The sequence below is a fragment of the Buteo buteo genome, chromosome 18 (assembly GCF_964188355.1).
Source record: "Buteo buteo chromosome 18, bButBut1.hap1.1, whole genome shotgun sequence".
In the NCBI taxonomy this organism is placed as follows: domain Eukaryota; kingdom Metazoa; phylum Chordata; class Aves; order Accipitriformes; family Accipitridae; genus Buteo; species Buteo buteo.
Genome location: NC_134188.1, coordinates 26,681,415 through 26,753,503, shown reverse-complemented (window position 1 = coordinate 26,753,503; position 72,089 = coordinate 26,681,415). Strand labels below are relative to the sequence as shown.

General features: G+C 44.2%; 1 protein-coding gene across 1 annotated transcript; it reads right to left on the bottom strand.

Annotated features, from left to right (window-relative positions):
* Positions 1–15,396: 15,396 nt before the first annotated feature.
* Positions 15,397–61,894, bottom strand: GUCY2F (guanylate cyclase 2F, retinal). The gene is made up of 18 exons (XM_075050457.1): positions 61,156–61,894; positions 59,120–59,421; positions 57,252–57,606; positions 52,648–52,732; positions 49,360–49,456; positions 48,475–48,609; positions 47,556–47,636; positions 46,369–46,545; positions 45,299–45,455; positions 43,851–44,000; positions 41,571–41,719; positions 40,156–40,319; positions 39,679–39,871; positions 39,377–39,551; positions 33,134–33,232; positions 30,846–30,940; positions 29,705–29,790; positions 15,397–15,636 (listed from the first exon to the last, which is right to left on the bottom strand). The coding sequence occupies exons 1-18, from the start codon at positions 61,892–61,894 to the stop codon at positions 15,498–15,500; spliced, it is 3,378 nt and encodes a 1,125-aa protein (XP_074906558.1). The 3' UTR covers positions 15,397–15,497.
* Between the last annotated feature and the right edge of the window lie 10,195 nt (positions 61,895–72,089).

Here is a 72,089-nt window from a genome sequence, read left to right as displayed (position 1 = left end):
GGGGCAGTACCAAGGAGTGAGCTCACGGTCTGAAAGCCGTATGGCCGCGACAATCCCGCGCGATGCCTAAAACTAACTGTCCACTATCGCTCTGCCTTGTGGCATCGTGTCTAGTGAATATGGCTGCACTGCGTGGTTTGGCATGAGCTCGACATTGACGTGGTGATATACACCTCCTACCCAAGCCAAAACTTGCCTCTTGGTCTGTGCTAGCTTATTTTTGGGGGACTGACCCACAAAGAGAGTTCACTGAGGCACAAGGACGTCGCCAGGCCAACCTGATGGCCAACCTGCTGTCACAGCAGCCAAGCCCGGAGGATAGCTGTGGACCTACTGCTTAGAGATGGGGGTCCCCTTGTATTTTCCAAGTAAGTGATGTGTGGCTAGCTAAAAGGAAAATGACCTATCACAGAAAGATTAAGAAGTCTCCTGACAATAAATTTCAGACTCGTATGGAAGCAGAAGGAATTATTCCCACAGATCCTGCTGTTGTTAGACCTCCATCTCTGGTGTGTGGGCTGCAGAAGACTTGGGTCAACCTATGGCTGATTCCCAGTGACGCCTGGGCGCTGATGCTTCTCCAGTTACATCTCTCCCACCAAAGATGTGTCTCCCTGGGAGCCGTCCCTGGCCTGATTCGCAAAGACCTGGCCCTTCTCTAGAGCAAGTGGGCTATGTCCAGGTACGTAGCACTCAGATATCTAGCTCTGGATGGTGTCCCCACAGCCCTGAGGTCGTTGTTTCACTGTTATGTTTCTTTGGGAGTGCCTTGAATAATGTCGGGACAGCGTGCAAAGCCCTCTGGGATAGTGTAGGAGGACTGCGCGGAGCAGAAGCAGTCAAACCTGATGCAGGCCCTGAAGGAAAGCCCAGAACTACACCCAGCTTGGAGGGAACAAGCTGGTTTGGTGGGGAAGGGTGCCCATGAAAGAGCTAACCCTGAATGTGGTTGACGGTGGGGAGCCAGGTTATCTGACAGTGTCGATGTATCTGTGCATACCCCACGAAAGAACCGGAGGACACTAGGAGGGATGCCGCACCCTGAAGACTTGTCGCATCACGCCTCCAAAACTGCTTACCAACACCAATCCTGCAACGAATTCTGCTGGTACCTGCCACGCACAAATCCTGCACGCCTCCACGCTAGGGCAGCAGGAGGTGGCGACCGGCAAATCCCACTTCAAAAAAAGGGCTACAGGTCGGTGTTGGTCACACAAAGTCAACACTGGGCTGTGTCCTGCCATGGGCTCAACCCCTCCAAGTCTCATGGGGTTCCCACTCCTCCACGGGAGAGGGGAGCACGCTTGGTTGGTGGGGCTGGCATGGAGACAAGCAGAAGTGCATGAACAGAAAGCAAAACTCCCAGCTACTGAGATGCTCCAAGGCATCACTGCCAGTATAAGCATCATTATCTTGAGCTGACGTTAGCCCAGTTGCTTTTTAGAAATTACACTAAAAAAAAAAAAAAAAAAGAAAGAAAAGAAACCAGCCAAGAAGAGAAGTAATTGCAGTTTTTAATCACTTGTAAAAGATTAGAGGTTGACCACGTGCTCACCTCACGCTTAAAATAGGTTGTATCATGTCAACAGGATGCCCATCTCTAATTATAAATGATATTTCCCCAGACTAAACAAAGTTTGATATTTATGCTCCATTTCCTCTGGCTCTGATTATAGCCTGTTCTTTTAAAAAAAATACATGAGGAACAAGAGGACCAAGAGCTTTGCTCTGGCCATTCTTTTTCTGTTCCTGCTGCTGTTCGGGGAATTTTGCCGCTGGGAGCGTGATGATGCTTTGCATGCTTGCCTTGGTGCTGATGCAGAACGGGGGGGTTGTCCTGGTCACCAGGTCAGCTGTGGTTCCTGTCCCATCTCAGCCTCATCATATGGTGCCTGCAGGTCTCAGGCACTATGTCTTTAGTTGAACTCAAGGAAGATGCTGCTCTTGGCATGTCCCCGGACTAGACCTGGCTTAGTTCTCTCTGTTACCAACCATAACCTTCCTCAGGTCCACCTGGCCTTGGGCCATGAAGGCATTGCCTTTGCAAGATGCAGACAGCTCCACTTACAACTGCGAAGGAGACATACCTTAGGTAGCTACAAATCAGCTACCAGTAACCCAAGTAGCTGTAAAATTCATCTGAAAAGCAGGGTAAAAAATGCATGTCTGGTTCTCCTGGGACACTCCACACCCACCCAGCCAGACGCGACTAGCTACGAAGGGCTTAGCTGTGCCCACGTTATGGTGCAGTGATTTGCAGGATGGGCACGGTCCTGGCTCGTCTTGTTACTCTTGGGTGGCTGCCTGACCCCAGGCACTGCCTGACGCTTAGGCAGGCCGTGCTAGAAAATTCAACAAGAAAGCAAAATGCACATAACGGTGCTTGAGACATTCGTGGAGTGCTTGAGGGATGTTGTACATCACCTGGAGTGGCAGATATTGTTGAAACTCCCGGCGGGAGCAGGTACCGCTGCAGGATATAGATGAGGTGACTTTGGAGATAAGGGTCTTCTGCGGAGTGAGAGACCACAGAAGATAACACAAATATAGCTGGGGAGGAAACGATGGCCAGATGTGGGGGTTGCTGGGACATGGGGCAGTGAGACAGTAAGAGAAAAATGAGGGGGAAAACATGTGTGCAAAATTCCCAGGCAAGAAAAAGCGTATCGCAGGAGCTGCAGAGTCCCATCATTTTGGGGGGTTGAAATGGGGCAAATGGAATTTGTGTTTGGATTGGGGGGGGCTCAAAACTGTCTCCAGGGTCCTCTGGTTTTATTTTCTGATGTCTGTGGGCCTCAGACTTGCACCGTTTCCCAGTGAGACTTCAAGACTTTGCAAGCAAAGTTGCCAGGTGAACATCTCGAGAAGACAGAAATAAAGGCAGAGACCTTCTGCCTTGCACTTGCCCTGCCAGCTCTGATGGTCGGAGGCAGTCTGCATCCAACCCAGATTTTTCAAGTGGGTCTGGGCTTTGTCTGCCCCCCCTACCATCCCCAGGGATGTCTTCTAGCCTGTGCTTGAAACGTCCCAAGTTTTATCAACAGGTTCAGGAAACTGTGCTTCATGTGACAAATCTGGTTTATCTTGAAATGCAAACCAGACAACACTGATGTGGTTTCTCTTGCAAGTATTTCTCATATCTCTGCCTGCCACTGCAATAGCAGGAGGATCTATGAATCAGGTGGTGCCAAACAAGCTGCAGAACAGTTTGCTCTGTCCTCTGTGCTAATGGGGTTAAAGATCATGTTTCTCTCTTTAGATCTCAATTGAAAGTGTGAAATATCATCCATTCTTCTTCCTTCTTTTCAGCTAGTCTCTCCCCCTGGCGTTTTCAATCCCTGCTATTGACTCAGACCTTGCAAAAATTGCTTTAAGCTATCAACCACCATTGAAATAATCAATTTTCCCTTTTTGTTGTCCCTTCTCTTTCCACCTCTTCACCGTGTTTACTTTGGGTAGGTGGTGTCTTACTGCAGGGAAGTTTTAGTGAAGGGACTACTGGCATTGCATCTGCAAGGCCTTGAGGCTGATAATGAAACAGGTAATTTTCAGCTCTTGTGGAAAAGGGTTTCACCACAGTTGGTTGAGAGCGTGATCTGCCCTGTTTTTTGCTCCTTCTATGCTGTTTAGGCAAATACTGAAAAAAAGAGGAGGCTGCAATCATAATCCTAGGGAGAGAAGAATTGTGTTAGAAATGCTCTATTTTTGTCATGTTCCTTAAACCCTTTGATCCTTCCCATAGCCCCTTGATCCATCACTACGTCATAACTTATTGAAAGCATTTTTTTTTATAGCCCACAGCTGGATTCTGGGTTATTTCCAAAATGTTTTTGCTTCCTGTGCAGTGTGTTGGCTTTTCTTGAATAATCTAACAACTCCCACCCCCAACGATGTATTTTGGGGGTTTTTTTTTGCATGACGGAAATATATTGAAACCCTGGCTTAATCCCTGAGCATGCTCCTTGCTGTGCTGATACAGTACATCATGGCAGTCCCTGTGTACACTGCTTCAGGTGGAACATACTCCTGGAGGAGAAAGGTACCTGCACCATCTAACAACCCCTCTGGACCAAATAATGAAGGACAGGGAACATTGGGATATATGGGGGAATGTTAGAATTATTTTAATGGAAAGAGAAAACAGACATAGGGCAACAACCTGAAGGAAACAATGCCTTTTTAGTCCTGCTCATCAGTCTCTGTTTTTTCCGAACACCGAAAATTTAATTTGATGCTGAACATCTCCTTCTAGATTTCAGAGGTGGGATGCACTCAGCAAAAACTTTGGAGCCGTTGCGCAGGTTACATTTCCACTAGGAAGTTTAGTGCACTGGAATGGTGAAATATGGAGAACACAGAAGCACAGATAATTATGCTCAAACATGTATCATCAGCCCCCTGTCAAGCACAGGTAGAAGAAGCTATGGCAGCAGCATTGAAGAGCTGAGTAAAGTCCTGGTCTCCTTTTCTTATACAAATCTGTAACCCCAGAATGGTGTTATAGGTGAAAAAGATGAGATATCTCTGATCAAATGTAGACATCTGCAAGTTCAGCATCTATCAAATAAACCACTGATCTTGATATCCTTCACAGCCCATGGAGGGAAATGGAAGCCCTTCTTGCTCATGAATCATTTTATTCTCCGGCAGATGAGTCATGCACAAGGAGCTCCTACTTTCTCCTGTGAACACGAAGAGAGTGGTGAGTGACTAACGCAGACACAGATTCAAAATTAAAGGAAATGAGTCCCTTTCACAGGCAGGAAATGGAGAACTGGATTTTTTGTTGATTGTGAGTAAATCCCAGCTTTCCAGCCCAGGTTGGACTTTATAAGTGATTCCGCCATTCTGTTGTTGCTTTGCAGGTCTGACAACTGTCACCCCATTGAGCAAAGCCCCGAACAGGATTCCTACCCAGAGAAGCCTCTGTAGCCCTGTAAAGCATCTCCTGGTACACAAACGCAAAGATCTTTGTTAGCAAATTGGAATGCAGCTTCTGGGGTTAGATTGTACGTCCCTTTTCCTCCTCAGGTCAAAGGCACTGGGTTTTTCACAATGATCCTTATCAATCTCATGACCCATCATACCTAGCAGGTCTGTGCCATATTATAAGCATGTCCTAGTTGGAGGAGTGTGCTTCTTAGGATTTACTTTCTAGTGTCAAGACTGCTGTATTTTTATCCTCTCCATAGTATGAGTGAAAAGCAGAGTAGCTCTTCCTTGCTTATTATACCTTTCCAGAAGGTCCATGTTCCTTTCATCCATCTTAATGGATGAAATAAGCTGTTCCTAGGACTCAGGTCTATGAGAATGGCCACATTGCTTATTGGCTCATCTCAACATCACTAGATTTAGATCTCAGTTGGTTTTAGTTGTCACATAAGACAGTTTTGATAAATGTTTAACACACCCAGGAAGGGACCAGTCCTTTTACTGTACATCAGCTCATATCCACTGATTGCAAAGGAATAAGAATAGCTTATGCCCAAGGAAAAGTGGAGGCATACAGCTCCCACTGACCTTCCCCTTTCTCCATACACACATTTGCCACTGCAGAAGCCTCTCACCTTTTACGTGACACTCCCCATGGTTACCCGATGGTGGACCGCTCCCAGCTCAGCCCATTTCATCCTTGAAAAATGCAAAGAATTTCTAGACAAACAAAGAAACAAAAAATAGCCAGCGCGTTGTGCACTATGAGGTTGTGGTAAGACTCGAGATTTGGGATAAGAAAGTCATTGGACATGGTCAAAGAAAACATTGGTGCTACCTCTCTGGCCACTGAACGATTCGCTCATTGACATGTGCAGGGAACACAGGACAACTGATTTACGTATACTTTGCCTGCCCTCTGGTGGTGAATGGCTGCTCATTAATTGTATGCATACGTATATATTTATATACACATATGTATATATATATATATATGCATGCACATATGTGTATGCATTGACATATATGGCAGAAAATGCTTTCATCTGAATTGTACCTTGATTCTGAATGTCACAGATGGGAGTAGTAGTTAATTATTGTCATTGGCCGTAGTCGGTCGTTTTAATGCTGAAGATTTTCCACCTTACTGCGATTGTGTTAAAATTTATTTCAGTTAAAATAATTCAGCATGAAAATAATAGGAGTATAGCTAAATATTTGTTCCAGCTTGGAGAGACGAGTGAGCTCTTCATGTGTCCTTTTCCTTTCTATAAATAAACTCCACTGAAACTGGGTGAGCTATACAAAATCAAGAGCAAAATGTTTTACCAGGGCCAGTTCTTATAGGAAATACAGGACAGCATAAAAATAACTGCCGCAGCATGGATGTGCTTTTCCCTACACAATGCCCGTCTGGGTTAGCAGGAGGGCACAGCGAGAAAGGTGGCCCTGGGCTGAAACCTTGGAGGAGATATATTCCTTCAGCCCCTCGGTGGGGTTTATTTCCAGTTCAGCAAGGGTTCAACATCATATTTCCACTCATTTCCCCTTGTAGCTGCAAAAAGCAGAGGGATTTGCCATGCAGCCCTCTACACCTCCTACAAACGTGTCCAGCACCTGGGCATGAGGCAGTGAGGATGTGTGTGTGTGTGTGTGTGTTCAACATTGCAGCTCTCGGGACTTCGGTAAATATAAGAGGTATTGCCTAAACACGGTGTTCCCAGCCTTTTCCCTTTGGATGAGCTCTTCCAGTAGGAAGGGCAGCAAAAGTGGCTTCTCAGGCTGTAGTTATGTCGATGGGGTTTGTCGATGTCTAGAGGGACGTGAACCAGAGAAGCTTCTCATTTCAACACCTTCATTCACCACTCAGCATTTCCAAGTGAAACTACAGTCTTTCCCCTTTGAGAAAACAGCCTTCAGCCCTTGGAGCCCTTGAGATCTGCAAACCCTTCTATAGATTACTATCCTGATTTCATATTTGCCTCGGATTGTGTTTCGAAGCCGTGTACAGGGATGAGCACACCATGTCCCTGGATTTATGTAGCCTTAGGCAACATGGAGGTGATGTCCACAGTGTCCAAATCCACCATTTATAACACATTTCCCAGTGACTGTGGCAGTGCTTGTCTGCCTTTGGGTGTTTGAGAGGGGAAGGCAGTTTATTAGCTGGCTCCAGTACCAGGGAAGGGTGTCAGGCACGTGTCATTTAATCATGCAGGTATCTCCATTGCTTTTCTGAGGAGCATCCGTTTGTGCTTTTCCTTTTCTAAGTCCACAGAAGCACCATGCCGGGTTGGTTGCTCTCAATGCTCAGGGCCTCCCGTTGTTCCAGACATGAGGAATGATTTGCTGGAGACTTCTCAGGATGTGAAACCTACTGTCCCACCACAGCCAGAGGACTCCCCATCGGAGGAGATTCTTCTCAGTTCCTTTCCACCTGCCCATCTTCTGCTGGCTGGGCACACGTGGACAGCAGTGTCTGAACGTACAACCGAGGCAGATTCATCCCACCTAAATGAAGACCTTTTTGTCTTCTCACCTGGTCAGGAGGGTATTAATCTCATGTCTCCTGTCCTCCACACACACCAGTGTTGGACAGTCTGCACTCTTCCCAGTCCTCAGCCACCCGGACAAAGCTCCAGCAGCAGGGGTAGAGAGGAGAATGTTTTCAGGGTGATTCCTCCTCTCCATAGTGTGAGAAACAGCGTTCACTGGGTCACCCTGCAGACTGGACCTGAGGCTTGGACCCACCATGATTATCGGGTCACATTTCCCTCTTGTCCTGACTGTGTTGCAGTCCTGACAGGTGCAGTCAACCAGAGCAACCTCCATGACATCTCTCCACGAATAAACTTTGGCACCTTGTTTGCATAACAACCTGTGATTATTCCCTCCGGCGCTTTCTATGTGACGATGGTGGTTGGGGAGCTAGAGTTACAGATTTGGCCGGGCAGTCAATCACCTCCGCAGGGAGCCCACACAAGTAGGTTAAACAAAAGCTTTATTTCCACACAGTGTTCTCGGCACACCGTGCCAAAATTTCGCAGACGGCTCAAAAACAAGGATTGGCAAGGAATGCTCTGCTCCTGTGATGCTTTCTTATTGCAAACAGCCCTGAGTCACAAAACGCATGTTCAGAGCCAAGCCTGAACATCCTTTAAAATCAGAAGTGTTCAGATGAACAATTTTCAGGTTTGTTCTTTAAAGCAATAACATACCAGCGCAGCGGTCACATGCGGAGGAGTGTAAGCAATTTCTATAGCACCAGACCTTCAATCCATGGTTAAAGCCCTCTGGTACTACAGGAGAAGAACTATTCAATAAGCCATGGTTATTAAAGCAGTTAATTGCAGTACATCTGCCATCAGATATTATTCTGTGCTACACGGGGTTCGGACAGTGCACTGCTCGTGGTGGGGAAAGACCTCGAGACTGGAGCTTCAGCCGTGCAGAGTCTGTTTGCTGCCTTCTCTTCCTGCCCACAGTTTTCTGACTAGCGTGGAGAAAGGTCAGTTGGTTTCCTGCAGGATTTCAATATTTTGAAATGCTATTTCAGTTCCAGCTCTTGAATGCAAAAATAAATAAAGAAGGAAATTGGATGTGGAGGTTGGATCTGAGACATCTGCCTCCAGGGTTGCTTTGCAGCAAAAGTCTGGAATCGGTGACTGAGATAGCCCAGCAGACGGGCAGCTGAGGTGTCTGGCAAACAAACTGTTAGAAAACCAGACCATTTTCCATTTCAAAACTGCAGAACATTTGCAACTTGGCAAATTCTAACAACAATAGTAAAAAAAGCTTCAACGCTAATACATGCCTTCTGTTCAAGACCAACTGGAATTTCATGCATCGTATTGCAGTTTTCATTTGGACATCAGGCCTATGTAGATATAACATATTTCAGCATTGGTCCTTGGCCCTATATCAACTTTCCCTAAGCTTCTCTGCATATGTTAATGAAAAATGTTTCAGAAATCTAGCTTTGTGAAAATTAATGTATTTATTTTCAGAGTCTGTTGTACAGTTTTTTTAACTGTGCCTGCAGTCTGTACTATCTAGTTTGGCTTCTGGTCAGCCCCAAGTTGAGAAGAGATAATGGCAAAAGGGGGATTTAGTTCCGTTGAAAAAAATAATTTTAATGTGTCAATGAAAGCAGTCAATAAAAGAGAGCCAGCTGATAAATTTTTCCTTGACTTTCAGGAGTTCTTAAACAGGTCCTATGCAGGAAAGGAGACTGTATTGCACTGAGTAATGACAAAGTGGAGGGCAAACGTCGTGGATCAAGACTGATGTGGAGGCAGGAAGCAAAGAGGAGAATTGCACGACCAGAATTTGTTGTGCAACAACTTTTGTGGGTGGTCCTCATGGCCCCCCGCTGGGTCCTGAGCTGTTTAGCAGAATTTAGTGGTGCTCAGAGATTTTGGTCAGGGAAGGAAGGACAGTGCTGACATCTGCAGATATCATGAAGTCAGGCTTGGGGAGGATTGTGAGGAGCTCTAATGAACGAGGAAAAAGATGATGAATGAAATTTAATACCAACAGCTGTAAAGTAACGAGCATCGGAGGAAAGTGTTAGGTGCTTCTTACACTGCACAGAACATGGAGCTGGTTTCATCAGCTCAGGGAACCCTCTCCAGTGGCCATTGCAGGAAGATTGGGGGAGGACCCTGGTGTGGGACAAATACTGAAAAGCTTCATCTGCTTGCCTTTTTCAGCAGTCACTAGCACACTGCGTGCTCCTGCTCACCCTCCAGCTGCAGGAGGCTGGAGGGGAGGATTGCAATGACCCGGGGGTCTGGAAATCATCCTGAATGCAATGGCTCTCAGCGCATTTTGGGAGGTCTGGTCCAACTCTGTGTGCTAACCCAACCTTCCCTTACATCGAGCTCTCTGGATCCTACAGCACTGGCCCCACAAGCTGACCTAGCAATCCTACAGCTCTTCGTCAGGCTGAGCTTTGCCTGCAAGAGCTTTATCTAAGGCCAACATTTCACATGGTTTCAGTTTCAGTGTGCAAAGCTGTAGTTCCTCTGCCTTCTCCCACCTATTCTTTTATTCAAATGATTATTTTTAGCACAGGTAAGGTCAGTGATGAGTGTCACACTAGGGCTTTCAGGCATGACTGAAGTGGAATGCGAGGATGTGTGGCTACGGCGGTAGGAAATCCTTAGCCCACCTTCACCAGTGATGCCCGTGGACTTGCACCCAGCTGATGAGCACTGTTATTGTGTGCGAGTGGGTAGGTGAAGGGGGGAAAGGGTCTACCTGTGCAGAGGACCTTGCCAGACCATGTTCTCGATTGCATGGATAGAAAGGAGCAGGTTGCCCTGACATCCATCCACGCTGTGGCTGCTCCACACCTTCCTTGGGTTCTTCTGCAACTCCTCATACCTCCTCTGCCTGACTGTCCTGCTGCTGGCTTGCATATTTTGAGACCTGCCTCTAAATTATTGAATAATGGAGTGAATATCTGAACAGGGGTCTCCACGGGTGCCTTATCTGCAGAGAGCTGAAAAGTAAGATGAGAAGTAAGCTGAAGGTAAATATACAAACAAGGACAAGACTTTCAGGTGGAGGGATAGGTCTCCAAGGATCTTTATTGGCATTTGGTTTTAACTCACCGTTAAAAATACTGTATGAATCATGAACTATATTCAGACAGGGTATGTTGTGCATAAATACATCTTCTACAGCTCTCAGCGGGTTTGCATGATTACAATAAAATTGACCCTATAACATTAGTGGTAAAACCTCTGGCCATCACATGGTAGGTCCTTGTTGATAGTGGTTTCTAGAGTGTGTGCTTCACTATCTGAGAAATCCACCAAATGACTTGTCCGTAATCACCCGAGAAGTCTGCTGTGGAGCTACAAAACTTATATTTGCTGCTTCCAGCCCCCATCTTCCCCATTACAACAGCCAAACACCAGTTTTAGGAGCAAAATAACAAGAAAAGAGCATGATACAGTAATCACAGTTAGTATGGGAAGAAATCTCATGAGTCAACCTAAACCTGTCTAAACAGAACAATGCCAGGAAAATATAAATATATTTTATGGCTTTCTAACAGTAGAGGTTATCACACTCAGGGATGCGTCCTTGGCCTCTTCCTGTTGAAATGAAGAGGAAAAAAATACCACTGGCTTCAAAGAGAATTAAGAATTATCCTGGGATTACTAAAGTCATCAGTGATTAGAACTTTGCTTCTCTGCTACCCTTTCCCACAGATTTACTATTTTATTTTTTTAAATAAATTCAAAGAATGTTGTTTATTTTAGAAGACTACAGGCTGAAGAAAGAATCCAAAACCTGTGTGCAGAAGGGCGGATTGAAATCCTCTTGTTTAAATCGTCTTCAGCTGGAAAATTCAGGTTTTGGATACCCAATATTTTCTTAAAAAATGTCTTTTCTTAGATTAACAAAAACACACACGCCAAAGACTATTTCTTAGTGGGTAAGTATGGAATAAAAAACTGGGTACCCCAAAATTGAAATATATATGTATCTGTATGTATGTGTAGATTTTGAAAAGGAGAATATATGCATAGTGGTAGACTGAAGAGGAGAGTTGTGGGTTTTTTTCTCATGCATTTACGAATGTTTAATTTGATATATAGCAGAAATGGAAGGTCACTGTCCCTCCTGCTCACTGTCACATTACCAGCTAAATGGATTTGTGGGAAGTTTTTCAGAGGGCAAGTCGCTTCACAAATTTTATGTTTTCTGCTCATATGTATCTTCCTTTGCATCCATTTTGCCTGTGTACTGGGAAAAACAAGTGTTTCAGAGCGGGTTAGCACTTCTAGACAAGCCAAGTATCAGAATTTCCAGACCCAGGGAAAAGATTAGGGAGTCCAGCACCTCCTCTGACCCCATGATGATAACTATGTGGGAGTGAGGTTCCTTCAACTTGATTTTATTCATCCTTGATGTAGGTTTCTCCACCTGAGCTGATCAGTGCAGCTCCTGTTAGAGTCGATGACAAGCACTTTTAGGGCATGGTTCATCCATCTGAACGCAGATATCCAGGATGGGATTAATTTTCAGGTTAAGACACCCAACTTTAAAGGTGTATCTCATTAAACATACCTGTCTAGTATTATTTTGGTTCTTAGTGTCTGCTGTCTGTCCTCCAGCTGCCGTTGCGAAAGGCTCTGGTCCTGTCTTATTTATCAGCTCTGTCTGGATTCGCAGGTACTCCAGGGCATCCTAAACGTCATTAAGCACCTGTGTTTCAGCAGCTGAATTGCATCACAGGTATGTCCATTTGGGTACATCTGCATGCACCAGGCTCCCGTTGCTTGAATGAAGACATTCCAATAGTCAGTGAAGTTTAGGGGTGACTGTGCTAGCCAGATGTAGTCACTCATTTTAGGTTCAGCTGAGTCATTAGGCTCCTTGGACTTTTTGACTTGATGCCCATTACGTGTAATGGGAGCTGAGACACCCAGCACACACAGAGGTATCCACGTGTAGGAGCCTAAGAAACCCCCCTGGGAAGTGCCTGTTCCCCTTCTCTGACTGTTAGGGGACCTGTCTCGGTGACTGTCACACTGGACCTTACAGGGCTGTATTTAGCCAGATGATTCTCCTTTTGCACATCATTGTGGGTACTTCTTTTAGTTTGGAGGCCAGCCTTGACTACACATAGGCTTTTCCAGGCAAAACCCATTGATGTAACGCTCACTTGCATGGAAATGCCACACCAAGAGCAGAGGGAGAGATCATCTGTCCTCCATAGAGAGGATGTGCTTGCTGTCTGCCGCACCTTGCAATTCTCTTTAGCCAACATGTAAGGTCAGGTTGGTGGAATCCACACCACTACATAACAGAACAGCACTGATCATAGAATCACAGAATGGTTTGGGTTGGAAGGGACCTTAAAGACCATCCAATTCCAACCCCTCTGCCATGGGCAGGGACACCTTCCACTAGACCAGGTTGCTCAAAGCCCCATCCAACCTGGCCTTGAACACTGCCAGGGATGGGGCAGCCACAACTTCTCTGGGCAACCTGTGCCAGTGCCTCACCACCCTCACAGTGAAGAACTTCTTCCTTACATCTAGTCTGAATCTCCCCTCTTTTAGTTTAAAGCCATTACCCCTTGTCCTATCACTGCAGGCCCTACTAAAAAGCCCCTCTTTGGCTTTCTTGTAGCCCCCCTTTAGGTACTGGAAGGCTGCAAGAAAGTCTCCCCAGAGCCTTCTCTTCTCCAGGCTGAACAACCCCAACTCTCTCTCAGCCTTTCCTCATAGCAGAGGTGTTCCAGCCCTCTGATCATCTTCATGGCCTCCTCTGGACCCACTCCAACAGGTCCCTGTCTCTCCTGTGCTGAGGACCCCAGAGCTGGACGCAGAACTGCAGGTGGGGTCTCACCAGAGCAGAGCAGAGGGGCAGAATCCCCTCCCTCGACCTGCTGGCCACGCTGCCGGTGATGCAGCCCAGGACACGGTTGGCTTTCTGGGCTGTAAACACACATTGCTGGGTCATGCTGAACTTCTCATCAACCATCACCCCCAAGTCCTTCTCTGCAGGGCTGTGCTCAATCCACCCATCTCCCAGCCTGTATTTGTGCTTGATCAATGTTTTAAACATGGGAAAATAATGGAAAAGACATGAATTACTCAGAAACTGTTTGTTTAAATTCACATTTGCACAGACCAATCCACATAATGTCCCTCCCTGGAACTGTAGGTTGAGGTATATTGTGTCAGAACTGCCTGGCCCATGTCTCCTACACAGGACTTTATTCCTGAACGGATCTGCAAACAGAGGGTGAGCACAGTGCAGAAGGTGAAAGCTTTCCTAAGCCCTCTTTGGCAGCTCAAGTGTCGTATGAGCCTTTCGACATATGTCTTTCAAGGGCCAACTTCTCCCACCCGGAAAATCAACTCACATCACTAAATAGGCAAAAGCTTCTTTCACAAAACCAGGTGCCACAGAGTAAAATCTCAGTATTAAAGAACATTAACAAATTTCCCTTCCATTTTCACTTTTCAGATGTTTATACTCCAAACAGCTCTTACTTTGACAGTTCATGTGTTTTATACTTGCTACAGTGAATTAGTTGTGAAAATAGTATCTTCCTTAGCTTTGTGGAGTCTCGCTTGCCTTGTTTCATAAAGGCAATTGTTTGCAATAACCAAAGAAGGTTTGGCAAGTGGTTGTTGACTCTTATTTGTCATCTGAATGATAAAAATCTGCTCTGGTTGCTCTGATGAGAAGAGTTCAAACTGAGCTTGAGAAAAGTCTCCATGTTTTCAATGAGCACCTTCTGGTGGTAATACCGATTAAATTACTATATCTGCTGTTCTCTTCAGCCTTGCAGAAGAGAGAACATCAATTCCCAGCAGATTGTTAGAAGCCAGATGTTGAACGGGAGTAAAAAATCTGGAAGAAGAAGTGGCCAACAACAAAATTATTTGACCTTGATGAAGTGTGCTCTGTGAGAAGTGCCTACAGGCCAAATGCTGGCCCTTTGCAGAAAGGTATTTTTACCCGCTGGGAGGCTTACTTTGAAGACAAGTGCCTTTGAGACCACTTGGAGACTGGGAAGGAAAAAAAGAGATATGTTTTAGGCTTTGCGCTGCTTAAGTGATGTACTTTTCATTCCCTCAGCTCCAGTTTTGCAGGAAAGAAAATTCATATCTCATTAGTATTACTCAGCTGAAGGAACTGCAGAATGTCATTCTCTGCATCTCAGTTTTCCAATATCTTGGCTTTCCGTTTTCATCCTGCTTTGGGATGAAAAGTGTAAAATGTTTTAGATATGCTATATGTATGTGTGTATAAAGTGAAACAAAATGTTCTTCCAGTTCAGATCTTGAATTGCAGAGATGACATATTTTGACATTTTGAGCAGAATCACATTTTGGCATTTGGAAACAAATATTGATTCATACCAAACTGTTTCATTTCAAAACTGTCATTTCAGTTTGAAAATAGCATTAAAATGGCATTTGCAGCTGAAATGTCAATTTAAAAGAAAATGTTTCAGCTTAAATTGACATATAGGAACAAAACATTTTGATTCAAAATTTCCCCTTGTGGGGGAGTGAAAAATATTTTTTGTTGTTGTCAAACCCACTTTCTTCTAAATTGCACTGATTTTCATGAAACCAGAGTTTCCTACAACAACAAGAAAAATCTATATCATGCAAAACAGTTAAACCATTTTAACACTTGGCATTATTGTTCAAATCCGGGCCCAAGTGCAGCCAGACTTGTTTGTGCTGCCATGCAGACCTAGCTAAAATATTCTTTGGGCTCATCCTTGTGACAGTTGCTGATGAAGAGCTGGCACTACCATCACCACCACCATCACTTTCCTCCCCAATGGACCCCTGCCAAAAACGCACACATATAGCTCTGAGCTGGTGCCCAGTTTCCCAAGAGATGATGGTCAGGATTCATCTGCCTGCTCAGGTTCACCCTCTGCAAGAGCTAAGAGGCTTCATCAATTATACTGCTTTTGGCTGGAAGGGAATTAAATGGAGGGTGTGAGCTCCTCTGCTGGGTTGGCTTCAAGGTGTCCATCCTGATCTTACTAGTTTTTTGCTGTGCTCTTCTCAGATTTCATCCTCTTCAGTAGTTATTCTGACCTCCTTCATGCTCCCCAGCTCTTTAAAGTTTGCTTTTGTCAGTGTCCTCTTTGTGCCCCTCAGGACAGATTTGAGTTTCCTAGTCAGGACATCTGGCCAGTTGTGGCTGTAAAACAGAGAAGAGAAGCAGGAGTTAGGAACCCTGCTCACCAAGGAATAGCCTTTCTTTTTGCATCACTTTGTGTCAGACAAAGCAGAAACAATAGATGTTCTCAAAGCCATCAAGAAGCATCAGGCAAGGAGGGATGCTGGTAGAGAACTGCAGGGATGCGGTGGTCCTAATAAACCATACAACCACTGGAGCTGTTCCATGGGTTAATGGGATACACAGACATCTCATCCAAGGATATCCACTTCACAAATGTAAATTGCATTTACATAAAAACAACCAGAGGGCTTCAGCTGCTCCTGAAAAACATTCATAACTGCATCATAAGCCTCATAAAGCCCTTAGCTGGTAATAAATCAGCTGGACGTCTCCAGGTTTAAGGTCGCTCACTGCCACCAGTGAGAAATCTGAAGGTCCAGCTGCTCTGACAGCCCCATGATCTCACCAAGCCCAAGACAGGATGAGCAGAGAACCAGAAAGCCCTGACATCCATCTCAGATCCAGGTGGGGTTTTGCTGCCTTAGCCTGGCACTGTTCCCGACAGAATGAGCTCTGCTGAGTACCAGGATTTAAGAGCTGGGCTGAGAGACTATATCTAAAGCCAGGCTAGTAAACTGATGTGATGGAGCTGAAGAGGATCATTTGTTATGATGCTCCAAGTGTTCATGATGCCCAGGTTCTACCATCTGTCAATGGGCACAGATTTATTGCAACATAATGGGTGTTTCAGAGACAAAACAAACATCAAGGACTTGTAGAAGGCCAGAAGCTGAGTGAATGGCAGGGCTTTAGGTAAGTGTCAACTCTACAGCTGTCCTGTCCTACATAAGGTATCATATAAAATCAAATTTACTGTGCATAATAGAAGAAAATATAATTCCAGCTGTTGTAAACCAAAAAGAACCTAGTGCCAACCCATACCAATAACACTATTGTGATTATATAGATATTAAAAAGAAATAGCTGAGAAATTGTTGTGATTATACATAGATATATATATATATATATGGTTTTAAATTGTACACACGATTGTTGTGTACAATGAACAAGCAATTACTTCAGAATATAAATTTATATAGAATTGACTACATGAAGCAGGGATCCCGTAGCAATAGGATGAGGGGTAATGGTTTTAAACTGAAAGAGGGTAGACTCAGACTAGATATAAGGAAGGATTTTTTGATGCTGAGGGTGGTGAAACCCTGTCCCAGGTTGCCCAGAGCGGTGGTCGATGCACCATCCCTGGAACATTCAAGGTCAGGTTGGACGGGGCTCTGAGCAACCTGATCTGGTTGAAGATGTCCCTGCCCATGGCAGGGGGGTTGGACTAGATGACCTTGAAAGGTCCCTTCCAACCCAAACCGTTCTGTGATTCTATGATTCTATATCAAGAGTATGAGATATGAGGTCTTGAAAGGAGGGAAATGAATATTAATTAGGCCCAAGGACTATTCACACTAATGACCAATTATTAGTATAGAAATGTTAAGCAGCCTAATGAAGCTGCCCTTAATGACAGCACAGGGTGAGCTGTCTTTAAAGTATCTATTAGATATCTATAAAGTATATAAATATAATTTAAACTCCATATATCAGACCATAGCAAAGTCAACTAATAGCACTGGCACTAGAACCAGGTGTGCAGGCTTGACCACTCTGACACCCTGTATTGGAGCACCACATATCTAATGCTTTTTTGTTATCATTCAAGGGAACCACATTTTATTATTTGACCTAAGGTTCTGCAGATGGTGCTTGATGGTCTAGTTACCTGTGCCTGAGGACTGGCTATTAAATCTGGATCAAACAAGAGAAGAGCCAGGACCTCCAAACTCAGCACACATCATGTTCCCTTCACTCTCACACTCAGCGGGAGACCAAGGGCAGCCAAGGACAACCAAGGGCAAAAAACAGGAAAGAGATCTAAAGGCAAATTTCTGAATCTTAAGAAATCACCCAAATGTATCAGCCCAATGGGATTTAGGATCCACCCTGAAAATTCATTGATTGAACTTCATGAGAAATTGATGATGCCCTTGTCAAAGGTAATCCCAAATGTTTTGCAACTACTAAGGAAATGAAATGTCTTTTTTTTTTCTTTAGGCCTTTCTGGTGTTGGATGAAGAAGATATGCCTTCCAGTGTGCTGCCCTGCATACCAAGAGAGAAGTAGCTGATAGAGTGGAAGAAAGGGGGAAGAAAAAGATATGATGGGAAAAAAGATCAATGGAAATGAGTGTTTGGTTTCTGCAGTTCTGGTTTTAATCTTTGGAGACATCATGCAGGCAAAATCATCTGAGATTATCCCTGCAGTGAGGCTGAAGGAGTACGCTGTAATTGTGTGGGTTTCTGTGTAGGCGTGGGTTTCACCTTTGAGGACAGAGAGAATCTTTATCAAAAACCGCATCCTGAATGAACTTTCAGATCTTAACTGCTGCTCAGTCACACCTTGCTAGTCTATGACTTGGCCAGCAAGATGCAATGATTTGGGTGTTTACTGTATTTCTTGAACAAGAAAGAACCTTGAGGGATCGTCCTGTCACTAAGCTGAGTTCATGGGACGAGAGGTCAGACTAGAGGGAGAGGCAAAGTCTTGAGGGGAAAGAAAAAGGGAGAGAAAATAACTTAAAAACCTGAGCCTCAGTACTTTTAGGTGATCCCAGACTGGTCCTTTGTCCATGCAGGACACACTACCCGTATGCTTATATATCTGAAAGTCAGCAAAGAGCAATATGTGTGACACGAAGATTTATACACCATGGATCCCTCCCTAAATACAGCAGCTACCGATCACATTGGGGTGAAATCTTGCCCCTTTGAACTCCACAGTGAGCTCTGACAGACTTGCATGGAGTCCAAGCCTCATCTCCAAAGCGAGCTCAACCTAGGGACCACGGGGAATCATTGACCTCTCTGTGGGACCGTTCTCTGCTGGGCCTTGAAGGAGAGAACTCCCTTTCTCCATATCAGAAGCACTGTAAGATGCTGGAGGTGGGATTCAGCTGCCTGAGGATACTGCCTAGCAGTATTTGGGATGCCACGGTTTATCCTACGTGGTCTTCAGCTGCTGTTTCAGCCTCGCACAAGTGTCTGAAAACCACGGTGCTCGGGGCTGAATCCCACTTGCATGAGTGGGTTAGTAGGTCCATGTTAAGATCACAGATCCTACTGCAGGACAAAGTATAAGGATCACTAGTGGTATAGCCAATAGGTTTTTTTTCAGGTAACTGGAGGTGCACTTTGGTGTTCATCATGCTTTGCCGCACATTTTTATCAAGATTCAGGCAGAACCATCACTACTCTTTGAAAACAGGTGTCCACCAAGGACAACAGAGTCCACAGTCGCTCTTTCAAGGTTAAAGGATTCGCTTCCTGGGCATGAGAAGCAGAGTCTTGGCCTTCCTTTAGACTCCAGGCCAGATGTATACTCCAAAATATATAAATACTCCGAGATGGGGATCCCTATCTTATCCTAACAAGGACCTTGCGAGACTGTTAAGAGTTTACAGTCCCAGACTAACGGGGCTGTAAACTGGGTGACTGGACTATAGACCACTACATCTGAAATCCTTGTATAGCATTCCTTTATTGCTATCAAAGAAAACCAAGGTTATTTATGGCATATTCCCTTTCATCATATATGTCTAAAATAGGTTAGCTGGAAACATCACTAAATCACCAAGTGGGCATGTGGGAACAAGTGGATGTTGAGGACATAACTGCCTCCATTGAAAGCTTCGTGCACACACGAAGGATTGAACTAGGACTGTTGAAATGCTCCAGGTATAAATGCCTTATTGATTTTTCTGCTATTTCCCATGAATTGAGCCAAGTGGACTAACGAGGAGCTTCTGTTCTCTATAATGTACTGCTAATTAGCCTTGTTTCAGTGCAGAAGTCTATGTCTGTGGGTGATATAAGTACTAAATGTTTTTGTATTGGTATATATACAGTTTTTTTCAAGCAGGGCTAACTAAAGTGAGAGATCTTTGTCTCTGGCCTTGGAGGAATAGCTTGTGCTCATAGGTGTAGATCAGCAGGGCTGTCTTCTGTGCCTTGGAGCTTATGTTTAGCAGCGAGTATTCACATATGGTAGTGCTTACGCAGGTCTCTGCACAGTGTGTCCCATATTTAAATCTTTTTTTTAAATGAAGGATTTCTGCCCAGCTTGTAGAATAGGGAGAGCCTCGAACAAAAATTTAAAAATCTCTTAAGGGAGACAAAACAGCCTAGTAACACCCCCTGAATCTTTAAGAGTTGTGGTTGGGAAAGAGGAACACAGCCAAAAGTTGTCTGCTGTGTTTTATCCTTGTAAGAAAATTGGATGGAGCTTTAATCTTTAGAGTAATCTATCAGCTTTATATGGTGTATCTTAGGGGTTTGTAACCAGCCTATATCTAGGCACTCTGGGCTTTCATCCACCTCTGCCTTTTTCTAAGAAAATGGAAATTAAGTAAAAGTTAGTCCAGAGGCACTGAGCAGAAGCATTTTTGCTGCTTTCAGAGATATTAATAAAACCAACCATACAGCATTTTCACGGGACATCAGACCCTCTATGTGCATGTGTGAGTGTGCGTGCTTATATGCCAGCCTTGCTCCTGTAGCACCTATTTGATCAGGCACCTCAGGTCATGCCGTTATACTCCATGTAACTTCTGAATTCCAACCAAATCATCCTAAATCCACATTTCTTTCTTGTACCAGTAGGTACCCTAGCGATGAATAACAGAGCTGCATCCTGTTTTCTGTCATGAGACATGGAATTACACTAGGCAGGAGATACACATTACAGGAAAGCAGCAACAGGCAATTTGGATTCTTCCAGGCTTGAACTCCAGCTTTATGTCTGTGTTTACCATGGACTGAGCAATTCCTGGCACAGTGCACATCAACATCCAGTGGATCGATAATCCACTGCAGGTAAACACACTAATACTGTATGTCTTTCAGGAACGAATGTGATAATAGGTCATAAATTTGGTAGGAAATCGCCCAACAAGGTTACTACTATCTTTAGACAGCTTTGCTGCTCTTCTGAGCACCTTTAAATGAGACACTTTAAAAGAATAATACATATTTTTGACAAAAAAAAAAAAAAAAAGGACATGACACTAAAACCAGCAAAGTGCAGACAAATAACACATAAGCAGACACTAAATAGCAGAGCTACGTTGGGACTGTCCTACAGCTACTACCTCAGATCTAGGCCCTTTTGCCAAGGAGTTTTTCAGCTTTCCTCCTTTTGAACTCTGCAATTTCTTCCGTGGGTAACCCATGAGCTCTACACCTGCAGTGAACACGTAGGCCATTAGAGAAAGAACCAGTTCAGTTTCATCTGCAATAAAGAATAGACCATAACGGAGACCGAGTGAAAGGTAAGTGTCTTCTGATGCAAAAAAGGAAAACAAAAATTGGGCCTGGTTCTGATTTTATTTATTCCCCTCTTGAATTACTTCAGCTCGACTTACTGCAAAGAGTGAGGTTAGCTACTTTAATTTTAAGTGTCCTGAAATTAAGTGCCTGCTCTGAGACAGGCATCTTTTGCAATCTGTATAACCAGGCACATCCAGAGGGCTCTTGGCACATCTTAGACACTTCTCCCAGGATGAGAGGAATGACTTTATTGATTGAGAAACACAGACATCATATCTATCAATCATGTCTGTATCCAGAATCTATTAGAAAAGATTAATCCCAGGAGAATTATTCCATTATTCCTCTGATCCTCCCCCTCATTCATTAAAGGGAAGAGCACGACAAAACTGCTGTGAAGATCTTGCCTTCGGTTAGTCCAGCCCTGCCTCAGTGCCTTTTGGTCTTCTTTGCTTTCAGAAACTCCCAGCTCTCAAAGCTATGGGCACATTTCCAAATGGAAATCCTATTTAACTGTCCCTAGAGGCAGCCCGTTTTCCCTGAAAGCTTAGTACAAATTTAACAGCCTTTCCTGAGGGAGATCGGAGTCAACTTTCAGCTCTTTTGCTAATTCTGTCCTACAAATGGAAACATCTAACCAAACTGTCCTTCCATGCCTTACCTAAATCCTCACATCTGGGAACATCTTTCCTTTTTATAGAAACATTGATCCCTGTCTATAAACCCTCCCATCAGTGCTGGAGACTTTAGGGCTGGGTCCCAAGGACAGGGAAGCCAGGAGGATATAATCCTGATGGGCTGAATGAGGAATGGTTTCTTCTGGGAATCTACAACTCAAGTGGGATTCATGTCCCTGAAATTTAGCTGTCTGCAACAGAGATGTATCCAGCTGAGCCAAATATCTTGGGCTCTCTTCTGAGGCAGTGGAGAGAAGCAGGCACAGCTTTGGGCTTTATCTCAAAGTAGATGTCCTCTGCACGGCAGAAAAGATGTACTTAGAAGTGCCTGTTTCTCTGCCTTGACTCTAAAAGATGTGTATGGTGACCAGCTCAGATGGAGGTGTCTATGCTAGAGTTAAATAACTTTTAATAAGATTAAATCCTACCAGTTGGAGGGGGAAGAGGAATACTTCATCTCCAGCCCCTTTATGCAAGCAGTAGCAAAATTCAGCCACACATGGATAAGAGTGAGGGGCTTGTTCTTTGAGTCCACCCAGCAGGACTTCATCCACAGGGGAGTGGAGGAGTTTGCTGCCTGTTTCTGCACAATAGCGCAGCAGATTGTGACCCACAGAAGGTGAAAACCTGACCAGGGTATTGGGGGATCAAGCACAGTATCAGATTGCCTGAGCTCTACCTCCAAACACTGCTCACACAAGTATCAAGTAACTGTTTGATAACGACTTAACCTTCACCCAGGGCACAATAACAAGAAAAAAAATCCAGTCCAAACAGCACTGACACATCTCCTGAACTCAATAATGTCCGAGCAACTGGAGAGAGCTGATTCTGCACCCTCCATCCCAACCTCTCGCAAAACCCCTCTGTCTGAAGTCAGCTGTTCTTTTACCAAGGGAATCTCTTCCCACCACTTTGTTTCCAAAGCCAGCAGGAGAAACTATAAGGTCCTGCACCCCAGCTCCCTGAACGGTTAAGGAATTTGCCTTCTCTTTTCTGAGAGAGAATGATTACATGTTTACATGTAATTACATGATTACATGATTACAATGATTTTTTTCTGAGCACTGAAAACACAAGCCCCTGGCTCAAACCTTAGGCAGCCAGCACATCTTCTAGTTCCCAGTTACAGGGGGAAAAACTCAGACCCATAGACAGAGCATCTTTATGGCTTGGCCACTCCGTACCCTTTGGTGAGAACGACTGCCACTCAAATTGCCTCGAGACCTGGGTCATACAGATGCAGACATAGTCTTCTCTGCCCTCCTTTCTCTTTCTCTTATCCCTGCTTTGCATAAACCTGTATGTTGGAGCAATGTGTCCCCTGTTGCAAGACGCAGGTATCCTGGGCAGCCCGTTACATCTCAGCTCTGTGGTCCTGCTCCAACCAGCCCTGGAGCCCTTTCACACACCTTTGTCCTTAAACCAGTCAGGATTGGCTCTGAGGTTACTCGTTTCTGAGGCAGTTTATTTTATTTTAACCCATGTTTCATCATACTCCATTTTTTCTTCCTTTAAATGGCTGGTAGCTTTGTAGCAGCAGTTGGTGGGGGAGCAGAGGAGGCTAAAAGCAGCTCTGAGATGGTTTGTCCTTGGTACTCTTCCCTCTTGTCCCTCAGCACTGTTGTTCATATAAGAGCTTTTGGGCCACTATGTAGCAAGAAAGCCTGTTCGGATGGCATGAGGGAGAGAAGTGCACCCTGATCAGATAGAGATCTCACTTGGCCAGCCCATGCAGCAGGTGCAACACCCTAAAAATATTCCTTGGCACAAGCTGACTCCTGTTCAGACAGCTCACATCACTCGCCACTGGGTTTCCCTCTGCTTCTCTTCTCGAGGGAAGCGTGGGCAGATCCAGGGAGAAACACCCTCAGGTGAACCCCTGCAGCCAGGACCTGCCCTAGACAGCCTCTCCTGCTGTCGAGGTGCTGGTCGTTGCTCTTTGTCCCTCTCCAAAAACATCCTTCAAAGGGACCTTCACCTCCCACTTCACCTCCCAGTCCGTCTGGGTGAGATGGGAGAAACTACTGGGCACATCCAGGCACATCTGGGCACACCTCAGCCATGCCTGAGGCCATACCCCAGAATACGATCCACAAAGCCAGCCAGGTCCTGAGCACGGTGTCAGAACTACCTTTCCCTAAATCTGCAGAAATATCCACGGGAGAAAAGGTAATGCATCTAATCACGTCTTCCAGCCAAACAATACCACTGCCTGATTTTGCTTCCTTTCTGAACACTGCATTTAGGGTTCCTTGCTATCAGCAGTAATTCTCTAATCTAGTATTCCAGCCAATTCTCCCAGAAACCTCAGCTTGCTCAAAAAGAGCTTGTTTAAATATATCAGCTGGAGCAACCACATTCTAAGTCAGCCAGCCTTGTTCAAAGGGAGATGAGTCACTGGCTTTCATTCCCTTTCTCCCCTCAATCCGATTTCAGAAAAAAATTCTTCTTTCTCACCTGCATTATGCCATAGCCATGACCAGAGTATTCTTTTTTCTTCATTATGCTGTTGTGTTAGAGGTTCAGAAATAATTTGAAAAGAAAGCATTGATTGTGAAGCAAAAAGCATCTGTTCTGACACTGGGTGATCAAACCTATGAGCCAGAGGGTGCTTTGATTTCCTCAAATAACTCTGTTATATGTTATATAAAGTTTATTTATGAAATGTTGTGATGCTGTTGTATAATTCCAGCTATGTAAGGACAACAAAAGTTTTTCAATGCTGTTTGTTCCACAAGGTCCTTTATTTCTGATTTTCAAGTGCATTGGGTGAAAAACTTCAAATAGGAGCCTGAATAGAAATCTTTTTGCTTATCCCCCCAGAAAGACACATCAGCAGCAACAGCAACAGCAGAGACTCTCTACAGATCATCTCCCATCCTGTCAGGATGCCTCAACATAGGCAAAGCAATAAGAGCCTTGGGTAGTATTGGGTAGAAGAAAAAGCTGTGTTGTCTTAATGGGTGTCTTTTTCCTTGCTTGTAAAAAGATATTTCTCATCTGGTGTTGGGAGATTGATTCTCTGACCATCTTTCACTGCTTCTCGCCCATTTCATTTTAAAACAAGGATTTCAGTGCTTTCCCCAGGGTTGATCCTCATGTATGTGTGCATGGGAGAGCCCCCAAACTCTCTCCTATCTCTGGCTGCATCTTCAGTTTTTAGTGATTTCTCATATCAGGTTGTACTTATCATTGTGGATGGTGGTGGGCTCGATGATTTATCAGCCTTTCTGGACTTAAGAGCTATTGCATGATTCCATACAAGAGAATAGATCTGGGTTTGATGATAAAAATCCAAAACTCTCATACATTCTTTACCTGGGCACCGGGTCCATGGTTAAAAGCCCTTGAGAGGACCTACAATCTGTATCATTCTTCGCTGAATTGTATTCTTTTTTTTTTTTTCTCCAGTTAACTTTCTATAGCTAATATAAAATAATGTTAGGAAGGGAAAGTTTCTAGATAAAACTCCCTCCTGGGATAGAGGGCTCCTGCTGCTTGAAAGCACTGTATTCAGTACCAGAGCAAAGGATTTCTGAAACAGGATGGTAAAAGTTGGGAAGTCAAAAGACTGAGTATGTCACTCATCTCCTTGGAACTGCAAATGAACGTGATCCTGGCTCTTGGGGTTTTTTTTATGAATTTCATTAGCTATTGAATTTTTCCTAGTGCTAGATATTTTTTCAGTGCTTTGCCAAATGCATCTGTGATTTAGTCCAGGTCAGGCTTGTATCTGCTAGATTTGTATAGCCTCATATCTTTTCTGCTGTTTTGGACAAAAGGAGTGCTCCACCAGTGCTGACAAAGTGCTGCCTGTCCCACAGCATCACAGAATGCCAACTTCTAATATCCCACACTTATAAATTAGCAGCTTTCTGCTTTTTCCATGGCTGCTCTTCAGCCCCAAAACTAGTCTCCTGGTGTACCCTCAAAGAAACCTCACAGCCTTCCTTTAAGCCTATCTGACTGTGAAATCTCAAAAAAATATCTATCCTACAGGTAGGCTGCTGCTCGACTGCTCAGCATGTTTGTTTTTGCTATCTCATCATTTTGTGACACCTTCTCTTATGTCCACCTCAATCTGCTATTATTTCCAGTGGCACTATCAGGCTTTTGTGGAGAGCTTTTTTCTTTGCCTTTTGTGGCTATTACACAATGGATCCCCAGCCCACAAGATCCTGAGATGCAGCAATACAAATCCTAACAAGCTGCAAGGAAGAAGGAGAAATAATATTCATCACAAGGCAAACATCTGCCAGGGAATGTGCAGAAATTTGCCTTGGAGCAATGAAAGGATGAAGGAGCCTATTGAACTGCCTGCCCTGTTCTATGTGATACAAAATTAACGCAAAGCAGGTAAAATTGAGGTTTGACCAAACCCAGAAAAAAGGAGGTTAACCTTCAAAAAGGAAAATTCTCTGGGGCAGGAGCCAGCACTGCAATCTGGACATTAAACTTGCACTTTCCCTGTGTCCTGGGTCTACTACTGAACCTCCACCCTGTCCCATAAAAAGAGCATGTTGGAGGGTTTCTTGCTTGATTTCCACTAATCTTTTTACTTCTGAAAACAGATACACAGACCCTGAGCAGTTTCACATAAGGTTAATTTTAAGAATAGCCTTTTAGTTCATTTGACTTTATGAATGGTTTGAAGAAAGTAGGGGTGGTAAGAAGCATATTAGGTCTCTTCATTGAACTACCTTTCTTCTTAATTAAAACGCTTTGTATCCTGTGCGAACCATGTCACCCACAGCATCTGGGTTTTAAGAGTAAAGTACATTTATCTAAATGTCCTTACACAACTGTAAATGTATGAAAGCCTAGTGCAGACAATAAAAATCAATAAGAATGTTCCAACTAATGCCTCCAATAAGTCTGTAATTGGGATTAAACAGAGAGGTTGGTGCATATCAATTAAATTCAAATTGTTCCTTTGTTAGTCATTTGGTGGTGGCTTAAGATTTTTTACTAGACAATCAGATGTATTGTCTCAGCAATTTCAGCAATACCAGAAGGGGTTGTTATCACAGGATTTTACTGGACCATTAGTATTAATGTAATCACATAATTAAATGTTATTCCATATTTTTAAGTTTGCTGAAACTTGGTTTCTAACCTGCATATAAACTCATCTTTGAAAGGTCAAGGACCATTCTCCAGGCCTGGGGTGCCAAGACTACTGCAAGCACAGTAGGATGATCAAGCTTGATTTGTCCCTAGACATCTATGAACAGCTCCATGAGCTCCTTGGTCATAGGTCTTCTCATGACTGGTTTTCCATACCCGAGCTGGAAAATTGCCTTCACATGTCAAGAAATCCTCCTGCCAAGGACTTTGATTACAGCTTTGATTGGCTGATGGAGTTTATGTCATGGGAAATAATAGGAAGTTAGCACTTGTTTTATGTTATCTGCTGTCTTTTCCACAAAGCACTGCAAGTGAAGGCCTGAAATACTCCGTATCTCAAGGGCTATGACTTGTCACAGCAGTAAGAAACATGGAAGCTGAAGCTTACGTCAGTGAAGCAAATCCCCTTTCCTGGTTCTTTAATACTTAATGAGTGTGATTCCCTGTAACGGTCCAAGTCAAGAGCTCAGGCAGCAAGCCAAACTAGGGACTGAAATTCCCCAGCACACCTCTCAGAGGAGGTCGCTACCTTCGATGAGCCATTGGGAATTAAGTGATGAGGAATGTGTGGAATCAAGTGATGACGAATGTGTCCCTTGCTCTTATGAATAGGAGGAGAAAATCTGCTGCTGCCCACTGATCTCACCAGATATGAGGGACTGGGTTGTTCAAGACCTCATGGAAAAGGAAGACCTAAACAGAAGATGAGTTGCTTCAGGCCAGAGTGAAAAGATGAGTAAAAGAGGACTTTATTCAGCACCTCCTTCCTCAGCACAAAAGCCTGCAGATGAGGAAATTCCTATGGAAGTGTATCAAGCAGTGTCTTCAAACCGCTGTATTGGCCAACACATAGACATAACAGAGAAACAATTTTCAACCTCTCATAAACTGACATAAAATTGAACCATCAAGATAAGACCGGAAAAATAGGATGCCATGTCTGACACCTCTCTGATAATAGCACAGCCTGTGCATGAGGAAGTTCTCCAAATATTTGCTTTGCTTGAACCCCCGGTTACTTCTTTCTGCCATTTGACTTCTATGGGGTATAGCTTTCATTTTGACCCTTCACTAGGACAGATTCAGTTTTTTATCATATAATTCTGCTTTTTTCTCTGATTACTTTCACATTCATTCAACTGCTGTATGATGATCTATGGGAACAGAAAAACTGCAAAAGGACAGTGAAGATCAGGGGCAAGAGCAGAAGATCACCTTCCTCTTTGCAGTGGTGGAGCCTTCTGAGGTTGCACAAGGATGCTCAAGATCCCCTGATCCTGGGTATGTAGGAAAATTTTTTGCCCCCTCTTACTGTCCCCCTGGACCTGATGTATTTTCTGTCATTTACAATCCATGTTTAGAAACACCTCGGGCCTGCATAAGTCTGACTTTGGCACACATGACCAGAGGACAGGCTTTTTGAGGATTATGGAAGGAAACTCAACAGTCAACGGAAGCCCAACACATGACTTTTAGACAGTAAAACCAGGATGAGAAGAACCTTCTCTCAAGGTAGAAGTCTTGGTACTTCTTTGGTTGCATGGTAAGCCAGTCCACCTTGCTAATCTGGCAAAGCTCCTCCAAGTTTCGTATCTCCCATGAATAATGCAACATTGATAGCAACACACATTACTCAATAGCTCATTTCCATCAAGTATTAACAATAAAATGCCTCCAAGCCTAAGAAATATTGTCCCTCAAAATTATGTTCCAGTAACCTTTTATCTTCCACCCTGATTGACACCCACATAATGTAAAAATTATGACCCAAAACACTGTTAATTTCATATTACTCCAAGAAGGCTCCAGGAGGGCCCTGAGCACATGGACTGCCCTATATGCAACCGCCCAAGTAGTTTACCATTATGTGCAAAGAGAGATAAAAGCCTTCTTCATTTTACTAAGAACAAATGAGGCAAAACTTAGAACAAGCTTGCTCAGGGGAAGTCAGAGTCAAAATAAAAACAGACCTTGTTTGCTGTCAGACATCAATCTCTGAGCTAGTCACTGTAGGACTCTCTACAGTCAAAAAAACCAGGCGTCTTGCAAGGGCAATTCATCTTCTAATACAGACTTCCAAGCAGGCCAGTCGAATCAGACCCCTGAGCATGTATTTCTCTTTGTTGACTATAAAGGGAGTCAAGGTTGACTAGCTTTAATGTGGGTGACTACACTGTTCTTGTCAAAAAAATCCCACTCCTGGTTTTTATGTCCTGCCAACAACATCCTTTCCAGGCATACAGCATGTGACAGCTGAACAGGGAGTACTCCCTTTGCAAAGTCAGGCATTGCAAAGCTACAAAATGGCTTAATGAATTTCAAGTGCTCAATCTTTGCTCACCGCCGCTTGTATGGAGGCAACATCATTAAGTCTTTAATTACCTAACGGTGCCATATTTTTACAACACAAAGTCTCCTTATTGTTCTGTTTAAATGGACAGTGCTACGGGGAAGAAACACATTTATATGGTGAATGAGGCTGGTGTTTCCTGCAGGTGTTTGATGGAAGAAGAGAAAAATCTGAGTATCACCCATGTACTGATGACACCAGCAAGCTGAAAATGCCTCTACCTGTGCGTCTCCCATACACACAGAGAGTAGGAAGGAGATTCAGGAAAGAAATCCCTGGTGCTCAGTCTCCAGGGGACTATAGGGCAGGAAGCAACAAGTTTCCATGCCACTTCTTGGGAACTATAATTAAGGAGAGGAGTTGAAGAAACCGCATCACTTCTGAGTCCCAGTACTTTGCCTGAAAATGTAAGTCACCTAAGGAAAATGATGTAGACTTTGTAGATAAAAGATAACATGGAAAGACAGCTACTCAGCCTGTGAACTCCAACAAGGACTTTTAATGATTGTGTTGAACAGTGATGGAGTCACACTTACCCTGGCTTTATTTCAGGAGGTTTAGGTAAGGGCTTCAGAAAGCCTTTTTTCCCAACTAGCCAATATGTGTCTTCTACTCCTTTACCCTAAAATAAAAACAAAAATGCAGATAAACAGCAGCTTTCAGACCACCCACTGTTCAATATGTAATTTTCCCACTGGCTTTCTGAGGGCTTCATATATGTCCAGGGACAGAGAATGGCTGGAAATCATGGGCTCTCCTTCACAATGGTTCAGGGATGGTTTGAATTTTACTATCCTAAAAGAAGAGACCTTATTCAAACTGACACCTACAAATGACCCTCGTGAGCTGAGCCATTGAAACTACACAGCTTAACAGAAATGGGAGACTACAGGGTCTCTAATCATCTTACTTGGCAGCACTAGCATCATTAATTGAGAGATTTTACAACTGTTGCTGGGCTGAGTATCAGAATAAAACTTCCTCTCCCACCACTGATGATTTAGCTTTGAAGGTGAGATGCACCTGATGAACTGTAGGCATCTGTATTAGAGTCAGTCAGCCTTGGCTGGAGAAGTGACAGAAAACAGACACTTCTAGGGCAACATTCATCGTCACATAAACCCGACCCTGAAAGTAAGTCAGGTTAATAATTTCCTAAAGTGCCAATTTATCTCCACTATGTAAAGGTTTCTTTCCATTGACTAAACCTGGAATAATTACCCCAGATCTTCACCTGCAGACATATACACTTGGGTGAGATGATTCCACTTGTCATGAAAGATTGTTAAGGGACCTGGGGCCATATTCAGACCTCTTACTGAAGGTGTTTAAGGCAAGCAAAACTCCTACTTCTGTCTATTGACTATGTAAGGGGGGAAGTGATGTTTTTAATTATTTGGTGTTGTCTTATTTGGACACAGTGAAAAGTAGCAGCTTCTGTCAAGGGTGGACTAAATAGAGTCCCAAATAAATACTTAGATCCAGCACATACAGTTGATTGCTCGATCCTACGGTCCTTCAGTAATTACCTCACGTACTGAAACAACTAATGGGGACAATTTGGGAAGGAACCAGCAGAATAGTGGTGGATGAAGGCCAAACAAGAGCTCCATATGAAAATTCCTTAAGCAAGAAGATTCCCCTGCGAAGCATTTCGCACACCCCTGGCCTTCTTACCTTTAGTTCTGTTTTTCCCCTAGGTACGATTTCATAGCCTTCATTTAGACTCCGAAGCGTATCCACTGTACTTTGGCTGACATGAATTCTGTAAGCTGGGAACAGAAAGCAAAACAGCTGGATCACTATACTGCACACACGCTGCGAATTCCCCACTGCTTCATACCGACAAGGAAAAATGCTTCGAAGCATGCAGGCGTGTAGCTGTGTGGTGCTCTTCTACGTAGAGTTTGATGCTGATGGATGCATCCTTCCAGGTAGGGCTGTCACGAGCACAGGATGAGAGGAGATCTACACTGGGGGCTTCCTGGAGGAGGATGCCAAATACACCAAGTGTAGAAGTCCAGCTCTAAATAAAGATGGTAAGTGTTTTTTCAGCAACATTGTCAGCTGGAATCAAAAATGGCATTTTTATCTATTGCCACAGCATAACTAGGGAGCAAGAAAGAAAAGAAAGATAACCAACTGTCCTGCTACAGACATCCAACATCATTTGAAAGTTGGGATGAAGAGCAGAGAGATGGAGTTTGCAAGGGGACATAATGAAAATGTGGCTGTGCATCTAGATCCATCTGGATTTTTTGGTAATTCAGAAATGCCATTAACAGTCCATCCACAAAAAGGGCAAAGGTGGAGACCGGTCTCTTCTCCCAAGTAACAAGCGACAGGACAAGAGGAAATGTCCTCAAGTTGCACCCAGGGAGGTTTAGATTGGATATTAGGATATTAGGAAAAATTTCTTCACTGAAAGGGCTGTCAAGCACTGGAACAGGCTGCCCAGGGAAGTGGCTGAGTTGCCATCCCTGGAGGTATTGAAAAGACGTGTAGATGTGGCACTTAGGGACATGGTTTAGTGGTGGACTTGGCAGTGTTAGGTTAATGGTTGTACTTGATGATCTTAAAGGTCTTTTCCAACCTAAATGATTCTATGATTCTATGATTCTCTCTCTACTAAATTCCCATTTCCCTCAGTTTGTTTTACAGCCATTGCTGGAACTCACTGAAATCTGTTGTTGTTGTTCTGCTGGTATGAACAAACCAGGGAATGTTTTTAAAACATTTTCCCCTGAAATAGTTTTCTTTGTTGTTGTTTTTGTGGAGTTTTTATTTCAAATGTGTCAATCACATTCCCTTTCCCCTTGAAGGATGGGGGATGAAACAGTTAAATTTTTTTCAGAATAATCAGAAAGAACATCAGTTCAAATATTCAGAGGAAGACCACACAGCTTTGAGCTATGCTAACCTACAATCTTCCTATTACTGTGTATCTATATACTTTTCTATTAATGTATAATGCTGCTCTTGTATCTGCTGTGCTCCCGCTGTCTCCAGTCTCAGTGGGACTTTCCACTTCCGAGGGTCTAAACCTTGAGATTCTTCAAATATCTGTCTTGCCATTAGAAATCTGCTATCAAAGTATTTCCTCCTTTCCACTGCTTTCCAAATGCAATGCATGCCTCTTAAAATAAGCCAGCCATAATCACAAGAAAGGCAATTTTCCTTAATTAATGATTAGCCTAATTGTTAGTCTTAATTAGTCTAATCAAAATCACTGGAGCTAGAAATGTGAGGATTGTATGAAAGAGTGAAAAAGTTCCAATGTGGCATATATACAGCAGCATATTTCTAGCCTGGCATGACCTCAAGATTTTAATACTAAATATCACAGACTTTGTGTATCTTGTAAACTAGTCATAATAAGTAATTTCTTAGACCTGTTGAAAATATCAGAAGGCAGATCAGAGATCAAGGATTAAAACATATGAGACATTGCCTTTGGAAACCAACTTGTACTGACAGCTTGAACATCAAAAGCAAATTCAAAACACATCCTGGGCTCTGACACTGCTGTCCCTCGCTGTCCACTGTCTCATCCCCAGCTCAACCACTATGGTTTGCATATCCATGTCTTAGCCGAGGACGGCAACAAATAGCAGATCTGCGTACACATATGACTGAAAAGCAGGTAAATGTTTCTTTCTCACCAGCTCTTTTTACATGTCTAGATCCAATCCATGTAGGAGAAATCTAGGGCAAGATTCGTGTTGATTTTGGTTCATGGGATCCAAATCAGAGGACTGGAGCTGGAAGGCAGGGTCTTAAATGCTGACCTACAATGGCAAAGCTGATGCCCTCCCTTTCAGGCTGCTTTGAATTTTGTCGTTTGACATGCCCCTTTCTTTACAGCTGATTTGATTGCAATGCTGATAACTAAAGATGCGCATTTCTTCATCCCTCTTGAGAAGTTTGTTCAACCACCCACCCCAGGGACTGTCCCAAATACTCACGCAGGCCCGTGGACTCCATTCGTGATGCCGTGTTCACCGTGTCTCCGAAGAGGCAGTACCGTGGCATGGTAAGCCCCACCACGCCTGCCACGCAGGGCCCTGAAAGACACGTCATCTGTATAACCCAGATGGTACTGCACAAATCATGGGGTTCACTGGCAAACACATCGCAGCCTCTCCTCTGATGTTCAAAAACCACTTGGGAATACAGGAGAAGGCATTTTAAAGCTCTCATTGGCCTTGGTGCTTCCTACAAGTGGGTCAGGGCAATCCCAAGCACAAATACAGGCTGGGAGATGGGTGGATTGAGCACAGCCCTGCAGAGAAGGACTTGGGGGTGTTGGTTGATGAGAAGTTCAGCATGACCCAGCAATGTGCGCTTACAGCCCAGAAAGCCAACCGTGTGCTGGGCTGCATCACCAGCAGCGTGGCCAGCAGGTCGAGGGAGGGGATTCTGCCCCTCTGCTCCCATCGGGTGAGAACCCACCTGCGGTTCTGCGTCCAGCTCTGGGGTCCTCAGCACAGGAGAGACAGGGACCTGTTGGAGCGGGTCCAGAGGGGGGACACAAAAATGATCAGAGGGCTGGAGCACCTCTGCTATGAGGACAGGCTGAGAGAGTTGGGGTTGTTCAGCCTGGAGAAGAGAAGGCTCTGGGGAGACCTTATTGCAGCCTTCCAGTACTTAAAGGCTTGTAGGAAAGGTGGGGAGGGACTCTTTAACAGGGAGTGTAGTGATAGGACAAGGGGTAACAGTTTTAAACTGAAAGAGGGTAGATTTAGATTAGATGTAAGGAAGAAGTTCTTCACTGTGAGGGTGATGAGGCTCTGGCAGAGGTTGCCCAGAGAGGTTGCGGCTGCCCCATCCCTGGCAGTGTTCAAGTCCAGGTTGGATGGGGCTTTGAGCAACCGGGTCTAGTGGAAGGTGTCCCTGCCCGTGGCAGGGGGTTGGAACTAGATGGTCTTTAAGGTCCCTTCCAACCCAAACCTGTGGGTTGACCTTGGCTGGATGCCAGGTGCCCACCAAAGCTGCTCTATCACTCCCCTCCTCAACTGGACAGTGGAGAGAAAATATAATGAAAGGCTTGTGGGTCAAGGTAAGGACAGTTTAATAAAGCAAAAGCAAAGATTGTGCACAAAAGCAAAGATTGTGCGCAAAAGCAAAGGAAAACAAAAGATTTATTCTCTACTTCCCATCAGCAGGTGATGTCTGGCCACTTCCTGGGAAGCAGGGCTTCAGCACTCATAGCAGTTGCTCCAGAAGACAAACGTAAATAACAAATGTCCGCCCTTCCATCTCCCTTTACTTAGCTTTTATAGCTGAGCTGATGCCCTATGGTATGGAATATCTGTTTGGTCAGTTTGGGTCAGCTGTCCTGGCTGTGTCCCCTCCCAAGCTCTTGCCCACCCCCAGCCTGCCAGTGAGAGTGGGGGGGAAATATTGGCGAGACAGCCTTGATGCTGTGCGAGCACTGCTCAGCAGTAGCCAAAACACCACTGTTATCGACATCTTTCTAGCTACCAGTACAGAGCACAGCACTACGAGGGCTGCTACGGGGAGAATTAACTCCATCTCAGCCAGACCCAATTCTATGATTCTATGCCTGAGAAAGGTCTTGTGTGGTAGGACCTCAGTTCACCATCATGTTGGAGAAATTTGTTCAGAGTTCATGGAAGCTCAAGTACTATCCCAATCTCATTTTGAAAAGACCTTCTTCTCCATCCGAGAAACCTAAAGTTCAGACCCTGTGACATGCCCTGTGTCTCAGTGAAACAGGATTGAAAATCAGCTTTGGAAGTCCAGAGATGCTGGCAGCACGCTGGACCACCCTGTGTCCTCTCCTTGGAAACAAAGACATCATTAGCTCGCCTGTCTAGCCAAAAACTGTTTATTTTTCCTTTTTCTCATTCTTTAGACGAGATCCACTCCCTTCCAAAGTAGCTCCCGAAGAACCAGTGCCAAGTTCTCAGGGAGCTGTATGTGCGCAGGATTCACACAAATATGCACACACACGGAGATAAAATGTGGAACAGCCAAACAGCACAGACAATTGTCATCTGGGGCACTTGGCTTAGCTAATGTTTGGACTGTGCTCTGAAGGATGAGATGCTAAATTTCATCACCCACAATTTAATATATCAGGCTTGCAAAATAAATGCAAAAAAAATAAAAGAAAAAGAAAAAAGAAAAAGAGAATGTTCTCAACAATGTAAGGAGGTGTGGGGCTTCCTGCAGAGAAAAGACAGGCCTCTGTATTTTCCATTGGATGCATTTATGTCAGATGTCTTTTCAGGCTCTGCTTGCCTTTTCAATTTCATGATCCTTCTGGGTTAAGATTTACCAAAACTGACATCTAGGAAGTCTTTTCCCATGCAAGGTTACAAGAGATGTGAATGTCGTACATCATTAACAATATCTGAAATGATGCTATAGATAAGGTCTTTCATAATATAAAAAGTTGTAGGTTAAAATGTTGTTATGTTGTTTTTATAGTGAAAATAATAATAGCCTAATTTAGAAGTACAATGTAATTTTACTGTGATTTTAGCCTTCCTAGTTACAAAACCTGAGTCTTCATATAGTTTTCAGATACATTTTAAGGACAACGAAACTCCATAACTGAAAGCTATGGGGAACTTTGCAAGAACCCCTCTTGCTGTGACGTCTGAAAAGTTGTTGCTGCAGAGTCAAAGTAACAGGATTTTAATATAATATACAGAGGATGCAAACGAGAGGTAAGACAGATTTTAACTCCTGCCTGATGAAGCATCACTTACTTAAAGATTTTAAAAAGAAGAGACGAGGAATGGTTCATACCAAAAATGTTACAAGGACTTAGACAGCATGTCTGGATCACACACAGCATGCGGGGACTGCTGGAGATCAGTAGAACCTGATTTAATGGTAGTTTTTTTACTTCCAATGTGCCATACAACCTTGGATAAGACACTGCTCCTCAGAATCTCTTCTAATTTAATTTTTGACCTTATCAGTACTCACCAATTTGGTTCAAGCTCTTCAGGAGAGGAGCTATACCCACTAGAGGAAGTTTTTTCAGGGTCTAGCCTATAGGCACTTTTATAGCACAAGTGTAAACGCACTGTTGATACTACTGGGTCAAGGACCTAACACTTGCCTAACTGGTCCTTAATGTGTGCACACTAATGTGACATATGCATAAAAAAGGGTCTTGTTGGAGACTTTTTAATTCATGCTGCAGTAAGAACTTTCCCTGAGAAAACACTAACTCACATAGCATCACCTCTCTTCATCTTGTGGTGATGACAAGACAGCAGCACTCAGAAATCTCGGTAAGGATCAAAGCTCCTTCTGTTGTAAGGACACACAAAAAAAAAGGTTCCTGTCAAAGAACAGCCCTCACTGAGGAGGATTTGATTCCGTTTTAAGAAGCAGAAATATAGGCAGCTGAGCTCCTACCGTAGTCGGTGGAGGCCGAGTCGATGCAGTCAACTGAGCGGTGAGAGCCGTTCCACCCCTGCACCTGAACAGCTCTCCAGGGTCCACTGATGTGTCCACCAGATCTCCACCGACCGCAAAATGAGCGCAGGCTCCCTAACACTCCTGGAAACACCTCCACGTGGGTGCCTAAATTCAGGTTTTCTACTCAGTTAGTGCAATCACCCAAACCATTTCTGCAACGCTCACACCCTAGGATAGGCAAGATTTTTAGGGAGAGGTACTAGCTTTCTAGAGTACTGCTTTAAGCCTGTCCTCCTGTTGCAGAAAGTTACTAGTTCAAAACCGACCCTACAGTGTAAGCATGCCCAAAGGACTTCTCCGTGTTGAAAACATACAGGACTTAATTCACTCGCTGCCTTCGCTGCCTGTGTGTGTTCCCCCTTGTCTAGACAGCTTCAGCAAAGGGCTAACGAAAACTTCCAGCAATAAATCTCCCACAGTAACAAGTTTCAGAGGAAACCAGATACCCTGTGATGAGAACGTTATGGCCTAGTTGTTTAATTATACACGTTCGCTGGTTTGTTTTGAAATGGCTCTTTGCCAGGGCTTGCAGGGTCAGTTAATGAGCCGTGCTGGCTAAGACTCTGCAACAATCATCAGCGGTGCCGCAGAGGTTAATAAGCTCAATCGAAGTGCAGGACTGCCTGCCAGAGAGCCTGACCGATAAACAGATCCTCTTCAGCCTCCGTGGAAAAACTTGTCTTCTCACCACCGCTCCCCCCCACTGTCCAGTTCCAGCCCAGACATGGATGGCGTGGAAACAGCTGAGTCAGCTGAGTTTTTCTGGACATGCAGCCAAGAGAGGAGAGCCAAGACTCAAGGGTGCATTTAAAGCAGGGGAGAAACTGCAGACCCAACACTGGTCTTCTTGTCCTCTTCTCCTTACCCCTGCACTGTCACAAGCAGACCATGGGCATGGGCCGGCAGAAGTTCTCCGTTGGGATTGGAGGGACATGGTCAGCCCATGCCCAAATGGCATTTCCTACTTTTTCAGAGAAGGGATCATGAGCTCTTCTTGGCACCTGTTTCCAGAGAGCAGTTGGCCCACAAAACTGGTGGTCACACCCGTTCTCCATCCTTTCCAGGACAGTGAAAGTGTTAGCCAAGCCCTCCTCTCTCCCAAGCGCTTCCTCAATGCTTTCATGGTGCTGGTGATTCCCTCTTCATGCCTCTTTCCTCAGGAGAAACAGGGTCTAGGGTTAATCAAACTCTGCTGTCAGCTCAGTGGCTCAGAGAGCTGGTTTGCTTTGGAGCACGCATTTCTTGCTGCTCTCATGACAGTATCACATTTCCAGATCTGGGCAAAACAAGATCTGGCTTCTGCTTCTTTAGAAAGAAAACACAAATTCCTCCCCCTCTTCCTTTCACACTCTACACAACAGCTCACAACACTGCTTTCCAGATACCCAGAGTTCATAAAAACAAGCAAATATGTAACTATCCCCCGTACACGTCAACTAGGGATAGATTTTTGGCTGGGTGCACGGAAGATGTGCTGCAGAACTGCTGTCAACAGGCAGCAGCAGATGTTGCACACCGAATTCCCTTCGTTCCACGTTGAAAATGTGCTGCTGGTGCTCCAGAGACTCCTGCTCTCGGCAAGGCGAGCTGGGGCCATAGTCTCATCTAATTTCCGCCAGACTATAACACTCACAGTGCTCCTGCAATCATTCCTTAACACTTTAGACTTCTGTGAAGGGCCAGCTAAGACAAAATATTGGTTTTAGCTCTGCTCAAGTCACAGCTTTGTTCTTGGGATATTTGGGGTGAAATACTTCCTTTCCTCTGCTCTTGTTTCCCAATGTGTACAACAGGGACGGGGATATTGACTTCTGTAAAACACTTGTATGCCAAAGCTGCAAAAATGTGGGCATTATCAGACAGGCAGAAGGATAAAACCCCCTGTAATACTGGGTCAGACTCCTGGACAATCTTATTCATTGTTTGGCTTCCCGCAATGGGCAGTACCTGGTACCTTAGAGGAAGATGCAAGAAGTCTGGTGACAAACAGCTGGGAAAAATTTATTAATGGATGACTATGGTATAAAATTATGAAGGTTCATATCTCTTCTAAAAATATTGATTCTATAATAACAGCAGATGTCTTTTCCTCCATTTAAAATCCCAGTCATACATTCACTTATATAACTGCAGTTGTACTGGTTTTTTTTTTGTTTTATTTTGGAGTTTAATTATACTTTATAAAAAAACCACCTTCCTCTCTTCTTTTTAAACAAGCCACTTTTCTGTTAATTGAATAGATTATGACTTCTACAGTAGAGATAATATACTTTCTTTATAACATAACTTTTTCTTAATAGCTGTATCACATATTCTTCCAGTTATGTTCTACCTGTAAAAAATCTCCCCAACCTTTTCCTTCTTTCACTCTATATGCCTGTTTTTCTGTGCTTTTTCATTTCAGAACAGAGTTACAAAACCATCACGGGATGTCTCCATATCACACCGGTGAAGATCCTATGGCACATCAAAGAGCCACCTTTACAACAAAACCCTTGTGACTAACATGTCTGATTTAGTTCTTTACTGTGACAAAATATACAATTTCTCCCCAAATGATACCGAGCCACTTTCCTCCTTGGGATTTGTGTTTCCATTTTAATGCCCTTGCTGCTATGGACGATTTTAAAGCATCTTCTAAGGGTGCTTGTTTTGGGGCAGGCAGGGAGAAAGCATTCAAAGCTGGAAATACAATTGCAAAGGAGTTCTTTGATGTTCAGGCACAGGCGAGTGCCGCTGCCTACCTGTGTGCAGCCCGATTCGTATCCTGAGGGGGATGTCTGGCATGTGTCTCATTTTGAATGTTCCCACCGAGCTGAGGATGTCCAGGGACATGTTGGCTATCTCAGCTGCGTGCTTGTTTCCGTTCCGTTTTGGGAGCCCTGAAGCAACCATGTAGGCATCACCAATTGTCTCCACCTAGCAAATACCATTATAGTAAAAATTAAATAAATAAAATGAAAAAGATGGAAAAGAGACATAGACTAATACTACAAGAGTGTTTGACCCACAGACAGTTTGATCCTCATGCCCAGGTACTCCTCACCTTGTAAACATCATGGTTTCCAAGAACAGCATCAAACAGCGTGTAAAGGTCATTCAGAAGGTCAACTACTTCAATGGGTTCACTGAGGGCTGAAATGGTTGTGAAGCCCACAATGTCACTGAAGTAGATGGTCACCTGGTCAAAATACTCCGGCTCCACAGTGCCACCAGTCTTGAGGGCTTCTGCCACTGATCTGAAATAACAACGCAAGCAAAGATGACAGGGCACAAACCATTTTGTAGAACATGCCCAAGAGCTCAGACACTCTTGTCTTACTGTGCTCAGAAGATCTTCCGCTAAATAGAAGGTTCTAGATGGCTGTAACAAGTATTGGTTCAAGTTTCTTACTTTGATTGCAAGGAGATTGCCAAAATTGGAGGGCAGCTCTGCAGTCTTGCTCACTTCTGGGGAACAGTTTTGTCCAGTCTAGCTATGGGTTGTATTTTTTTTTTTACCATCTAAAGTACCAGTACTTACGGGGGGAGCATTTGTGACAGTAGTTTTTCTGTCTTCTGTTTTTCAATCTCCAGCTCTTCAGTCCGCTCCCTGATTAAATCCTCCAAGTTGCTCGAATACTGCTCAAGCATCCTGAGCATTGAGTCAATGATATTGGTCTTCTTCTCTTTGTTGATGGTTTTGAACTGGAAAATCAAACTGGAGAGTTATTTCTCCATCTCGTTACACCATTGTAGCACTCTAAGTTTGGAAAGGAACAAAAAGCAAACACTTATTTTAAAGGGACAATGCTAAAGACTGACTTTGTCAGTGGCAAGAGTTCGACAATAAAGGAAAAAGGCAAACTAGAGGGTGAATTTGCAACGATAACTACGGAAGATGGCCAGGAGCATGTTGCTCCTCTTTGAACTTTCAGGGAGGGTTAAGTGAAACACTACCTTCCCTGAGATGACAACACGTATGTGAGTTGTTATGGAGTCTTATCATGCTGCAAATTTGCACGCTCATTTATCCCATCACTAATCTTTAGGGTACCTTGCAGCCATTTGCATTCAGCAGTGCAAATTTCAGGGCATTAGCAACACTTGCAGCCTGCTTATGTATTACTGGTCTTAAATCCACCTTTGCACACTGGCATGTATGTGTATTGCCACCTCCCATCCCCAACTCCTCATTGAGTTGTGCTTTCTCCTCTTGACCTGAAGCTGAGCCTCTGGACCATTTGGATAATCTGTGGCTTCAGAAGCTGCCTTAGACTCAACAGTGGAGTCACAAGGGTGTAAAAATAGTCATAGTTTCATAGAACTGAAAGGTAAAAATTACGGGTATTGGTTTACCTAGTTTGACCCTATAAGAACATAGCAACACTACTGCTGGATCAGACAAGAGGTTTATTTTGCCGGTACCCGTCCATGACACTGGCCAGTAACAGATGTCTGGGAAAGTTGTTCAACCAGGGCTCAGGTGCAGTCATATTTCCCTGGGATATGCTCCCAGCCTCCACCAATGTGCAGTTCAGAGACCTCCTGTGCCAAACGTTGTATCTTTCTGTTTAACAGCCTTTGATGAATTTTTCTTTTAAGTTAATCACCTTTTAAATATTTTAGAAGATCAAAAAACATACTGATCTGAAGACGCTATCATAATTTACAGATCTTTGATCTTCGTAAGACCTTCTGTGCAGGTACACTGCAAATGTGAAGACACCAAGCCCACGTCCCACCTGCTTCACACCCCATGGGGTGGTACCATGGCAGCCCAAGTTCAGGACAAGGTGTAAGCCAGACACCACAACCCACAAAATAACCCAATAACAAAGGCAAGACTAGAGCTCTGGGACTTCTTTAATCGTTATTTAAGGGCTCACTTAAAGAAAAAAAATGCGCTTTACTGCCAAGTACAAACAAAGGATTGCACTTGCTGCTCTACTCACCGACCTTATGAAATACCTCCTCAAAGGTTGGACGTCGTTCGGGGGCTTCACTCCAGCACTGCTTCATTACTTGGATGCACTCCAGGGGGGCCAGCTCAGGGGCTATGTTTGGGCGGCACAGGGGAGGGGGCTTCTTCACTTTCTTTATAATTTCTGTGACAAAGAGAAGAATGGGAAGCATGTTGCGAGGTGGAGGGTCTTGGTGGGGACAAAGGACATATAGACATTTTCATCTGTCCCTTGCTCGCTCCTTCAGCCATCACTGTTATTCCTCAGCACCCAATGGCTGTGTCAAATGAAGCTGGGGGTTTCTGCTTTCCTCTGCCAGGAGTCTCTTGGAGGATTTAAAAGATAGGAGATTCATCTGCCTTCTTGTCCCTGGAGAACCATGTTATGAGAAATAAAGTGGCTGGATGGGGGAAGGTTGTGTGACAGATGGATGCGTGAGCCTGCAGACGTGTATTTAATGAAATTGCCTCTGACTCCCTCCATTAGGATCTGCAGTCCTCTAAGGGAGCAGAGGGTTACGGTTGAGCCCAGACAAGAAGGATACCAGCCTCTGATGCTTCATTGTTAACTGGGAACCAGTGTGTGGGAGGTTGATGGGAATGGAGACAGTGGGAAGTATTTTAAGGGGGGGAGTTTGGGTTCAAAACAACGTCTGGGAAGTACTCCCTATCTAGAGATGAAACAAGACTAATAAGGAGCTGGGCTTGGGCTTTCAGACCCTGAGAAATCAGTCCTTGAATCTGCGGGTTTTAGATAAAACTGCACTACAGCGAAGGAGTGGAGCTGCAGGTTTTGTTGAAAGCTGAAGCACGGATGGGGGAGTGTGATGTCTGAACCCAACCCTGACTTCAATTTAGGTATTTCTTGGTAAGAACATCCTGGAGGAAATGTGGGTTTTGTAAGGTAGAACTGTATCTTCTTGCTTAAAAAAAACCCCAAAGCGATTGTACTTGAAGGTTTCATTTTGTGTAGTGGAGAGCAGTCAAATGGAGTGAAAACCACCCGCTTTCTGGCAGGAGCCCTGCATTTCCACAGCTGTTACTGCGAGTACCCAAAGCTTTTCAGTGTTGACAGTTTACTTTAAAGCTCTTTGGCTCATCCCACCAGTCTCCACCAAACGAACTAAACAAAGCACCTGGCCCAAATATTTCCAGGGGCAGCCAAGGGGAAATGCCTTCCCCAGATGGTTTGAAAATTCACGCCACAAGCGAAAGTTCCCTGAGGATTAGGACACAACGAGTAGAAATTCATCATTTTATCAGGTCAGGAGACCGGAGTGCACTACGTGCAACGTTTGCTGGAAGTTCCCCATGGGGACTAGGTGGGGGGACACCTGCTAATTACATCATAGGCTACATCATGGGTCCAGCTCTGAATTAGAGAGCAGGCTACATCACAACCATCATTGTCACTGCATTGCTGCAGCAGCTTGGGGGGCAGCAAGGTCAGGGCCTTATTTTTCCAGGTGCTGAACAGGCAGATACTAAATGGCCATACCCCACTTCGTGACTGTCCAGCTTAAAACTTGAGAATGGTCCTTCACTGAAATCAGCTCTTTTTTGACTGTTCTCACCCCCTCCCTGTTCAAGTGCTTGTGACCTGACCCTGACTGCAATGTGTTTGCTCTAGCTGTGCATGGACAACACGGTTTGAACTAGTGAGAGTTGCACCATGAGGAGTTCCTAAGGAGTTCATCTATTTGCTATTTCTGCTACAAGCCACCTTATATATGTCAGTTGGGTCATGATGTGTCACTTTGATCTCTGCTGAAGAGAGAACCTCTTTAAATGGGGATGTAGTTAAGGAAAAATAGATGGGCAGATGCACAAACAGGATGCTAGCAAAGGGTCCAGCTCAAAAACCTCAACCCCATGACGTACATAAAAGGGCTGATGAGTGGGAATCAAAGGAGTTTGCAAGCTATGGGAAATTCTGCCACCAGATTTCACTCCACACCATGATGAAAAGTCAAAGTTTTGACAGGGAACTGGAGGTGCTGCAGGGGTCTGACTGCTGGCCAGCTCTGAATCGTCTTGGGGGTACCCAGAACTCCGACCCCACTGATAGCAGTGATGAGTCATGTACCGCGGCTGAGATCAGAACCACACATTTTGATGTTTATTATGGATGTTTTGTTGAAAACAGCCTTTTATCACTGAGAAAGGTCATGAGATTGGGACATTATTTCCATACTAATGTTACTCAAGGGGCTTGGTCAGACGTGTCTTGAGCGCTCTGTGTAAAGCCTTAAAAATGTACTGAAATAGTTGCCTACCTTCAGCGGAGAGTTCTGACATGCAGTATGGTGGACCCCGAACAACCACTTCTTGTAGGATGATTGCAAAGCTGTAAATGTCCCCTTTGAACGTTCCTTTTCTGAGCGTGTCTGGGTCCCTCAGTAACTCAGGAGCTGTCCACAGCAATTCTAAAAAAATCAAGAGCATCACGTTTCTTACACTTGAGCTCAGACTGTTGCAAATTAAGTGCTTAAATGAACACTTCATTTCAGTCATTTGAGGAAAGCTTGGAACATACTTCATTATTTACTGGATCAAGTCTTCTATTTCTTGTGATGTGTTAGAAATATTAAACTTCCATGCTGACAAAAAATTGAATTTTCCAACTTTCACTCTACTTTTAAAAAAAATATTTGCTGTACTAACAATTTACATGCTAAAACACCAGCCTTAAACATCTACATAAGAAGTCTGCACCATTGCCAAAAGCTTTAACACCTTTTTTTTTGTTTGAAAATATCACTCAGACAAAATGCTGGCACTGGAGCCTGGATTTCTTGTTACTGTTTCTGCTCTTTTACAAAGCAACAGTTAATAAAATATAATAAAATATATTCTGTAGTTCTTCTTAGATGAAAATAGTTTCTGTAAAAGCAGCTTGTGGCAGTTTGAAGTACAATCAGTCTTTATAATCCAAGTTACCCTGGTAACTGTGCATTCTGAGTAATGGGAATAAGGAACATTTCAGCTACTGCAATATATATAACTTTTGTAAGAGAGGAGAAGAAGGTCTTCTGGCAACTGCCCTGAGACGCTGGAAATGTGTAGGAAACAAATCCTGTAACAGAGGGATCAAAATACTACATACTGCTTGAAACCAGGTTTCAAGAATAAACTGAGATACCAAAGGAACCCCAAGGCAATGGCCAGGTGAAAGAAATCCTGTCAAAGTCTCCAGACCTGGTCCCATGAGATGCTGTCCCTAAGTGGTAGGTATGTCATGTGGCATTGGTGACTGGCATGTAGAGGACCTATTTCAAAGAGACCTGTATCATCTTGTGTTCCAGATGGCTTAGTTTTACAAAACAAGGCTCTTTGCATTTGGGTTAACCTCAAATTTCAAATATGGGGTTGGGGCTAAGGATGTGAAGCCAATTCCACCAGTCACAGAAATTCAAGATTGATCAGATTTCAGGGGCACTTAAATCCTTCTCCAACTATGACAAGCTTAAGTTCTGTCACTGCTTACAATAAAATCTTTTTTTCCTTACCATGACACCCTGCTATTCACTTCACTTTCAGGAATTCTGAAAAAAACTTTGCTTATCCTTTCCTGTAAGAATGTATTGTGTACAGATAACCAGATGTCATGAGATTGAGCACATAAATCCTTATGTGACCACTGGCCTGCAATTGCATTAGGACAAGCATCTGTTAAATCAATGGACAAATATTTTAAAAAAAAATATTTCCTTATGGCACCTACCTTCTGGGGGTGGCTGAATATATGGGCATTTCTGTGCTTCTAAGAGCTCGTTATAACCATAGTCAGTGATCTTCAGCACAAACCGGCCGTCCACAACACAGTTACGAGACTTGAGACGTCCATGGGCAAAATCTCGGTGATGCAAATACCTAATTCCCTGTGAAACACAGAAAAGATTGAGGCTGTTCCCTAAGAATTATATTATCTGTCAGCATTCAGAGACATCAAGCCAAATTGTCACCTGGGATGGCATCAAATACAGCATTGACTCTATGTCAAATGCAGTGCTGATCAGCCCATGAAACTGTGGGAAAAGTTCAGGAATGGATTAGGAACAAGACTTGGGCTATCTGCACCCTAAAGGAATACTGGAAAGGACTGGCAGCTTTAGGAACAGTCTGATGCCTCCCTCTGTAGCCCTAGGACTCATTGCACTCAGAAGTTGTTAAGGGTTAAGAAGGTGGACAGAAGTGGTACCCAATGGTTTGGTCAAGGGAAACCATTAAGCGCTGGTTGCCCTTACCCAGCACCCTCAAGGAGGATCAGAAGGTGGATCATGGGCTTCAAGAATGGTTCTGGCAGTCTACCCTCTGTAGGCCACCTGTCCCAGATCGGTAGTTCACTATTAGGGGATGGAAACACACGGGACATGATTGGAAGTGTGTGAACACTCTTCTAAAGTGACCACATGCGTAGCCATCCTGTGACAGGAGATGACTACGGTTTGGTTCTATGCTGGAGGCAAGTCTGATTTATGACGAGAAAGGGCCTTTGGAAAGTATGAATTTGTCACAAAATTCATTGTTCTAGGTGATCAGTTCTAGCCTGATGTGTTGTTTTAAGCTCTCATCCTGCTGCATGTATGTAGTCCTATTACCCGAAACAGTGCTTCTCTCAGATGGTAACAACAAGAATAAGAGGTCTCCATTAAAGACCTGGTATACCAGTGTAATTACATTTACATTGGTTTTCCCTGCATTACTATAAAAATCCCAAAGTCACGGACGAAATAGCTATGTCAATATAGAAGTTACATGCAGGTCATGCCTCAGCAGGAGCACTGGATTTACTTTAATTAGATCCATCATGAGAGAGGACTTGAACATCCAGTCCAGTTTCATATCCTCGTTTCTCAGCAAGTCCTCCAGGCTTCCTCGGGAGCAGTATTCCGTCACTATGGCAAAGATGCCACAGTCAGAGAAAAAGCCCAGGAACAGATTCACATTTTCATGACGCAGATCTTTCATCTGAAACAAGATGGTAAATCACAGCAAGACCAAGTCAGCCAGACATCTGCTCAGAAGCTTCTTTATATCATTAGATGTCCTTCTCATTCTCTACTCCCAGTCTTTCACACAAGGATGGGGAAGCAAACCTCTCTGCTGCTTACTTTCAGCTATCCCACTCTTTTTTTAAGCTCTGCTTTTCTTAGCCTATCCATTAAGACGAAGAAAACAAGACAGCAAAAGTAAACTGAACAGAATTTTTTTTTTCTTTAGACAAGCTGGATTGGATCTTTCACTAGGACAAAATGGCTTCTCTGGGGTAAACTGAGTTCAGCATGTGGAAACTTGCACCAGCTCTGGTCTCATCTGGAAAGCAGTACCATGCCTGGAGGATCCAAAGTCATCCATCAATGGTGCCTTTGGAGGCATGCCCTGGTAAATTTGTTATATTTATACGCATAAAAATGCCACTCCTACGTTAGCAGTAGCTGCCAACAACTAATGGCCTTGAATTTGGAAAATAAATGCATTTGCTTGTCATTTAGTAATAATAATAAAATGGAAGACTAAAAGGAAACTTCTAACAGGCACCCTAGCTGTAGACACAAAGCAGATCCCAGAGAAATGCACAACCGTGTCTGTGCCGCACTGTCAACAAATAACACGTGAAAATAGCTACCAGTGCACCATCGTGCCCCGACACAGGCAGGCGTGATTTCCTCCAAACCACTCTGCCTTTGCACACAAGGTCACTCAGGGGACTCATTGTACATCCAGCGTTGAACCAGCTTTGAAGCGGCAGGTCCAGGGTGGGGTTTTGCAAGCTGCTGACTCTGACACATGCATAAATTTATCAGATTGCAGTCGTGCATGGTCCATTCCACCAGATTTCACCGGGCAAGACTCAATTGACAGCCACGACGCGTGATTCAATGGATAAACAGGAGACAAGGAGAACAAAAATACCCCGCAGCTGCAAAAGTCCCCGGAGCAACCTTCCCTCCGCGTGCCCCATCATCCCCAGTTCCTACCTTCCTCAAGATGCTGGTGGAGCTTTGCCGCAGGTTGTGAACTGCTCCCGACTCAATTTTTTTCAGCCATACCCAGTCTCCCTGTCCACAATACAGGTGGGTGAATGATAGAGCAAGTGTCTGAGCAACAGCTAACATGGGGACCTAGGTGTGAATTCCAGATCCTTGACTTTGCAAGTGGCTGGGGATTTTCAATGTTCTTGGCAGCAGGTTCTTTCTATACTGCACCCGAACAAGAATATCCACAGCAAACCCTCAAAAAATGGGGTGAGGCAGGACCTTCACCTGGATCAGAACTTCATACCTGGAAGGTGTATTAGTATCTGATAACAGTGATAAACTGATTAAAAAGGAAAGTAACTCCATCCGGAGCTTTCCTCTGGCATTAATGATCCAGTTTATTTTGCTCCTTTTCAGGAAAAATTGCCATGCCATTTTTTCAAAAAGCTGTGTTTTCAGGAAAGAACCAATGGATGGGCTGAGTTTTCTTGGCCATTGCCTCTGCTTAAACTCCATACAGTCCTATTGGCACAAAGGGGAATTTGATAGCCTTTATTCTATGTATTTGGATCCCGTCTTGTAAAAAAGGTCCTTATCGGAGATGTCACTACCTAAAGGCTGTCTTGTAAGAAAGGTTCTTCATGGTGCCTTTAGGCAGTGACATCTCTAACAGGGACCAGACCTGGCAACGCTATATATGAATGTCAAATACCACCACCCCACATGACTCCAAGTGTCAGGGTGAGGACTGGGGTAAAGTTACCTTAAACACAGGTAAGTCCGTGCTTGGGAGTAACTTATTTTCACCCTTAGGGTCCGTCAGCAGTGTCCCCATCCTGGGACCTGTAGTACTGCAGCCCAAGACTTCCCTCACTTGAGCAGCTCAGTGAACCGAAGGCTGCACAACGTTCCTGCCTACCTCATACAAAGCCACGTTGGAGGTTTCATGGGTGGCAGCTGTGCTTTTCAAGGAAAAGGAGTGGGTTATGGATTTCAAGCTTCTGCCGTCGGCTGCTACGCTGTTTGCATCAGTCAGACTGTCCAAGGTCAGCCTCTGGAAGGCAAGAAATGCAGGTACAAGAGAGTTACTGCCTTTGGGTATAAACCTCCACTCCAGCTCTGCCTCGGGCCATACATTTCACCCATGCTAGCAACCTCCCCATCCTTCCAAATTTCCCATCTCACCTCTCTGAATACCTCTAAAAGGCTGTTTAGGCCTGGAAACACTACAGCAGCACTTAGGCGATGGAAATGCCATGGTTTTGGGGAGACACCAAAGGAGGCAGGAGTGTCTCCGAGCAAGGCACAGGGAAGTGTCTCCTCTGGCATCAACAAGAAGCCTGTATCTGTGCCAGTGACCTAGGCAAAGGGATTGCTCCACAGCAGTCCATTTCGTTGGCATGGTCCTGGGCATGGCTCTGGCCTCTCTCAAATAACACTCCCCCAGGAGAGCCCCAGCCCTGGGCAGAAGCCAGCACAGGCCAGGAATGGTTCCCATCAGGTAGTTTGGATGCAGATGCTAAGATGGACGTGAACTATGCTTTGCCATCCAACCTCAAGAACAAAGAATAAGCCCTGGCTGTTAGAAGAAACACGACCAAGGGTACAATTTTACATCAGCATAACAGCTCTGACACCCAAGACTCAGAACCGCTCAGCATATTGGAAATTTTCTGACATGCAGCGGCAAATGAGGCATGGTGAAGGAAATGACTTCCCAGACCTTCATGGGTATGTGAATACCATACAGCAAACCTGCCTTCGAGGGTCCCACCAGATTACTTTCACGAGTGGAAGGACTTACCTTTTTATGTAGCTCTGGGTTGATGAAGATGAGGTCATCCAAGGTCAGTATTATCTTGTTAGGTCCCCTGAAGAGCTGGCTGTTCAAGATACTGTGCCTGGGAGATTTGGAGAGCCACAATTATCATTTTTAGGTAGGTAACCAGTTTAACCACCATTGAGTCCCCTACATCTGGCTTCCCTGTAGCAAGGGAAAGTGCAGCATGTGGTGTGGCAGCAGGGATGGACATGGGTGAAAGCAGTAGACAAACCACGATGTCCTGACTTGGACTGAACACCCCTCAGTCAAACAGCAAGTGTTATCCAATTCACAGACAGCAAAAGCTATAGTCTCAAAGGGTCTCATCACAAATAGACATCTTGAGTCAATCTGGTTACAAATATGAATTGGATGTGTATGTAATGCATACTTTGTTTTGCTTGGTTTTATTTTTCATATTCCAAATCATTCTCCATTAGGACAGAGTAATAGTTTTTATTAGACCAGCCAATCTGGCTGGTAAGCAAACAGCTCTCAGGCACACCAGCCTTTCTTAGGGCCTGAAGCTGAACCACAGGTAATTTATAAAAGCTACCTGGATGCAAGTCACCATCAAAATGTGCTGGCTGAACCTCTATATTGTAGCATGGTGCAGTATGAAGCACACAGCCAGATACCTCCTTGCAATGACCGCAAGCTCGTACAGAGGGAAAAGCTACAGGGGATGAGCAGTTTGGTGTGTGTGGTGTAGTGCAATGCGGCATGGAGGTCTTGGAAGCAATATTGCTGAACCAGGGCTGTTCTTCTTGGTCAGGATTAATTAGATCAAGAAGACTGTGCTGATTCAGATCTACTTCCAGGACCTGAGCCAGATGGGATGTCTATCACGCACTGTGTAATACAGGACGAAAGTGCTTCTGGCATCTCCACAGGATGCTGCTGCCTGTTTTCCAAGGGGTGACTCTCTGCACTCCTTGATAGTCTACCAGATTTGCAGAATTGCTTCGGGCAAGAGAGAAAATTCAGCATAGTCATCAGACCAGCAAAGATGCTATTTGTTGCTTGACTGCATCCTGCTATTCGCCCAGCTTCTCTTGAATTTGCAAGGCAGAAGACACCACAACAAGAAATGGTGCACTGTCAAGGACTACGTGTTCATGGGATAATTCAAACAGGCTTACATCCACTTTGTGCAAATCAATACGAAATATTCCAGAGTTTCATTGTTAGTTTTTAGCTGGGATACATCTGACACTAATACCCACCACATGGCTGTTTTAGGGACGTTTCAGGAAAGAGGCAGAAGTCACACCCCATCATTTTGAACCCACTATTTCAATGGACGTCAAGGTCTAACACTGAGCACAAAGCACACTATATCTATTAGACAGCCAAAACCTCACCAAGCAGGAACAGACAAGGGAAAGGAAAGCTCCCCCATTGCCCTCAATGTCACTTTTTTTCCTTAAGGAACTTTGTTTACACTACAGCAGATGTCTGATCTGCACACTCCTAAGACTTTTCCTGATGAGGTGGGCAATAGGATGCCTTTTGCTAACCGTACTGTAGAAGGAATCCACTTCGCAAAATACCCATAGATCACCATGTACCACTCCAAGCATTTTAGAAGAGCACAGACAGCCTTTTGGAGTTCAGAGGGAGCCTTGGCCATATGGGCCACAGGCATCACCTGGGGTGACTTTTTATAATCTTTCTCTAACTGCTTTGTCCCAAGCCACCCAACTCAGCTTCACACAAAAAACTTATTACTTAAGTACTTTTCACCTTGCTCAGTCAACCATGTCCTCTCCCCCAGGCATGGAGGAAAGCACCCCTCTGCTGAAAGCAAAGCACAGAGAGTAGAGTGACTCATTAAAGTCATGCAGCATATCCCTGGCAGAGCTAAGACCAGAGCTCCCACATTTGAACTCAGACCATGCTGTGGTTTAAATTTAGTTCCAGACATGCCCTTCCCTAACATGAATTATTGTCTGAGTCATGTTAGAATTTTTTTTTCCCCTTGCAGATGGCCATACATCTTTACTCATGACTGAGCCTTCCCAAGCACAGTCTAGTACTTGTGGAACAGCTTACAAGTAGAGTAGGCAGAAGGATTGTCTTTTATTTACGTAATTGTAGAGGTTGGTGGCCAGGGGCTTTAAAGTGCCGGTGGATGGAGGCAACCTCCTCCGTGCCTGCAATTATAAGGTATCAAAAGCAGCTGTGTGTTATAAGTAGGGGAACTGTTTGGGGTGTTGCTTGCTGGGTGGCCTTATATCATCTGGGTTTGGAAGGATGATTCAGTAGTGGAGAGAAAACATGTTTTGGGATGATTTGAGAGGCAGAGCTGGATGGGAAAATCCAGGAACCCTGCTCTGCTGAACTCATTGCTTTTAAGTAAATATGTCTTCTAATTTCAGTCAAATTTCGCTCTAATTTCAGCCATGCACCATGTAGACATTAATAATGAGAGACAGATTGCTCCAGTTTGGAGCAGATTACCTTATCTTATGGCTTATAGTGTCCTTGCCAAAGAGCAACCCATAGCTCCTGGACCACCCAGTCCATGCTGCCTTGGGTCCACCTTGGATATAGAGTCGGGACACAAGTGTGACCTATGCAATTGTTGGAAACTGTCATTTCCCCAGCAGACTACTTCATTTGTCCCAAAGATCCTATGCCCAGACTAACATATACACAACGTTAATGATCAGGGAGCTGGACTCTAGTTCAAAACAGGGAGTAAATCAGCTTGGTAATAAAGAGGTATCCTAAGTAATTGCTCTGAACTTTCTCCAGAGATATTCTCTCTCTCTCTTTAGTACATGGAGAAAGTAAAGAGGGTCAGCCTAGGTGCTTCATAGGAAACATGATTGTATGAGGCACAGAAATCCAGGGAAGAATAATCTGGAATAAGAAAAAAGACATTTAACATGGCAGCCCACTCAGTCTCCACTGTGATGTTTTTAAAGAAGATTCCTGTCGTTGGTTCGTACGACACACTTTGCACTTCCAGAGTGATAGTCAACTTCCTAATGCTTCAGAGCCATCATCCAGCTAGTCCTTCCAGCAACAGAGTGCAATGTTCTTCCAAACCTGGACTGGATTAAGGGTAAAATGACTTCTCCTGAGACTGCAGACCCAATGCCTGCAGTGCTCAAGCCACTTAGTGAAGAGATATGTGGCTGGAGAGCAAAGACCACAATCAAACCTGCTATGTGTTCACATGGTCTAAACCACTGGCTAAATTGCAAGTCTCCCACAGATGCTAAAAGTGGCACCAAATCAAATACGTACTCCAGTTCTCACCTGATGAGAGAAGCCAGGCCCACAGCACAGAGCACCAGGGCAAATATCAACATTGCTCCCAAAATCATGACTGTAGGCTCAATCCCTGTGCAGAGAGGGGAAAAGAATCAGTGAATTAGAAAATCCCTTTGCTTTAGGCAATAATATTAAAAATATTGATATCAGACTATTAGATTACAAAGTGAAATATTCAGCCAGGGGAATGCTAGAAGGCAATTTTTATGAAATGTTAATTTGTCAATACACAAATACTTATTGACTTTATTTACATGAAACTGCAACTACTTTAATTATTTATTTCCTTGCACTTTTTTTCTATACCAGACCCAGGGCCCTGGATCAGTGGAAAATTAGTTTTCCTTCAAGTAAATAAAGATTGGACTCACAGGGAAGTATTAATTTTTAGAGGCAGTTTTTGCAAAGTTCATAACTTTTGAACATTTGACCCTCTTCTCTCCAGGAACTGAAACGCAGTAAAATCTTTATCATGTGGTACCAAACTGACGGCCAGCATGAGTCACCAGCCCATGTGGGAATTTTCATTCCCTGCTGCAGATTTCTAATGCTGAGAAGAGCAGAAGACAAGAAGAAGGTGGTTGATGTTTTCCTCAACGGGCCCATCAACAGAAAGTACTGGAAACAGATACTTTGCTCATAAGTGTCTGCTAGAGAGCTAAGGAAAGCTGACATGAGTGGATAAGCTAAATTCCAGTGGGAACCATCTGCTGACTCTGTCTCTTGTGTCTTCTGGTTTTTTCTAATTTATTCTCTCTGTATTCAGAGATCCTTAAACACAAACAAGCAGGGAGAAATTTAGGTTGTTAAAAGGTTCATAACTCTGTCATGCTTGCACCTAAATCACAGACCTTTTTGCAAGCACTGAAACCTAGAGCTTCCCAGTGAAAGCTGCAGGCATTTTTGAAAATTGGTGTTCTTTTCAGGAAAAGACAAAGCATTTTAGCTGAGATTTTCCTGCTGGGTTTGGACTTCATTTCTGCTTCAGCCCAGGGCCCCAGTCCCTGATTGATCTTACAGGTACCCTGGCATAGTTTGCCCAGAGAAGTTGTAGATGCTCCATCCCTGGAAGAGTTCAAGGTCAGGTTTGGCGGGGCTTTGAGCTACCTGGTCTAGTGGGGGGTTGGACTAGATGGTGGGGTTGGACTAGACGACCTTGAAAGATTCCTTTCAACCCAAACTATTCTATGATTCTAGTGAAAGATGTCCCTGCCCATGGCAGGGGGGTTGGACTTGATCTTTGAAGATCCCTTCCAACCCAAACCATCCTGTGATTCTATGATATTACGATTCTGTATAAGAAGTCTCTCGGCTTTCATGCTCCAGCCTGGAACTAGCCCTGTCCACCTCCATCTGAAAAGAAATACGGGCACAGTAGAGTGAATGCTTCACACCCATTTCTCTACTTCGCAGAGAATGTGGATGTAGACCAAGGTTTTACTTCACCAAAGTGCAATGGAGACACAGCCAGCTTTCTCCAGGAGGTGCTCACCTTGAATACAGGAATGAGCAAGACCTCACCAAGCTGGCCTGGAGGACACGGTTTGTTCTTCACACATGGACAAAGTCAGAGCGTTGCGGTCTTCATAAGAGCAAATGACAGCAACCCAATGTTCATCCCTAGGGGGCAAGGGAGCTGCCAAACATGTGTTCTCCTCCAGAAGGACTGGTGTGAGTGTGGAGCCAGAACACATCCCATAAAGGTCTTGCACAATGCTGAATCCATGGAAAAGGAAGGACTGGATCAGCTTAGAAGCAGACTTGCAGGAGACCTAGTGCCCTGGGGCGCTGTGTTTGCCTGCTATGAAACTTGTTATTAAAGACAGAATAAGCTTTAAATAGCCCTGTCACAGAGGCATGGGTTGGTTTTCTTGCTGGACAAAGGAGAAAATGCCTCCTGGACAAACCAGTGATGAAGTGTAGGGGTATGAAAGTCCCATCTCACATCTCTGCATGGCCTTCTAACATTTTCAGAGAGAATCTGTAACCCAGACCACAATGTGGTAGGAATAATGTGGAGTTTGTTAATGTTCTGTATTCAATCAGGGGTTTTTTTTGCTGGTGCTGTCTCCTAAGCTTCCTCAGGTAGCCCCCAGAGACTCTGCTGTCTGAACAAATCTCCTATGAGAAAGTGCCTCAGAGAAATTCTTTTGCTTATTACCATTGCATTTTATAACCCAAAACTGCTTGGCCATACTTCAGAGGACCCTAAGGTAATATGGTACTTGAATGGGAGTGCAGAAAACCACGGAACAGCAAAGGGTCTCTCCCTGATCATGTCCTTTGCTTGAAGTAGGGGCACAGTTACACATCACATGAGGACTCTTCCACAGGTGGAAAACATGCAAATCCAATTTCATTCACTGAAGCAGCATCTGATAAGCTGAGAGCAAGAGCTGGTTGGAGCACAAAATTCACTGGGGTGAACAAGAGACAGTAAAAAGACAAGAGAAGTAAAAAATTAACACCCAGATAAACAAACCCTAAGGAATAGGAGATAGGGAAAGCAATACCAAAGACCAGAGCGCTCATGTCACTGATGGATGGGCCATTGCAGGAAGGATGCAAAGCCTTGAGGAAGCTCAACCAGAACTTTATAACTAATCAGAAGTGAAAGCAAGGTTATCATGGGCTCATGGGAAAGAGCAAACTCACAGCATACTTGAGGGGACTTGTGGGATTGTGTTAAACTCATTAGTGGATGCTTTAAGGGGACTGTGGGAGTATGTGAAACTTCTTATGGGACAAAAATGGGGAAAGGGAGGGATGGGGGTAGGGATGCTTGAGTATGGGATACTGGAGACGATGGGGATGCTGGTCACACATAAGCATGTTGTGCATTTTTCCAGCCAAATGCTGCACCTCATCATTGCAATCTGTCCTACCTAGCCCCTATTCCTAATTTCCTACCTTCTGCTTAGCCTCTATTCCAAATTTTTTTTCCTGGGTTAGTGTGCTCTCTGCCTGTGTGTGACATTTGTAGACTTCCCATCAACCTAACCAAGACGTAAGATAAGAAGTCCTGGAGTCTGCAGCCCATGAGAGACCACAAGTCTGGAGACCAGCTGCTGCGAAGACCAAAGGATTTGAGAGCTGGTTATGGGGGAATTACAGGTTTGGACCATCTACCAGAGGATGCATTTGTATGTGTGCAGGAGCTGGGGTTGTGAGATCTTACAGCAAGCTTGGAGCCTGATTAAGTGGTGCATGAGAAGAGGATCAAGCTTTTTGTGTTGGCCGTGTCTCGGCAATGTTGGTTGTGGGTAACGGTGCCGGTAAATACATTGCTCTCCTGTGGGTGACTGGCTGTGTCTGCAGTGTGTGTGTACGTGTACTGGGAATACCTGCTCAGCCCCACTCCTGGTGGACCTGGGGTCAGGCACCACAGCAGCCTGGCAGTTTCACATCCAACCCCACTCCAACCCTAACTTCATACAAAAGCCACGCTGAGGCCTGGATTTAATTCTAGTCATAAAATTCAGTCTCTGAAATATTAGTAATAATAATAAATTATCCCTTCACTGACAAGTGCCTAGAGCTTTATGCTTTTGTAAGGTGTGAACATAAAAAGTGATCGCTCTAAAAATCAGTGGGGTTTTTCCATAGACTGCAATGGGATGCTAAATTGCTACACCATTCCTAGTAGCAGTGCAAAATTAGATATATGGTAGCATTATATTTGTCTCTTCTATAGCTTGCCAGCTGCTGTAAGATCAGTTTATCTCCAATTTCCATAGAGCGACACTGATTTAAACCAGGTATGGCTGAGCCAAGGGGAATGTTTTTCTCAGCCGCTGAATGAAATATTCTGTAGATGTGGTTAATTTTGTCTGTTTAAGTCATATCCTGGAGCAGTAGGAGTAAATGCTTGGTATTATAAGTAAATATGTCAAGTGGAGGCTAAGTATCCTGCCCGGAGATTTTGGTTTCCCTGCAGACTTTAAAACTGCACCACACTTGCCTCAAATTAAAAATAATAAGTAAAACCAGTGCCTAGTCTTGCAAACCCAGGAAGCAGTATAGATATCTCTGCCCCTAAGTCTTCAATTACCACCTCTGTTGTCTACAGTAACGCAGATTATTTTGAGTAATGATTATCATCTTTTCTTGATGAGGTGAGCTCTGATGATCCTGCACAGCTAAATGGGTAGAGAACTGGAGTCAACCAGGAGAGATGGTGAGAGCATCTGCTGCTGTGCAGCTCTCTTAGGCTGTCTTCAAGGCAAATCCTCTTAGTGCCCTGTCCCTCAGGACAGGGACACGGTGCTGGCTAGAGCCTTTGGCATATATTGATTGCTATCAAAATAGGGAGATGTTGAGTGTTAGACCAGGAAAACCCTTTCCAGCACACAACAGTGGCAACAACCTTATTGACCTAACAACAAATAAAGATAGTCTTGAGGATCAATCGTGGGATCTCTGTATAGGGGTCCCATTACAAAGAGCACAACAACTGGTCATATTTATAGGAATTTCTTGAGTTTAATGTTTTCTCTTTGGGGTGCTGTCCCCTGGAGTAAGAGAAAAGATGAAATAAATAAAAAGCATGGACCCAATGCCATTTGACCCTGGTTTTTTGTCTTTCTTACCTCCAGTGCAGAGAACATCTGGATCAAACCAACAGCTGGAGTCTGGTTTAGGTGGAGCTCCACTGGGAAAGTGGATGGCCCGGCCTAGGGCTTTCACAGAGTCTGAAGACATGTCCAGCAAGTGAGTCGGGAAGAGCTGGTTCCCACGACCGTCTGTGTCCAGTATCACATAGTTGCTCAGCCCCTTCCCACAGTTGTCCGTCTCTACATGGTGAGTAAATCCAGGGAAACTGAAGTTTTTTGTGTGCTCAGCTATGTTAGCTCCCAAGATTCTGACTCCTTTCCTTCGAGCACTGTCTATAGCCATTGCCATGAAGTAAATGGCATCATAGATTGTTCCGAAAAGTGGAGAAACCTAGAAATACAGGAGAAATTGAGGTCAGGAAATACTGCTGTCAACCTCTGGTTGTCTGTCTAATGTCCCACTGGCTAAGCTGTAAACTCAAGAACTGAGACACTTGAGCATTAAGGCTCATGGGATAATGGGTTTGAAGAATCTTAGATCAAAGGTAGCTCTGGATCGATATGTGTGATCTTGAATATCTGTCTTTTCTTATGGTTGCTTCCCAAAATACAATTTCAAAATATTTTTAAAACCATGTAAAATTGTTTCAACATGGGAGGAGCCAAGATTCTGAGCCTGATGTTCAGCTGGCATTTTATCACAACCTGCCTCAGAGCACTGCGCTGAAACATCTTCCAAAAATAGAATATCAAAGTCAGAGGCTTGCCTCCTCACCAGGTAGGAAAAATATCATGGCCAAAGGATCCATCCTCTTTGTCAGAACATTGTTTATTCATAAGATGTAAAAGTCACAAAGCAGAGCCACAGCAAACTCATTCTTTGAGGCACCAGAGCCTTTTCTCCTTGCATTTCTGCCTTCTGTGCCCGACCTGATTTAGGAACCTATAACTTTCCCCTCCCCTAGAAACAGAGATAGTGGCTTTTGCAATCACATGGTCATTCGCAGTTGGTAAATGAAGAGAGATTATACACTCGTGATAAAATGAGGAGTGCTGTTGGGAGCCATAGAATTTGACATCTGTGGTGGGATTCATTGATCAGATGTAGACACCTACAGTGAAGAACCCTACACTCAGTGTAGTCAACCTGGGCACTCATTACAGTGAAGGGAAAGAAATGAATGCTTTCAAGGCATGATTCACCTTCTAAAGTAGATATCCATGCAGATCTGATAAATCATGCCTTAAAAGTACTTGTAATTTTTTGAAAGATCATAGTGAGATTCGAAGATTAGCTCAGCTGAATCCTGCATCTCTTCACCAGTATGACAGATTCCCTAGTTCTTCTTGTAATGTCTACAAGGCAGCAACTAATTTGTTCCTTTGTAGGCTACTGGTGACATTTAAATAACTGCGCTGACAAAGAATAACTTTGAGTATAGTGCTAAGAAGAATGAGGCAGCAGTGATTCTAAGCATTTCCCTCTAGAAGCATCCAGTATTTCGTTTGTCTGTTGCATCCCCCCAGATTCTCAGGCGTGTGGACATCTTATTTTGGTGCCTTACAAACTCCGTGGACTTTATCCACCTTAGGAGACACCTCTTCAGCTTGGGCCTATTGCAGTTAGCATGTGCAAACCAAATCTCAGAGCCTCAGAGACAACCCTTTTCTCTTGAATTCCCAGCATGGCCCTGCAGTTGAACAAACTGAATTAGATTGCCAGACGTCCAGGAGAAATATTCTTTCCAAACGAATGCAGACCACATCCAACTTTCACCATAATTTCCTCAAAATAAAAGCATACAGTCTGGGTTGTCTCTCACCTGTACTTTCTTTGTAACTTTTGCTTGTCTCATGTCTCCCATTACCAGGTCCCAGAAAAACTTGAAAGAAAGAATGTTTACCTGGGTGTCTTCCAAATCCATGGTTATTTCACCTCTTTCTTTAGCTTCCCTGAATGATTCATAGAAAGTCCTTTCTCCAGACTCCAGTGTGACAGTCAGCACAGCATCGTATGCTTCCTGGAGCTTGCTGTCATTATCAAAGATGTTGAATGAGTTGTTTTGGTAAGGAAGACTGTACAGTAAAGTGTCATATGGAACAAAGACGTATCTTCCATCTGCTAGTCCCATTTCCAGAGCTTTTGTGAGTAAGGTGGCTTGTTCCTCCCCGCCAATGAGCACAGAATGCATGCACAGGAGGATAACTGAAACACAGGGATGGCAGACAGTGTTGTTCATCCATTTGGGGGTTTCAACACAAAATAGCTCCCTCCTTCCCAATAAAAGACCTGTCTGAACTGCTGTGTCAGGTCAGACACTAGTGGTCCCCCACCAATGTTATGTGCTGAGGATGTTGGGAGCTACACCAATTTTGTTCAACCTCTGGAGGTCTGCAACATCTAGCAAAGGAAGCTGTAAACATTACCCATTCCTGGAGCCATACAGAAGGAGGAATGGAGAGAAATTTTGACAAAAGTGAGGCATGGGCTAACATGATGGGTAGTCACAGTCATTGTTGTCATTGACTGAGAGACATGAGCTTTCCCTTCGTGTGCCCTGTGCTGACAGACACCACACAGTCGTTAGCAGTGCCCAACCTCCGCCCATTCACCCTGTCTCCATATATACAGATTTTATGTTGGGCACTGTGTTGTGTTTCAACATCTGGTCCATGCTTGGCCGTCACAGAGTCTGTGTCTTTGCCTGCAAAATGCCATAGGGCCAATGTCCCCCTGTCTGGTGGGGAGATCTGAAATACAGGTATATCTGTTTAACAGGCTTTCCACAGCACTCACTGGCCCTTCATGGAAGGGAGCACTCCTGATCTTTCATCCAAGACAGCATTTCAAAACTCAGTCAGTGAGAGGAGCAAAGTAGGGCAATGATGGGAAGAAAAGTTGCAAAAGAAACCTGCATGCTACTAAATCAGGAGGGAGCAAGGTCTCTAGCATAGCTGTGTTTTCTCCTTAGGAGAAGAAATATCCGTGGCAAAGTAGAAGCTGAAATGAACAAGAGCATTTTCAGGTTGCTGAATTACACGAAAGAAATGGGCACTCCTAGGCAGTGATTCATCCCATACTATAACACGGAGCTTAAGCTGGTCAGATGAATCATGTTTGAAGAGGGACTGGTTCTCTCCATTGATTATGAAAGGAACCCGTCATTCCTAACTTACATGGAGAGCTGTGATGGTGATGAAATGAACCCATCCAAGGTGGATTTGGTCACAAGCGTAGATTTGAGCACTGACAAAACTGGCAGTTAGAGAGCACCTTGCTACCCTTGTTAGTCTTTGGCATAAAAGTCAAAGTCTTAGCTACAACGCATCCTCATCTGGATTCACAGTGCTGACTGCAGAGGTGTACATCCAGGATCAGAGATCCATCACAGAATTCCTAACAAGGCTTTGAACCAGAAAAACATTACTTTTTCCCCACATTTTCTCAAGAGAAAAAAGATCATTCTTTACTACGTGCTGTACATCAATAAGAGCCCTCCCACTGCTTTAGTATGTGGTGTATAACACTGGATTTCACTTCTGATACCTTCATGGAACACAGGTAGCAAGGACACAGCATCAAAGCATGAGATTTTTGATAATCTATAATCCAAACCACCATAAATATAAAACCTTCCTATAAGCACCTCTTTACACTTGACAGGGTCAAGAACAGACACCCGTCTACTAAATATTATTTTTTCAGACAAGCTGGACCCTACCTTTCATGTTGTAGAAGACTATTTTGTCCTATCTCCATCACATACAAAATGCACAGCATTCTTTTATGTGAAGCCCTGGCTCCATTAGAGTCAGAGATAATATTCTGCTTGACTTAAATGACTTCCAAATTTCATTCTCTATGTTATGCTTATTGGATAACAACGCAGTCCTACCCTGGAGAAAAGAAAAATAAAGGAATGAGACTCAAAGCACTTACTTCTGATGCCATCAACTTCTTTAACCTCATTCCAGGTGTCTTCAATGCCCTTTTCTCCTTTACGCATGGATGTAACAATACCTACAGGAAGCCCCTGGTTCCTGAGTGCACTTGCTAACTTGTTGGCCGTGTCCATCCAAATATCCTCATTGGAAGCAATGATGCCAACATGAGCCCAGTTAAAATATTTCATTATTGTAAACAAAACTCGGGTTGGAGACGGCAGGGTCCTTGCAAATGTAGGGTGGTGGATGGTGGAATCCAGTTTATAATTGATACACATCCATGAGAAGATGGCTTTATTCCAGTTTTCCCCTAAAAGTGTAGCCACCTCACAGAAGCCAGGGTTTAGAGGGCCTATGAAAGCTGAGGAAAGCTTTCCAAAGTTAGTGAATCTAACCAGAGCTCTTGATGTCTCACATTCTTCTTGCAGGACCACATAATCCAGCCTCTGGCCAAGATCTAGTGAAGGATCTTTACTTATTCGTCCCACTGCTAACCTGGCAGCCACGTGGGGAAAGGCTTTGGAAAAGAAGGGGTCACAGTTCCAGGGTCCGAGCAGTCCAATTTTAAAAACAGAACAATATGCTGGAGAGCAAAGTAGGATTATTCCCAACAGCAGCCACCAGGGAGCCTGGAAAAATGTCTTGAATGAATTTCCAGTGTTGAACTGATGCAATCTAATGTGCCTTGACAGCACCCAGAACAAGCTGTTAGGACGCAGCAGGAGAAATGACATTGTTTTAGAGGTGGGTAGGTCTGTGCCGAGTTCTTCAGGAAGCCAGGCAGTGCATTACCAGCTGCTGGAAGAAAAGTAGATTACATTTGCCTTCCTGTATACGTATTTGTTCAGCGCATGTAGCTCCAGCTGAGTCAGCCCAAATTACACAACGGTTCTCAAGGTGCAAGTCTATGAGGTGCAGAAACCCTGCACAGACACATGGACATGCACCACACAAGCCACTGCACCATGCAGACATGCATCCAGCCAGTGCCAGTTAGACATACCATAACCCTTTAATGCACACTTATAAAAACTTTTTAAAATGCTTTGCAATATATTCTGAAACCAGGCAGTGAAGAGTGAGTCTGCTTTGTCTGCAGCAGTAAACGCAACCTATGGATACACTATGGTTTGGGTTCTTTGGAAGAGTAATTCCCAAATCACAGAGACAAACATGCATATAAAAAAATTAAAAAGTGAAATGCACTAAGCCAGCAACTTTTGCCATCCAAAATCCTCAGTGAGTTTTGAATATGAATCAGAGCCCACACAAACATAAATACACACACACACATACATAGACCCATATATACATATACTTAGAGATACATATGTATGTGCATATTACTTTAAAACTTTCTGAAAAGGTTTTTCAAGGACAACTTACGGCAGAGTCTCTTAAACCTGGCAAAATGAAAGCTGGATAAACAGGTAATCACAAAATGAGGGAAAAGGAGGATTATGATTTGAATTTAGATAAAGAACTGTTAAATAACTGTCATGGCAAAAGCTTTGTGTTCACCCTTGGCTTAAAATATTCTTGGTTAAAGCCTAGGAGCCATAGGCTTTTTGGGAATAACAACCTCACCCTTCCCAGCCAGCCACAGAAATCTCACCCCCACAACAGTCTCCCCGCCATCTGCGATGTCACCCTGTGGCTTAGAAAATTTGCTGATCCAGGCAGGTTTGTGCTCTAAAAATACCAGACCCCTTACCAGCTTACCTATTCCTTACCGGTGAAGTATTTTTATCCCGGATCCTCCGCCACCGAGACAGGTAACGCAGAGCACCGCAATGCAGCGCGTACCGTAAATGCACCCGCAGGTCCTCTAGAGTGATGGAGAGAGACCTCCAGACGGAGCCATCCACCAGCGGAGCAGCTTCTCACCGCCAGCAGCGGTTATCCTCGGACGTGGGTCCCACCTCAGGGATAGGCGACGCATGGTCGGCCTCCCCCGCAAGGACGCGTGGGTGTCCACCTCCTTCGACGTCTCGCTTGGAGGGGCCACTCCAACTGGGTGGGTGCTCTGGGACCCTCCGCGCTGTGTCAGAAGTTTCCTGTGTCCCTTTTGGTGAGGGCCATCCTTCTCCTCCGGGGTTTCACGACTTGGGGTACCTCCTCCCGAGCCCTTAGTTCCTCGGTGAAGGTCTTGCAGAGCTCCAAGGCTGCCTCATTCTGAACCGCCTCAGTGCAGAGACGTACTCATATCTAACTCAGTAATTGTAGGGATGGCGTCTTAAAGCTCTGCCCTTGGATTAGTGGGATTTATCTCCTGGGATCTGCCCCTGCGGAACAGCTCCTTAAGTCTCTCTGCACCGCAGCAGGGATAGCTCCTCTTCTGCCATGTAAGCAGCAGAGACAAGAGCTATTTTAGGTTTGGGGTAAGCAGAATATTTGATTTCGGTCTCTAGCATCCTCCTGGGGTCTTCTGTTCCCCTTTTCCCCATTTCTTCCTTGTACCCATCATGACGCACACAGACATTTTTATATTTGTATCGAAATCTTCTTGGTTATTTCCCTGGGTCCTCTAGATATCTCCCTACAGCCGAGCCCTCCAATAACCCTCCCTACACTCCCATACACCTTCCTTCCCCAGTGGACCTGGCAATAAAACCTTCTTGGAAAGACCTTGAATGTCTCCATGCCTGTCCTAGCTAAGAAGTCCCTTGCAATAATTTAGCTGAGGTCACAGGACTGGCATCTGTGGTCTAGAGGGAAACATTTGTAATTCAACCTTTTAGCAGTATGAACTTCAAATACGTCATATAAATTATACACGTCTCATCGGTGTGTGTTCAGGAGCAGTTCTTTGTTCATGACTGATGATTATGGGTTGCCACAAAGTCTTTCAGATGCAGCAGGGAAAGCAGCTCTCTCCCTTCATTTCATGCATTTCCTTCCATTCCTTGAATTTCTTACACGGCCCAGATCCAGAAAGGCTCCTGGACACATGCTTCATTGAAGACTGGTACAACTGAAGATGTTTATCAGGAATTACCAAATTACTTTGCATTTGGAAAGTGCTTAAAACACACGCTAATGTCAAGCCTAAACTGAGAACACTGCTTTGTGTGTTACTAATGCATTAGGTTTTGACACTGGGATTTGCTCAAAGTGTGAAATTAAATGAAGTTTTTGCAGCTAGGAGTCTGATTTTTTGAACTGAACTTAAAAGTTTGATTTATCCATATACAAATACACCTACATCTCTATCCATATATCATATGCTCACTGCTGTCTCATTTCTTTTGGTATGGATAACAGTACTGCAGTTTAATTTCAGTCAGGGTCAACAGTTTCAAAGTCTCTTGGAGTAGCTGCAAAACCTCAGTGCTTCCTTTCTAGGGGATGTTTATAGCCTTAAAATCTCCTGTGTTGAAAAAAAATGTGGGTCAATCACCCAGCAAAGATTAAAAGATTAAAAAGTAATCGACTTGGAGGGCTATTTATTAGCATAATTACTCTGACCCTTAACAATCCATATTTTTTCATAGCCAAGTGGGTTGAAACTTTTATCACTTTCTCCCTTTTATTCTGCTTCTTGTTTGCCAGTGAAAGAAAAGATCCTTCTGCAATCAAGTAATAACAGTGGCAGGAATCCACCCTCCATAGGAAAAGCTGGTTATCCCAAATAGCTCTGCCACATCTCTCCCATGCTTAGGGTATCCAGGACTGGGGATAACACTCCTACTTTTGCAAAACAAGCTCAGGTCCTGGCACTGCCTGATTTGCCTCGCTAATAAACAAGCAAGGTAAATTAAGCAGCCGAGGCAAAAAAAAGAGAAGCGATATTAAGGTAATTCATCTGGCTGGAATTAACATTAAAGTTTAAAACCTTGCGTATGCCTCCAAACCTTGCTTTTTTCTCACACCTGAAGCTCATCATTACTGCAACGACCACATCACAGAGCGAAGATTCCTTTGTAATGCTGCGTTATTTGCCCGCCGTCAGATCAATTCCCAACACTCGTCTGTCCTCACTGAAGTGAGCGAGGGATGCACGCATTCCCGCAGCCACAACCTTTCCCATGGGAAGGTTGAGCCACAGCTGTATCGCTTTGCTTTAAATTTTCAGAGCAGAAGAGGGTGCTCTAATCTCTCAGTCTGACCTCCCACATCAGCCTGCCCAAACAGCCTCCCAGGAGCTGCTGCTGCTCTCAGCTCTTCCAGCGTCCTAGAAATAAAACGCGTTTTGTAATGAATTATACCAGAGGGTACTACTGAATAAAGCTGATTTCTTTGGAAACCCTCTGCAGCCAGCAGAGAAGACAGGGGAAAGGTTTGGCTCCTCTTCTGACTCTCCCTGCAGAAAAATCTCATCTCTGCACTGATTATAGAGAAAATCGAGGGAGAGCAGTATGGCAATGCTCATGTCAGCCTTTCTTCACATCCTCCAAGCCTTAATTAAAAGCTCCAGCCTTGGAGGATCTACCAGGTTCCCACGTCTATTATTCCAACTGTTAATTACCGTCAACATTAAAAATACCCACTTAACATCTAGTGTGTCTGGCTTCAGCTTCCTGAAGCCGGGTCTCACTCCACCTTTGCCTGAGAAACAAAAAACCAGGAAGCACAATAAATATCACCTCCCTGTAGACATTTGCACACCGTAATTCCCTCACATCCTAGTCATCCTCCGAGTAAAACAAACAGCTCCTTAAGGCTTTTGCCAGAGAGTGTGCTTTCAGGATTTCATCCTTGCAACACTCTTGACATTCATTTTTAATTTTCCTTCTCTTTGCTAAATTAAAAACAGTATCCATTAGTGAGCCTTACTCCTTAATGTTGAATATAGGGGTGACAGCATCTTTTATCACCTATTTGATTTTTCTCCACTTTAATTCTATAGCTCAGATGAACACAGTTTCAGCATCACTGCTTTCAAGCCCATCTCTGCTTTCCTTAATGCAAACCTCTGCCTTGGAAGTGTAGTATGAATTCTTTGTTCCCAGATGTACACAAACCCGTCTGGTTTTAGTTTAGTGGATACTTTTCAAATATGTCCATTTAATGAGAGGTCCAAATCAATCTGAAAGTTTTATGAATAATGATTTTTCTGTTTCTTCCAGAAAATGTGATACAGTTATTGAACAGCACTGGAAAAAATGACATCCCAGAGGCTCCACTGGAAAACACTACCAAAGGAGGCTCCTCATCTACTATTTTATTTCAAAACATCAATTAATCATTTTTTATTTTCTTTATGACGTGGACACACTGACTATGTAGCACTAACTTTCTCTCTCAATATCACCTTTCAGTAGGATGACAACTTGTAGGCATTTAAGAAGACAACATCACCGCTTGCCTTTACATGCCAGACTTGTGACTCGATCACAAAAATTATGTAAAGCCAGACTGACAAGATTTATTATTGCTCCAGCCTCACTGCCTGTCATTAGCTAGCCTCCATCCTTTGATTCTTTGCAAGTTCCTCTCCATTTTGTCCTTTCCGTGACTTTGAGTTCGCTTGATGTCAACCCGATCTGACATCCGTTTCTTGACCACGCAGCACAGAAGGGTTTGATGTCCCATGGTTTTGGTGGGGCTGGGGTTTTTTGGAGGGAGTGTCCTTCTCTGCTATATTATCCTGTGTTCAGGTTGCAGTCCAGCGTGTGGAAGCCTTTTTTCTCCAGATTATGTGGTTTGCATCAGAGCAGTTATATGTCAGCCCTGAAGAGTCCTGTAGAGTCAAGTTCAAGTGAGTCCACTTCTTTCCCAAAATGGCTAGATTTATTTGATTTTCTTGGAAGCGGATTTTGTAGCCTGTGAGATCTGAAGTCTCTGGCGCTGGCATTAGTGGAATATATGACGTGCAGGTAGTTTGGATAGTCAATATTAGAGCTGGCAGGAAACAGTCTCATAACACCTGATGAGGTATTTATAAGTGTATTTATTTAGGCATCAAAACCTGAGTGTTTAATTTGACAGCCTCATCTCCAGGAACCTGTTATAGAGCAATACACAGAGAAATGCTCCTCTTCCAGGGGACAGTTCCAGACCTCTTAGAACCCAGCTATGATTCGACCTAAGAAGTGGCTACTGTTTATCATTTTCTTTACATGAGGCTTATCAAGGCTGGACCTTTAATAAGCAAGTTAAAGCCAGGTACTGGAGGGAGATGGAGTGTTTCATGTGGTGTTACACTGAAAAAGCACTTGCACAACTCTTCTAAAATGTTTTTCTTTAAAAGTGTCAAAATGTGATTCAAAAAAACGTCGCACATGTCTGGCTCTATGTCTGGAGACCTTAGAAATTGCCAGGTGTCTTACCTGGGAATAAAGATATCAAGCAGGTCTGCCTTATGGCCAGGGAATCTGAAAGCAGATGAATGTTTGGTATATGCATGCAAGCCTGGCCAGCACGGAGAAGTCTGGAAACCAGCCACAGCAGCTCAGCGACAATGACGATTTCACTGATGCTCCCTTAACAGAGAACCTGAGGGGAACAGCAAACCCACCCTGCACTTGCAGAGTTCAGGAAGCTTGCAGTTCCTTGGATATTTAAAAAATAAATCGCTTCATTGCAGCGCGGCCAAAAGAAAAAAAAAAAAAATCACACTAAATCTTCTGGCAGACAAAGAATGATGGGTTTTGGCCAACCCTGTTCACGGCGAATGGTAACAAGACTTCTAACTGCGTCAGTTGACTTATGAATGGCTGGCTGACGTTTTGCATGATGACTTACCCTATGCTATGTTGCAAACCTTCCCGCAACACCATAACCTCACTGGAGCATTCATCAGCTCCTACCAGATCTGATAAATGGCATTGCTCCCTACGATAAAGCTTGAACATGACACTGAGTTGCATTTCCTTTATACTAAGGCTTTACAAACCCCATGGAGGAAATAATCCCAGAACATCTTCTGTCCCAGTAGGTCTCTCCTAGCCACTGGCATCTTTGGCAACTTGAAGAAAATAGCCAGTTTCACAAACTTATCTAAATGTCTGAGCTTTCAAATATTTGCTGGAGAGACATTAACTTGGATACTGAACTACAGGCCGTGCAGTACTGGCGTTATATCTTCCTCCAGCTCTCACCTTGCCTATAACAATATGTACCTGTTATCAGGCTACCCAAACATCTAGCTAATATGTCATGGTAGAACAGCATCATTAGCATCATTTCAAGGTTTAGAAACTGAGGACTTAGGAAGTTCAGCTATCTAGCCTAGGCTGCATAGGAAATGTCTGTACTAGACCCAAAGCTTTATGTTATTTTTAGTGTGGGATGAAACAAGGTCCAAGAGGTATGTTGTAATTGTGGATTTCCACCGTGTAGGACTTAGGTCAGCATTTTTTAAGGCAAGGTCTCTGCATGGCCTGCCAGATGTTACACAGGACATCATACAGGAGCAGAGAAAGAAGCCACCCCAGGCTCTGAGCTGCATGTCCACGACATGTCTGACAGCACCTGGGCTCCCCGACACCCAACTTCTACTACGTAAGAGCTCTCCCATTGCAACACACTTTATTAATTTACCAGCAGCATATGCAATAATTTCTTATATCCCCATTTTCTAACACCGCTTCATCCGTAATGGGGAGTTACAGAAAATAAATACATAGATAAATAAATTAATATGGAACATGAGTTAGAAATGAACTTTCCTGGGGAGGTGGAAGGTCTCAGCAGGCCTCCAGCAATCTGATGGCTCCATCTCTCTTGCTTCAGATATATATATTTGTATATATTCAGTTATATATACATATATCTCCTCCAGGCTGTTCTGGCAGTGTCTGGCTGCTGTTTTGCATTGCAGCGTGGCAGGAGGGTCACCACCGGGCTGCAGCCTGGCTCTGCTGACTCCCTGCAAAGCCCTCTCCCATGGAGAGCCCATGATCTGCCATAGACTTCCCACTACTCCTCTCTGTGCCCACAGGGTTGGGTAAGTGCCTGCTCAGTTTAATGGGAATTAACTGGTCCTATTTTAGACTGGCAGAAAAGTTAATCTGTAGGAATTTCTACTGGCGTTCTTTTAAGACTGTATTTAAAACCTTTCTGAGGACCATCTCTGAAGGAAATATTTTGATTTCACTTCATTTTCAGAGCCTGCATAAAAATTAACGAGGGTCAATGTACCTGGTTTCAGAGCACACCTACTTTTTAGTGCCCTTTAATTGTCATTCATAAAGACAACCCTTGAGATGACTGCTTCCAAGGGACATTTGAACCCCACAGACTGTTGCAGATGGCTATTTTGTAGTGCTGCTCAAACTCAGTTAACCCAGCTAGAGTGACACATCTGTTGAACACATGCTTTAACTCTTCAGTAAAGCTAAGACCAGAGATAACAGAGCAAAACACCCCCAATGTCTCTTTTTCTTTGCCTCCTGGGGGTATAGAAATGATCAGTCCTAACTGCCACCCAGCCATCAAATAACCAGCAATACCTGCAATCCAGCTAACCACAGAAGGGAGGGGTGGGGAATAAAATATTCAATTGCTCTTGTCCATCTTCATGTCAACCATGTGATTATTTTTTTTTTAAAGGAATTATCATTTAATGAAGATGTTGACAGAAGCAAGACAAAGGATAAGTGTAAACATTTCCATATTTCAAACTCGGAGTCTGCAGGAGTCCCAAACAAGCCCCCAGGCATTAATTCCTTCACCTGAAACGCGCATCCAGGCTAACACCTCGCTAAGTCTCCATTATCTGTTGCCGCACAGCACGGTACACTACAGCAGGGCAAGTGCGGCATGCCCTCGGAGACAGGGAGAGAAAAAACAGATCAAAACTACCAGTGAAAATAAGCACTGACCCAGAAGACAGCCAGGCATTTTTAAATAGCAGTAGCCTGCTGTGTCCTAGTACAGCTTTTCAGCGTGGCCATCACGAAGGGTGCCTTCCAGAGCCGTGAGAGAAATAAACAGCGTGTTCCTCACGGAAAAGGAAATCCTTCAGAAAAATTTAACTTTCAAAGTACATCTGCTGCTGAAGAGCCAGAGCATTAGCAGTTGGGCATCAGCACGGCATCGCTGCAGTTCATGGAGCAATTTATTTCAGCCGGGATGAACAGAGGAAGAGTCCCAAGAGCTGCAGCTCAGCTCTTCTGGTGCCCATTTAAGGGAATTGATAATATCTTTGTCTCTTTGGGTGTGAAAGTGTCTCTGCTGATTAAAATTCCCTGAAGACCTACATCTCCTAAGCTGATAATGATAAGCCTCTCAGGCTGACTGTGTGTTGCTCCGTTACCTCCAGCGCTGCTGTGGATGGGTTGCCGACTCAAGGCACACGTAGTCGCTGCTGAGAGCTCTGCAAGCCAGAATGGAAATCTTGGATGCTCAAGAGCCGTGGGACAAAAAGGCAAAAGCAACATCCAGTTTTGGGGAAGCAGCAAATCTGCTGCCTTAGGAACCGCCTGGCTTGCCTATGGCCAGGAAAGGCTGCATGAATGTCTGCAGCGATCTGTAGAGAGAGCTGCAGGGAGATTTATCAGAGGTGAGTCAGGAAAGCTCCTTCCTAAACTGTCCTTGGCTCTGATGGGCTAGTCCTGACTTTTTGTGGTTCCAGCGTCACTGGCCTTCACTCCCCATCGCAGACCAAGAAGTCCCACATCTGATCTGAGCCCAGACTCCAACCCTGGACAGGCCAGTTCTCATTTGACCTTTCAAATCGATGTCAGAGTGTCTCTGTGAGACTTGCAGTGCTCAAAGACGGGCAAAACAGAGAGGTCTGGTGAGAAACCAATTCCCCAGGTTCTACGACTGTCTCCTCCTCGGATGGATTCAGTAGGGGCAAGGCCACGAGGAGGGCAGCTTGCCTTTTCCTTCTAGCACTGCTGGCTTCATGCTGTGAAAAAGGGACACAGTCGTTGCCTCCTTTCTTCTATCATTTTACTTTCTGCAGCTGTCTCTAAAGCAGACCATGTAGTCCTACACAATACGACACTGCAGCCTGGATTACCTTCTCCTGTGTTTTAAAGAGCATGAAACTCTTCCAAGCCTGCGTCTGGATCAGCATCACTGTGAGTGACTGAAACACCGAGTAGCTAATGCAGCAGGTGCAGCAAAGAACTGCCACTTCTGCTTCTTCCCTAAGACCATAGACATATGTGCAAGCCATGTTTTACCCCATATTGAGCAATTTATGCTGGTTTTTCCTGAGCACTAGATTGTCTAGATGAGGATCTGGTAAAAGATTTCCTATCTGGCTGACTGGCAGGGAGGATCTTGAGGAGTAGTGTAAATACACCGTCAGGTATTCAGCTGACGGAGTGAAGATGCTCATCCACAGCAGTATCGAACTCTGGTTCTGGTCCTATCCCAACCTCTGAGCATTATCCTTTAAGATGAAAGGCCAAGGAAGAGTTTTCCTGGGCCAGGAGGAACCTCAATATAGTAAAGTACATAAGGATATGCTTAACTATAAGAATCAATATTTCACACATTCGCTCAGGGCCGCGTATTGGACCTGGGCTGGAAAAGGCTCCAGCTGTCTTCCTGGGGTTTTCTGGTGGCAATTCTAGTTTCTGAAAGCTCCTGGGCTGTGAGATGCAACAGAGATGGGTAGGTGGGTGCAATGCAAGCAGAGTAACTTGCATGTTATTCACAGTATACTAAGGCAGGTCCAAAGAGGTGGAGGGTACTCCAGGAGGTGGGAGAACTGGTTTCAGTGTTTCCTGCTTTGTCACAGGCTTTTTGTAAGACCATAGGCAAAACATTTCACCCACACAGCAAAGATAAGAAGCATGACTGCAAGACTTTAAAAGGGGAGATATGAGTCAGCCTTGAGCAAACCATCATGTACCAATTAACAGGCTCTTCCTCCCATCCATCATCTGTGTTTCTTCTCCCTCTTTGTGTTCACCACCTTCTCACCACCATGGGAGGAAGAACACCCACGCGAAATTTCCTGGTCCTGCTGCCATCCTCAGGTGCTCGCTGCTTTGCCAAAACCCCCATTTGGGGAAAGTTAGAGCA

What these genes read in the sequence shown, in the direction of transcription:
- GUCY2F (XM_075050457.1), bottom strand. Translation starts at nt 61,894, where the DNA reads ATGTCATTTCTCCTGCTGCGTCCTAACAGCTTGTTCTGGGTGCTGTCA. An exon ending in CTGTCACAAATGCTCCCCCC is followed by an intron (nt 39,872 to 40,155) that starts GTAAGTACTGGT and finishes TTGTTATTTCAG; the next exon opens with ATCAGTGGCAGAAGCCCTCA. An exon ending in GAAACCATGATGTTTACAAG is followed by an intron (nt 39,552 to 39,678) that starts GTGAGGAGTACC and finishes GGTATTTGCTAG; the next exon opens with GTGGAGACAATTGGTGATGC.